This window comes from Salvia splendens, chromosome 6 (assembly GCF_004379255.2).
Source record: "Salvia splendens isolate huo1 chromosome 6, SspV2, whole genome shotgun sequence".
NCBI lineage: Eukaryota > Viridiplantae > Streptophyta > Magnoliopsida > Lamiales > Lamiaceae > Salvia > Salvia splendens.
The window spans coordinates 25,903,690-25,975,778 of NC_056037.1; the positions used below are offsets into that span (position 1 = coordinate 25,903,690).

At 36.6% G+C, this 72,089-nt stretch overlaps 2 protein-coding genes and 2 pseudogenes across 2 annotated transcripts; 2 read left to right on the forward strand and 2 right to left on the reverse strand.

Annotated features, from left to right (window-relative positions):
• Nucleotides 1-14,921: 14,921 nt before the first annotated feature.
• LOC121807422 lies at nucleotides 14,922-21,482 on the reverse strand (annotated as a pseudogene).
• A 21,012-nt stretch (nucleotides 21,483-42,494) lies between these two features.
• LOC121809027 (cytochrome P450 724B1-like) lies at nucleotides 42,495-45,100 on the forward strand. Its single transcript, XM_042209579.1, has 8 exons — nucleotides 42,495-43,016; nucleotides 43,101-43,253; nucleotides 43,592-43,828; nucleotides 44,090-44,167; nucleotides 44,242-44,320; nucleotides 44,410-44,516; nucleotides 44,766-44,884; nucleotides 44,982-45,100. The coding sequence occupies exons 1-8, from the start codon at nucleotides 42,495-42,497 to the stop codon at nucleotides 45,070-45,072; spliced, it is 1,386 nt and encodes a 461-aa protein (XP_042065513.1). The 3' UTR covers nucleotides 45,073-45,100.
• Nucleotides 45,101-51,323: 6,223 nt separating this feature from the next.
• On the reverse strand, nucleotides 51,324-56,110 carry LOC121809451 (mitogen-activated protein kinase 9-like). Its single transcript, XM_042210085.1, has 11 exons — nucleotides 55,659-56,110; nucleotides 54,698-55,106; nucleotides 54,465-54,592; nucleotides 54,306-54,365; nucleotides 53,927-54,076; nucleotides 53,651-53,806; nucleotides 53,428-53,565; nucleotides 53,246-53,322; nucleotides 53,053-53,154; nucleotides 51,801-52,023; nucleotides 51,324-51,722 (listed from the first exon to the last, which is right to left on the reverse strand). The coding sequence occupies exons 1-11, from the start codon at nucleotides 55,884-55,886 to the stop codon at nucleotides 51,651-51,653; spliced, it is 1,743 nt and encodes a 580-aa protein (XP_042066019.1). The 5' UTR covers nucleotides 55,887-56,110; the 3' UTR covers nucleotides 51,324-51,650.
• Nucleotides 56,111-69,458: 13,348 nt separating this feature from the next.
• LOC121807066 lies at nucleotides 69,459-70,927 on the forward strand (annotated as a pseudogene).
• The last annotated feature ends 1,162 nt before the right edge of the window (nucleotides 70,928-72,089 follow it).

Genomic DNA, 72,089 nt, shown 5'->3' on the forward strand with positions numbered 1-72,089 from the left:
ACTTTATCATACACTTTGCAGGGGACTAACAGTCCCCCGTTTATTCTGTTTGTTCATTTATGGAAGGTTCAGTTAAGTTGATCAAGTAGACTAGTTAAGCTTTCGCGAGTTGATCAGTTTAGTTTTAATTTCTCAAGTCCAGTAGTTTAACTTAACCCACCCCTAGAAAGCGTGGCAGTAGCAATCCCCATTCCGTGTCTCGCAAGAAAATGTCAAACAAATCATCTCTATGGGGTCGATCCTTACTTTCCTAGTTAATAGTATTGTGGGTTAAGGTTTTGAAAACACGCTTCTGCACTCTTCTTTTTATCTTACTTAAGTAGGAGTAGGTCGAGTTGATTAGGCCAGATCTTTACAGGATCACTATCCTGTCCTCACAGGTAGAAGGGCACGCAATTGGCTAGCCGGATCAATTCGACTACCCAACTTGAGTAAGCCACAACGACAATAGAGAGAATCAGAAGAAGGGTAGACAGCAAGAGCGGACGTTCAATCCCAGACTGAGAGCAAAGGGAAGTTTTGATGCATTGCCACTCTTTGGCATGTAGAGGGCATTTTGGACTACAAGGAAGGTCCTTGATAGTGGATTCTACTGGCCGACGCTTAATAGAGACGCATACGAGTTCTGCAAAAACTGCAACCGTTGTCAACTGACCGGTGGGTTCTCTGTACGAGATGAAATGCCACATGTTCCAGTCATTGTTTAAGAGGTGCTCGATATCTGGGGCATGGACTTCATGAATCCTTTTCTCTCATCCTACGAGAACTCATATATTCTGGTAGCAGTTGATTACGTCTCTAAGTGGATCGAGGCCAAGGCCACAGGCACATATGAAGCAAGAGAGGTTATTAAGTTTTTGAGGAGCAATATATTCAGCCGATTCGGAGTACCAAGAGCGATCATATATGATCAAGGAACCCACTTTTGTAATCGCACCATCAAAGCATTGATGAAGAGGTATGGGGTTCATCACAGACTATCTAGCCCCTACCACCCGCAGAGCAACGGTCATGCTAAATTTTCTAACCGAGAGATAAAGAGTATCCTAGAAAAAAAGTCAACCATTCTAGGAAGGACTGGAGCGCAAGGTTGGAAGATGCTCTGTGGGCTTACAGGACAGCCTACAAAACGCCGATAGGAATGTCCCCTTACCGCATCATTTTCGGGAAGATGTGTCATTTACCAGTAGAGATTGAACACCGAGCGTACTGGGCAGTGCAGCAAGTTAACATGGATGCTAGAGCCTATAAGGAGGAAAGGAAGATGCAGCTACAGGAGTTGGAGGAACTCAGATTAGAGTCGTTTGATTCAGCCATGTGGTATAAGGAAAAGACTAAACTGTAGCACAACAAAAATCTGAGGACCAAAGATCTCTAAGTTGGCCAGAAAGTACTACTTTTCCAGTCACGATTGAAGCTAATGTCTGGAAAGCTCAAATCAAAATGGAAGGGACCAAACATCATAACTGCCCTTCATTCTAATGGAGCAGTGGAAATTTCAGAGAGTAACCCTAACTCTAAACCCTTCATCATAAATGGACATAGACTGAAGATATTTAGGGACAACACAGAGGTATGTGTAGTGGAAGAAATTCCACTACACACACCTTGATGTCGCCTAATGATCAGTAGGACAAGAATTTGAAATCCCACCCGGTCAGTTTTTTTAGGATAAGAATTTGCATGTGCTGACCAGGTAGAATTTCAAATTGCCTAAGGTAGAAGTGTAAATACTGTAATTATTAAGTGGTCTAAATTTTAATGTTAAAGCAAGTGACCAAATTTGAAAATTCAAAAATATTTTTCATAACTTAAATTATATTTGGAGTACGTACTGGCCGAGGCAGTTTCCAAATTGATGCAATTCCGAAAATATATTTAAGTGACCCTATTATTTTGTTTCCATACTTAGTTAATTAAGGGGGAAAGTTTGAATCATGGAAATTTGAATATAAGGAAGTTTGAATTGGGTGTCCTTTGGTGCAGCTTTGCAGGTGTAGACTGCGACTGGGAGGGCGCGTGAGGCAGTGAGGTGACAGGCTCCATCCAATCAGCGGCGAGGATCATCAACCGCCTTCCAGCGTCGCGACCTGGACACCGCCTACCACCATTTGAAATCCTGAACTGCCTCCACCACTATCTAACCCCCCAACCTCCTATTCCCTTCACCTTTACAAACCCTTACCTGTATTATCTCCCCTAATATACGGCCCCCATCGCCGATTATAGAATTTCTAGAAAACTGCACCCAACCTACCACCGGAAAAAATCAAAACCAACCACCAATTCTAGCCATGGGAAAAAAGAAACCAACCTAGAAACAGGCATCGACGAAACCCCCGTCGCTCTTCAGAGAAGAACAGCCGGAAGTCCAACCATCGGCGGAATCACTGCCGACAGTTCCACAACCACCACCGAAGACGTGGAACCCTCAGGTGGCTCAGATGGTTTCTATAGACGTTCTGACGGCTTATCTTAAACAGCAAAACCCTAACATTGATTGGGGCACAGCGTTGGCAGGCTTGAGTCAACTCGGAAGCGGAGCACCGGTGATGCCTACCCCTACTCCTGAAATTCCACCCACTATAATTACTCTAACCACCGTCCCTACTTCATCAACCCCTGCACCCGACGAACCTTCTCCAAAGGAAACCGCACCTTCGGAAACATCAAACCCCCCCCAAAACAACCCCAAATTGAACTACTGGATGTTAGCCCCCTCTCCGCCTACCATGATCCCGGAGCTGAGGATGAAGTGAGCACAGACGAAGAAAGGGCAACTGAGGAGGAAAAGGTAGCGCAGGAGAAAGAGAGCGAAAGAGGGGGGAGAAAACGGAGGAGACGCCTATTGTGGAACCCGTGACTGAGGGGGAGAGGAGTGAAGAGGTGGATCTGAATGAAACGGCCAGGAAGCAAGGCCTAATGACTAATGACGAATTCCAGTTGATTCTAGAAGGAGTAACCGGGAGAAAGGAGGATACTACCGAGATGGTTCTGGACCTCGCATCGAAGGCAGTAGGAGACAGCAATATATCTGAACCAGAAAGAGAACCAGAGGACGTAGCCCCCTAGTCAGTAGTAGGGGTGGGCGATGAACAACTGAGGAGCCAAAGTCTGTAGCACCCCCATTGATCAAACCAAAAGTCATCAAGAGGAAATTGGTATTGAAGGATGACCTGAAGATGGAAACACAGAAGCCCAAGCGCATTTCGCAAAGGTACTTAGGGCGAGAGATGACCAGGAAGGCAGGAGGAGCCAGCACTACGTCTGATAGAGGACTACTCCTACAAAACCTGAGGAGGAATCCCTGTCAGCTGCCAATCAGGAGGACACCTCAACGGCAATAGAAGTGGTAACTCCTACCCCAACTTACCGGGAGGCGGGAACTCCTACACAACAAAGGGAGGAGACTGCCGAGATGGCTAAGGGTCTGGACCTTGCATCAACGGCAGTAGAAGAGAGTACACCAGCGGAGGAGGAGCCTATCATAGCTGTGGTGACCAAGCCTACCGCTCAGGAGAAGCCTTCGGAGTCGACCGAGAAGACCTAGTGGACGAAGAAGAGGAGGAGAGATACCTCCAGGAAAGGAAGAGAAAGGGGAAGGCCCCTCTTAAAGCAAAACAAAGCAGCAAGAGACCTCGCACAGCCAACACCGGAGTAGTGATCAGAGAGCCTAAGAGGAGGGATCCACCACGTCGATGAGAGGCTAGCGACAGCTAATACACCTCGAGTGAAGAGCCAGGTTCAGAGAGCGACGTGTCGCTGGAAGATGAGGAGATCCAAGAGCAGCAGCTACTGGAGAACCACCTTGAGTTAGTTCATCCTTCGGTGGCAGGTCAATCTCGATGATGACCTGATGGAGTATATGAAGCATTTTAACACCAAAAAGCTTCAGGACGCCTTCGATGATAAGGACGACGGTAGCAAGCAAGTTAAAAGCGGCAAGGTACTCCACTTTCCCTCCCTCGATGAGTTGGCTTCTAGTGAACCCTTTCTATCATACATACGTGCGTTGGGATTCGATTGGCTATTAGAAAATGGAGACCCTAATATACCCATTAGGTTGGCGAAGGAGTTTACCACCACCTTCAGGTTCCAAGTCACTACTGACCTGGATGAGGTGTCGATAACCTTCAGGCTGTTTTGGAGGGAAGTGAGCATGCGCTTGATAGAGTGGACAATTAGGCTTGGTATGTGCAGCCTAGAAGACACCATAGGTCCTGAATGGAGGAGAAGGGAGAGAGGGATCCCTCGGAGACATGTGGAATTCAATCCCCAGGAGGCGTGGGAGGAGTTAACTCATCCAGCTGTTGGGCAGTTTGCTTCTACCATATCCCGCTCCATCCATTTCAACAACCCTATCTTGCGCCTTGTCCAACTCTACTTAGATTACAACCTGCTAGGACAGACAAACTCTGTTGTCCAAACCTCTATGACTGAATTGTACCTTCTATGGTGCGCTAGACGTGGAAGAATGGTGCATCTTGGGTTCTGGACCGCCTATCAATGCCATTTGATCGCCACTCATCCTGCGAGAAATCTATCCCTCTGCCATATCTTAGGGGCCTTCGTTAGAAACAACATAGCCACGGTGGAGATGGAGAATTTGTCCCCCATGTTCATGGTGGACCCTCCTGGTCTATTTGATACCATCTTCTTCAGCCGCACAAACACAGTGTATATTAGGGAAGACATCCCGCGTTTTTACGCCATGGCTAAAGCCGCAATCCCTGCGGGAAGAGTACTGGCTGGCCAGGGAGTTCAGGCCAAAGAAAAGAGGCAGGAGAACCTAGAGAGGGCTGCGGCGGAATTGGCAGTTGAAAACAAAGAGGCGCAGGCGGAGTTGGCACGTCTAACAGATGTGATGGAAAACATATTCAAGGAACTGGCAAGGAGAGTACAAGGAGCAGCGAGGCCGAGACGAGTGGCCAAGTTGGCAGAAGAAATGAACCAGGTGAATCGGTTGAGAACGAGGATGAAGATGAAGAGTCTGATGACGACAGAAGTGAACAATTGGACGACGTACCAGTACAAATACCTGCACCAAGCTCTACTCCGAGGAGGAGTAGGAGAAACAAATGACCAACCACCTTACTGGCCAGTTAGTTTTCTTTTTATTTTTTCCGTCTTCTTTTATTTTTCTGTCTAGGTAGAATAAATTGTGTATATATGTGCTTTTTTTGGTTTTGTGGCGCAAACTCCAATTCTCAACACTTAGCCTATTAATAGTCTAAGTGTGAGGAGAAAGAGTTTGCAAATTTGGCGCAAGTTTATCTGTATATGTTTTGTTATTTGTTTCTTGTTTTTCGTCTAATACTCTCCCACTTAGCCTATTGCGTAGTCTAAGTGTGAGAAGTTTTTAGACGTAGCATGTTTTATCCCTATTTTGTTGTTTTTGTCTATGTGTTTGTCATACTAGCCATCCCATCTTTCCACTTCACAGCCCATACCTGAGGACATGTACTAGTGAAGTGGGAGGGGGGGAGATAATAGCCAGTACGACATATATATATGTGTTAGTTTTATGTGTTATATATGTGTTAGTTTTTTTTAGGATTTTGTTCTAGGTCCTTTTTGGGATAGTTTTTTTTAGGATATGTGTTTAATGAACGGGCTTAAAACTCAACAGTTTCAATCTGACGGTGAGGGGAATTGAGGGAAATAAAGCATACTAAACAATGGAAACCCTCCCAGTAGATCCTAGTCAGTATAGAGGATGCAAGTATGAGAGAAAAGCCCAACCTTAGAACCAAACACGAAAGCCCTCTTAAATGGTGAGTCAAAGGCCTAAATTGGAACCACTTTCCACTAAACACAGAATAAAAGAAGAGTGGCTGCCACAAGATGTCTAGGGTAAGGTGACTTCGTGTAACAAAATCCTAAGGGCATTAGGAAACCCCCAACCCGCCCATCCATATATAAAAAAAATCCTTCCCTTAGAACCCCTTTTCTAACCCCTCTTTTAACCCCTATATAACCAACCCACTACTCACTAGGACTATGTGTACGGAAAGCATGAGGCAGGGAGGGAACTGACCAAGAAGGCGAACTAAAAAGTCTACTGGAAAAGAAAGGCAAGAAGAAAAGAGAAAACGAACCAAGTGAAACACTTGGTTCCCAAAAAGAGACAAAGAAAAAAGGAAAAAATGGCCAGAAGGACATCTGACCTAAAAAAAAGAGAAGAAGAAGAAGAATGAACAAGAAAATCAAATAAGTGGCAAAGCCACCAAGAAGCCTACTGACTAGTTGAAGAAATCTAATCAAAGAAGATCAAGCCAAGAAGGTCACCCAGCCGAGCTCCCAAGTATACACAGCTCCCCCGCATCAGAATAAAGTAGTTTAGTTTTTAACCTTAGAGCCTTAGGAACATCCATCACAAACGTTACAAGCCCGCGACCCCGTTACAAACCTTTAAAGACCCTTAGGAGCTACTCGTGAGATCTAAGTCCGAAGCATCTATGGTCCAGCGTGTTGAGAGAAGCAGACCTAACATCCCTGGTGAGGAATGAGTAACTGAGTGAATCTAGAGTTTGGCCGAGAGTTTAGGTAATCTTGACGAGCGGATATACTGGCTAGGAAGGAAAAGGGGGGCGGCAGAAGTTCAAGGCTGCTTAAATCCGGATTGTACTCGATCCCGAGGGATGAATGGTTGAAAATATAGTCTGTTTAATGTGTTTTAATATGTTTTTTTCTCTGTGTGTTTTTCTCGTAAATGTTTTTCTTTTTCTTTTTCCGTATTTTCTTTGCATTTGCGAATGCAGTTTTAGGTTGTTCAAGTCTTCTTATTTTTAGTTTTTTTTAGGTTAGGGTCAGTTAAGGGAGTAACCAGGCTAGAATCCGACTTATTATTTTTTGGTTTGTTCCTCCACACTTGAGGACAAGCATGAGTTAAGTGTGAGCAGTTTGATATGTCGTATTCTAGGCCTTGGTTACTGGTCAGTATGATGAGCTTAACATGCATATTCTGCAAGGAAAGTTGCGTAAGTGTGCAGGAAATGGTACAAGTTAGCAGGAAAGGAATCGGAGGTTTCAAGTGATAAAGGACGCCAGAAGGGTGCAATACTGACCAGGATGCATGCCCAAAGGCTCGAGATGGAAAGCAGATGACTGCTAGTAGACATCCAACTATTTAACAGGGGGAAAAAGCGACTAATTACAAAGAAGAACAACCCTAATCCCAGGGCAAGCCTCCCTATAAATAGAAGGTCACATGAAGAATGAATGAGACTACTCCTTTTTAGAAGGCACACTTAGAAACCGCTCTCGGAAATCTTAGTTCCGAAGTGGAGGCTAGCACCACACCTTTCGTTCCTCGCAACCAGTCAGAATCACCTGAAGATATCGGAGTTCCACCGCGACCATTCACCGTCAACTCCACCAGCCATAGTAGTCGCCAAAATAGTGTTTCATCGCCTGGAGTGGCAAAACAATCTTTACATGTTTTCTTAGTTTAACTTTATATTTCGTTTTATCTCGTTGTATCTACCATTGGAACTTAAATCTCTTAATATTTTTGAAGTATTATGTTGAGATCCAAACGCTATGTTATGGAAGTTGGTTCTATTTCATCTTTTCGTTGAAATAGTGTTTCATTCTGCCTAGATTAGTTAGATCCAGTTGTTTTCATGAGTTTTCAAAGTGTTGAAGCATGAATTTGTATGAATAGACTAGATCTGAGTTTGCTAGTTAGGATTCTAAGTGTTCAATCGTTCGATCCGAAGTTTAATGCATGAGATCCGAGTTTACGTGACTGTCGCCACCTTGCATGTTAGTCATTATGTGTAATCTGGGATTATCGGTTGTTAATCTTCGAGTTTTAGCATTGTAATTATGGATCTTGATTTGGGAAATTGTTGATCTGAGTTGTTATCGATGGAATCTGTGTTTATCTGATTTTTGTGCATACTTGTTGGAGAAGAAAACATCCACATCCAATTTGTGGACCACTTTTACTTTTCAGTTGTTTTTACCTTTGTCCTTCACCTTTTGTCAAACTTTTGGCGGATCTGGCAGTTCGTCAGCCAGTTCGGTCGGAGATCCGTTTTGTCTCTGTCTACCTATTTTTAGCAACTTCTACTTTTCACATGCACTAGAGTCGTACCAACCCACCCTTCATGTGCCCAACCTGATCCCGATATGAGAACTTCTTACCAGTCTGTAGAGTATAGGTCCACCCTTTAGTTTGCGTCTAGATAGAACCTCAACCCAAGCGGGTAGCTAACCAAACCCCTTCCAGATTATCACCACAATCACAAGAAGCAAACATCCATCTCTGTGGGATTCGACCCTTGCTCTCACTATACTAGCCAATACATGTGGGCTGAGGAAATTGATGATACCAGATTTTTAGTTCGTCGTGCCAACGACACAACTAGATTGGGAATCACCCTCCTGACCAGTTGATTACACGAGCCTGCACAAAACCTGCTCTTTCACTCAGCCTGTTTCGTATGCCCATAAAGGTGGCCAATGGCATTATTCAATTGCAAAAAAGATTCTTTTGTGGTAAGAAAGAAGGAGAAAAGTTGGGTAGTCTCATTTCATGGGAGACTATTTAAAAGCCAAGGAGCCAAGGAGGCTTGGGAGTAGGCGATATCCTAATTAAGAACACTTTGGAAAGAAATTGTTGAATCTAATCATGATACCACACACCTTGAGGATTTTCAAAAAATGAATAACAAGAACCGCTCATGTGTGTGGGGGCAGATCACAGACTTTAAAAGATTTAATAAGGAAGTACAAGAAGTGGCTACGAAAGGCATTTAGATGAAGATTCAACCGAAGGTTTTGGTTTGATCATTGGGCAGGGGTGACCAGTATTTGATTTAGCTTTCCCAGGTTATTCACGCTTTCTGCACAGAAACAAGATCTTATTCGAGAAATGAGAACATGGGTGAATGGGGAGTGGAGATGGGCCTTCCAATGGAGGCGAAATCTTTTTGCGTGGGAAGAAGAATCCTTTAGAGACCTCATCAACGTCATGAATCTTACAAAACTTTCTGAAAACATGAATGACAGGAGGGTGTGGTTGAGTGACTTATCAAATTCCTTCTCGGTGTTTGACTTTAGTTTGCAGGTTAACAAGATCATGGAGGACGAGAGCTCACCACAAGTACTAGGGGGGCTCGCATGGAGGAATATTGTTCCACCTAGAGCACAACTTCAAGTGTGGTTTTGTCACGACCGCCCCCCTAGGGTTAATAAAAGCGGGCGATCGCGACTTAAAGGGGTTTAAATGAACGGGCTTAGAAGGCTAGGGTTTCAATAAAAGTTTGACCAAAAATTTAAGTCTAATAATTAAACGACCAATGATATCTATATTAAAATAAATGAAAAGACCAAAGGTTTGACATTAATAAAAAGGGTAACGAGTTCTCAACATTTAATCGAAAAGATCCATAGTTAAGTAAAAATGTACGTAAGGGAAAATATCACAGCGGAAGCATCCAAGAGAAGAGTGAAGTCATGTGTGAAGACACAACGACACTCGAAGTTTCAAAACAACCATATTATTATTTCTGCTCAACACCACCAACCGCTCGTCGCTGCTCAACCTGCACATAGAGAAAACATATGCAGGGCTGAGTACTATAAAAATAATACTCAGTGGCTCATGCCCGAAAACATTTTAAATGAAAGTATATGTTATCATGCCCTACGTAAGTAACCATCGGGGTTTTACTTTGGAAAGACCCGAGGCACCAAAATGTTTTCCATTGTTCAAAATAGTGACTGCGCAGTCATTTTTCCCCATCGTCGTCAATATCTGCCAATACATGACAAGGAATGCGGCCGCAATCCAGGTCACTAGACCGGCCAACCCGTACGCTAGCACACAGTCTACCATAGGTGTACACTAATCCAAGTAGGGTTTGCGGCCCTACGATGACCCGAATTCGATTTATATAACAGTGGCAACAGCCACTTCAGATAGGCACGTTAAAACAAATCACGGCATGATAATCGCTTAAAACCACCCTTATAGCTCCACAGTCATACGTAAAAGAGTTTTTAGTAAAAGAGAACCCACACATAGTGTAGGGTAGAAAAGTAGCCCACCTCGACCGTTTTGGTTTCAACTACTGCCTTTCCTTTGTTATCACGCTTTGAGCACGAGTTATCACCTTTAGATAATATATATATAACTTATCAGTCACAACCATTGACTTAATATTATGCATGTCCCTATCGTTTTCCCTTTTCCCATCATTGAACATCACTTCACGTCATCACATATATCAATCATGTAATTCACTTATAGTAACATAGTGTTTTTGTAAAGATAGAAGTCTGGCAGCACTGCGCAACCATTTTATAAAATTTACTAAAAATGCACCCGACTTCCGTTGGGGCTAAAATTTTACCACAAGGCAGTATACTAATCAAATAATTTCCAGTTAAAAATTTATATCAAAATAACCATTTTAGGTCGGTCAAATCGAAAACGTAACCTACTGGTCGAGAAAACACTTTCTGCCAGAATGCGCAGTAAACTTTAAAAATTCACCAAAAATTCATATTTCGTCCAAATGAGTTGAAATTCACACACAACACAGAAAACATCATGAAGTTTACGCAGAAAAAAGAATCGGTCAAATCGGAGTTCATTTGGTCGGTCAAAAACGAGTCGGAACTTACTGTTCGGAATCACAGTTCCTCATGCTTTTAGAAATTCGAATTAGGGTTTACCCCCACTTATTCAAAATCAACCTTTTTATGGTTTTAACACACAAACATGCTCAAAAGAGTCCTTACACTCATGCTTTCATAACATCACATATCATTCGCCATTAATTCATTAAATCATCAAACAACGCATTCAAAACGCAATCATATACACAATCACAAATTCCCACCGATTAAAACCCTTAGATTTGAAATCCTACACCCACTAGATGCATGAGGGAACAAAAGAAGAGTTGGGATGGAGAGGAATGAAGAATAGAGTCCGATCTTTACCTCTCTTGGATGAAACAAACAGTAGGAACGAATAAAAGTCTTGATTCTTCAATAATCTCTTGGAAATTTGAAAGGATCTTGAGTAGAGTGGAAGAACAAGTGTGGGAGAGTGGAGAAGAGAGAATGGCGTGAGATTGAGAGAGAGAGGCGTGTGAATGAGAGGCTAGGTTTAGGAGTCTTTTATTTATAGGCTTAAAGAATATCCCACAATTAATTAGAGAATATTTGGAGAATAAATCAAATTAAAGATGAGAGATTTGATGTAGGGGAAATTGGCGTTAATTTGAGGGAGAATAAGGGAGAATATTTCGAAAATCATGGTTATTTAATTAGCCATGATTTAATTTGGTATTTTCACGGAGCAGAATAAAATAATTACGGAGCAGGAAAATAAATAAAATCCTCCCACATAAAATAAGGTAGTATGCGTGTGAAATATATTCCCCCACAAGGAATAATTTTCAAATTTTTAATAAAATAAGATAAGGCAAGATTTGCTAGGATATTCCAATTAAAACATGGAAAGAAATAATTGAGGGATCAAAATAAAGAATGAATAATTTCTTCTCCCACAAGCTAGGAGATTTCGAAATCTCCTTAAAAATAATAGTGGGGGGCGATTTTTCCTCAAGAAGGAAATAGGGTAATTAGGCTTTGGATTTAATTGGATAATTATCCCAAGCAAATAATTAAATCCAAGAAAATAGAATTCCTCTCCTTAAAATAATAGTGGTCGAAATTTCCACAATAAAGAGGCAAGGGAGTTATTTATGATACTAATTAAATCTCACTCCCCAAAGATAATATAATCCACCGCAATATATTTCATTCCCCATCAATTAATTAAAGCCACGTCATAAAATCAACGGTTTTGACTTGGTCAAAACAAACTAGGTCACCAAAGTATACACATAATAAATCGTCATTTAATTGCGGCAATCAAAGCAATAAATACAACGTCTTAGGGTTCAAAAATTAGGGTTCGAAAAGCGGGGTGTTACAGGTTTCTTCTTCAAGGAAAAATCAACACAAAAGAGAAGCTTTTCAGGCTTAAAGTAGCTAGAATTGAGGATAATCAATGTACTTTATGCAAAGAAGAGACTGAAACAGTTGAACACTTGTTTTTTTGCTGCACACCTTCGAGCGACCTTTGGTATCACTGCTGCAAATGTTGGGATATATCTTTTTGTCTTCCCAAAGATATAAAGATCATTTTTCTGCTTTCTAGGTGGGTACTCCGTTCAAAAGATTTGATAAGCATTTGTGGACCGCCATGTTTTATGTCGTTGTGTGGACAATTTGAGATATTAGAAACAAAATGGCATTCCAAGATTTTAAACCAAACTGGGAGTTTGAGAAGAAGCGACTGGCGCCTTGGAACTTGGGTGAAAGGTTGATGCCCGAACTTTCCCTTTGCACCGAGGCTGCTAGTGGATGAGTTGAAAGTTGTCAGAGGCTGGGCATGAACAAGAGCTTCACGAAGAGGTAGGTTATGCTGACTTTTAGTTGAACTCTGGGATCTTGTTATTTTTACCTTCTCTTGTGGGTTTTGGCTTGATGAGGGGATGGTTGGTCTGTTACTTTGATGGGGCTGCTTTTTTAGGTTGTTTTTTTGCTTGTTTTGGATCCCTTTTTCTAAGTGGTAGGGGTTTCATTTTTTTTGTTGGTGGCTTTGCCTTTTGGCTGGCCTTTTTGTAGCTCGTCGTTTTGTGGCTTGAGTGTTTGCTTATCATAAAAAAAAAGAGAGAAATAGACTAAAAAGTGATTTAAGTATTGTTAGTGGGAAAATAGAGATAGATTAAAGTACCAAAAAGTATCGCTCTTGCCGTATCGAAAATAGAATGATGTGTAGGATTAGTATTTGTTTAAAACTTTCTATATCTGGTCTAATTTTGGTGGACACCTCAAAATGGTAAAATTAATCTATTTTTTGTGGACGGATGTAGTACTATTATATTCTGTCAGTTAGGATAACTGAAGGAAAATTTTACACTAATATAAATAATATTATAAATTATAAATTTTGCTCCATCCGTCTATGAAAGATAGTCTTATTTTGTCATTTTGTAGTGTCCACAAAAAATAATCCAATTCTTAAAAATAAAAAATTTCTCTCTCACACTTTACCTACTTTTCTCTTTTCTTTCGTACTTTCTCACTCTCTTACTTCACTCACTTTTTTTTTTCTTTTTCTTATACTTCTACAATTTTTCATTAAAACCAGCAATGTCCATAAAGGAGACTACTTTTTACCGACAGAAGAGTTATGTTAAATGGTAATATTAAAAATTTGTTGAAGAGCAAATGGTAATATTAAAAATGTACTTCTCCCTTTTCACCCTAAGTGAAGAGCATTTCCTATTCAGCACAAGATTTTATACGTTTTAATTTTATGAATGGAGTATGTTAATTAGAGTAAAACGTATCTCATTTGTATACTAACACATTATTAGATATAATACTCTTATCCCATAAAAAATGTACACTTTTCATTTCCTTTCGTCCAATAAAAATATAGACATTTTCATTTATGGAAAGTTATCCCCAACTCATTACCCACATACATCAGTTTATTTACAACTTATACAACTATGGTCCACCATTGCGTATACATTGTCTATAATTTTTCTCCAAGATATTAGGCCATAATTGTGTTATCACATAAATGGTACACAAAAAAAAAATTAACCGTAACTAAACCAAGCCCAAATTAAAAGTCACTTAGAAGTTAAAAATGAGAGTTTATTTAATTAAATAGTGGAATAGTAATAAAGCATAAAAGGGTTGGCCTATTAATGCACAAAATTTGCAATCACCCATGACCTGTAGCCTTTTTTATGAAATTTCAAACATTTAGCTATGGGTTTACAATGGGGTCACATTTTGGGCCTTTTAAGCAATAGAGTTAAAACACAGAATAGTTGGACGGAATAAAAAGAAGATAAATTCGTTTACAACTTTACATGCATATGACTATCCAAATTTACAACCCAACTTTTGTTTAACAATTTTGATGCAAAATGGAAAAATATAAATACAGAGTAAAAGAGCTCCCATTTCCCCACAACTCAGACTTCACACAATTGTGTTATCTTATCCTCCTCCCTCCATCCTCTGTATTCCGGTTTTTTTTTTACTTTGGATTTTGGAATGTGTATCTCATTTCATATTAACTACATTTGGTAATAAACATTATATCTCTTAATTCATTTCATTAATATTTTATTATAAAACTAATAATATAATGGTAGGACATATTCTCCATTAACATTTTTCACCAACTTTTTCTAACATTTTTAAAATTCATGCTGATTTAAAATGGGACAACAAATAATGTGGAATAGAGGGACTAATTTATATGCATAACAAATCTTAGGTCCAATCAATAGTAAACCCATTTTGAGTTTTATGTGAGCGTTAGCTCAAAAAAGGTAACATGGATATTGATTCTGTACTGCCTTTACTAGTGTTGTAAAATAACAAACTCCATCTTAATTGAAAACAAAATCAATCACTTTTATCGCATTATTCTCTCTCCGTCCGCCATTTATAGTAATATTTTAACTTGATACAGGTTTCAAGAAATTGTTGTATTTATGAAGAAAAATGAGTTAGTGGGATGTGGACTTCAATTTTATATATTATAATAAAATGTGAGTGTAATAATTAGGTTGAATGAAACTTTAAATCACAGACAACCCAAAATGGTAAAATGAGACTATAAATGAAGTTCGGATGGAGAATAATACAAAAATCACACCACGAAATCCAATATCTACTATTTTCACAATATCCTTCTTTTCTCTCAACATAAGATCATCTAACCCCCCGAAATGATAACCAAAAAAATGTCTCATTAATACAAGAATTACATAAGAAAACTCCTTCACAAATTAAATGAACACAAACAATGTAACAAAGACAAAAAAAGATGAGAATTTTGTAAAAAGGTTAAACTCAACTCAACATGGAAGTAGATCCGTAGGAGGCGGCAATAACCGTTGCGACGCCTCCTTCCCGCTCTCCACAACAAACCCCATCGCCAAACCCCACGAGGTATGATCCTCAAGGTGGCAATGCACAAACCACACCCCCGGGTTATCCGCCACCAGCCGTATCGCCGCCCACCGGCACCGCCACCGTGTTCCTCTCCGGCGGGTCCACCAGGTTGTCCCCCACCGGGTCCCTCCCCGCGTCGAAATTCCCAAACCCTCTCCCCACCACAAAGAAGTTGTGCTCATGCACATGGATAGGATGGTTCTCAGGGTTCAAGAAATTGGTGTCTTGCAACACTATCTCCACCCTCGCCCCGTATCGCCCACCCTCGTCCCGAAGCTAGGGCTCATGTTCTCGGTAAAGGGGTCCAAGCCCGCGTAGTTGAAGGCGAAGGGCGGCCTCTCTGGGAAACCGGGGGAGGATCCGAGGGTTTGGTTGTGGTAATGGGATTCGAGAAGTGAAATCGAAGGTTGAACGAAGGATTGATTGTTCATTGAAGCAAAGAATCTCTTTTCTTGAAACCCTCTACAAGTTTGATTGCTAGGGCAATCTTGAAGGTTTAGGCTAATTGTTATGATGACTTGTTTGTCTATTTTTGGAGGACTTTGCAAGGGAATTTTTTTGATCCTAGGCTTTTTAAGCTGTTGAGGAAGTTTGTAGCAAAGAGGGTGTCTTCTAAATTTGGGAGGTTTTGGGGTATAGGGTAGGGTGGGGTTGGGGGCTGGTTGGATTTATTAGGGTTTGTTTGGTATTTCAAAAAGGCTATTGTGTTGGAAACGTGGAGTTGTTGAAATGGAAGACTGAGGTGAGGTAAGGCCTTGCTGCCATTGTGAATATTCCCGTGGGCCCGGGGAGCTGGTCGGCTGTGAGGAGGACGTTGGTGGTTTGGCCGGGGACGATCATGATGGCGGTCGTGGCAAAGGGCTTCGTGTAGACGCCATCGATCTCCACCACGGTTAGGGTGTGGTTGGCCACGGCGAAGAAGAGCTCGTCGTTTAGTGCGGCGTTGATGAGCCTTAGTAGGTAGGTTTTCCCGGGTATGACTGTGTGGATGAAGATATCTGCCATTTATACAATATAAAAGATCTAAAGAGCGGAGGTATTTATGAAGATAATATATGAAACTGACTTTGATCACATTTTAGTTTGTCATGCAAACTTAAAAATCAACTTAGTCCATAATTAAATGTCTCAAGTTGATCGACTCGGATTTTAATAAATTATTTGACTTCATGAAGAAAATTGAATAGTAAAAGTTAATTTATATATTGTGGGTCCTACTGAGTGAAACTAGTTAGTGGAATGTGCAGACTATTTAAAAAACAGTAAAAGTGAAATGAGACATTTATTGTTGGACAGACGGAAAAGAAAGAATGAGAGATTTAACGGCGGACGAAGGCTGTAACAATTTAATCCGATTTTGCTAACGAGACTGTGTTCAAGCTAGATTTTGCCATCATTTCAAATCAATTTCAATTAATTAGGTTCAGCATTTAGATAAATGTTAATGTTGGTCACAGCGGCTATTAAAAATGGGCTAAGACACGAAATCGGATCAAAATTGAAAGTTATGTAATGGTAAACAATTTTTAAACTTGCTATGTGAAATAAAATTTTAATGAAACTTATAGACTATTACTATATCATTAATTAATGAAGAAGAATGGGATCAATTTGTACCTTTATCAGAACAAGGATACAATGGACCTGGTAATCCATTGATGGTGTAAGCGTCTGAAATTTGAGGTCCTCCTCCATATAACATCATTTCGTTTTCTACTATTTCTACATCTTCATTCCACCATTCTCCTGCAATATTTGAGTATGAACTTATACATTAATGCTTTAATGAGATTAATTTAATAAAAGAAAAGGAATTTCCACAATAAATAATTAACTAATTAGATTGAGTATATATATAATAAAAGATGTGATTAGTTGTTACCTATTTGTTACTGCCCAGTCTCTAATAATTTGTCATCATTTGACTCGACACGAATTTTAAAAATATAATAAAAGTGGGTTGAAAACGTTAGTGACATGTGGGTTCTATTTTTATATTTATAATAAATGTGAGTGAGAATGAGTTAGTGAAATATGCGTCCATTATCAAAAATGGTAAATGTCAAATGTGACAAATTTATAGGGATGAACGAAAATACAAATAAGTGACAAATTTTCAGGGACGGAGGAAGTAACCGCTAACTGCTAACTATGTCAACGGTCTATATAATAGATGTCAACACGAACACATTTGTATATCAACAACATAAACAGGCCTTTGACATAGTTAGCAATTAACAAGATCTTATACAATAAAGACATAAATATTGAAAAGAAACTTATGCTATAAAAATTAAAAATTAAAAGAGGAAGTGAAAACACAATTATATATAACAAGGAAAAGCAAAAGAGGTGAAGAAATGAGTAGGTACCAAAGATAGGGACATTGGCAGGGTAGATTGGGAGAGAGAAGGGGAAAGGCGTGCGAGGGTGAATGATAAAAGCGCCATAAACAGAAGCACGTTGCCATGAGAAGTGAGCGTGCCACCACAGTGTGCCTCTTTGATCCACCACGCTGAACTTGTACGTATATGCCTTCCCCGCCCCGATCGGGCACTGCGTTATGTACGCCGGTCCGTCTGCCCATGCACTCCACAATTGCCTCACCCCGTGCCTGCATCTTATAAATCGGGTTTCATTTTCTAATTTGAGACAATTATTTCATAAAGAGAGTTAGACGTACATGAAATTGAGGGCGTGGAATTTGAACGGAGTCTTTAATCAAATCATATTTAAGAGTCATTATTTATAGTTTCTACTAGGAGAAGTTTTAACACTCCCTCCGTCCCATTTCATGTGACACATTTCTTTTTCGCTGGTATTTTGGAAAAATTATAATAAATAATTAAAGTGAAGAGAAAGTAAAGTAAGAGCGAGAATGATGTAGAAGAGTGTTTCATCTACATTATTCTCTCTTTTACTTTAGTTTCCTTCTACTTTAACTATTTATTACTCCCTTCGTTCCCTCATAATTGAGGCGGAACTTTGCAGCACTAGTTTAACAAAAATGAATATTTAGTGTGTGAAGTAGTTAGATAAAAAAAAAGTAAGTGGGATAGAAAAGTAGAGAGTAGAAAGTGAATAAAGTAGATAGAATAAAGTAAGAGATAAGGAAAAATCATATACTTCATCCATTCCTTCGTAGTTTAGTCATTTTTCCATTTTGGAAAACTCCTTCATAGCTGAGTCATTTATAGTAAAGTAAGAATGAGAAAAGTTAATTATTACTATATATGGAAATGACTGAACTATGAAAGAGTTTTCTAAAATAGAAAAATAACTCAACTATTAGGGAACGGAGTGAGTATATGATTTTTCCAAAACGCGTGTGAAAAATAAATATGTTACATAAAATGAGACAGATGGTGTATAAAATACGAATGTGAATTCATGTCACTTTAACAATTTTCATGAAATTTGATTTACAGGTTATTACTCTGATGAATCCTATATTCAATTAATTTCACTTTGGAGTTGTCACATGTTAAAAAAATATGTAGACATGTATTTTTTATGAATGTGGATCAGCAAAACAGTCGATGTGCTATCATGCATTTTTAATATAGACTTGGAATTATATATAACTGTTTTTCGTTAAATTGTTCAAAAAAATCAGTAATTTTTTACTGTAAGCGTTTGATGGTGATCTACTATTCGATCTCAATTAAGTGAGGGCATGCATACTATGTATTCATAAGTTGGTTTATACTTCCCATAATTAAAAAGAAATGGTATAATTAAGTTGATAGTAAAACAACTATATTTACAAACGATATAAAAAGCCAATTAGTGGTTAAGATATGAAGTACTCTACTAATTAATTAATGGCTATAGGTGAGTGAGTCCACTACATAGGACAACTTCTTTCATCATTAAAATATATTACGCCTTCCAACCAACTAAGTTGATACAAAACCTTTAAACACAAAGAATAAGAAATTGTATTGAAAAGTAACAGATAAAAATAAGGTAGGAAAGATAAAAAGAAGAGTAAAATAAATGGTGGAATAAAGTAAGAGTGTTTGGATGTTTTGTCTTTTGTTAAAAAATGAAATGACTCAACTTAATTGAGGCATCCCAAAGAAGAGTACGACTCAACATAATTGGGACGGCGGGAGTATAAAACAAGTACAATGTGATGCCAAAATTAACATGCAATATTATTTTGGAGAAGATAATATATATATTGGATGAGTAGAAAATATAAAAAGTAATGCTGCTAGTAAATAAAAAGACAAAACATCTTAAACATTTAAATATTGAAAGCCTGTTGTTCAGGGAATATAGTTATTCATTTTATACTAATTTCTAACTTTTTTTTAATTTAAAAACGCATAATTGTATAATCCGGAATTCATATATCAGACCATGCATTGTAGATAAGCATGATTATGATACTGGACCGATCGACATTCCTCCAGCATATAATGACAATCAACTTTTCGTGAGGTGATTTAATAATTAAAATAACCATTTCTTATAGAGATAATATTATAGGGGCAGTGATTCGTTACTAACTTTTCTTAAATTGCTAATTCATCAATGTAATATATTAAAAATGTCAAAACGATTACATTAAGATGTCAACACATTTACAAGTCTGATTGTTGAAATATATTTAATTCTATATGTGATCGCAACAACCAAATAATATAATTTATGTTACTACTATTTTTATGTTCGGTCTCAAATTTTTATTTTCAATAAATGAATTCGATATGTATACTTAATTAGTAGTAGTATGTTATTCATGATGTGTACAACAATAGTGAAAATTATAATAATTCAATGAATTGTTTTACGGCCCTCTATAGCTAGAGGTTTATAATACTTAAAAATATAACTTAATTCAGTGTAATTACATTCTCCATCCCAAAAAAACAGAAACATTTTCCCAGTCCGTTCAATAAAAATAGCTATTACTCTACTTTTTATTTTTGGTGACCTCTTTCACTCTACTTCGTGGATTCTATTCTCCATTAATAATATTTCATGACTCCATCATTCCTATAAAAATATGTGTATTTTTCATTTCTGTCCGTCCCAAAAAAATATAAGCGTTTTCTTTTATGGAAAGTTGTCCATAACATTACCCATACATATCAATTTATTTACAACTAATTAAACACTAATAATATTGTGGGTCTCAGTATCCATTAACAATACTTCATCTACTATTCACCTCTTCTATCTTACTTTGCCAATTTTGCATTAATTCCCGTGTCATTTCAATTGTCCATATTTTTATAGGACTGTGGGAGTATTATAGTTATTTTTTTTAATACCCCTACTTTATCAATTATACATTAAAACATCTTTATTAAATGTCTCTATTTTTATGGGATGACGTGTTAAAAGAAAAAAAGTACAAAGACGAGGATGATAGTTCATATGTCTCACAAGAAGGCATGTAGCTCTATAAAACAAAACATAGATAAAGAAGGAACATCAAAATACAAAATCAAAGCAACAAAGAAAAAAAGCCAAATGAATGATTATACTACTCCAACTGAAAGAAAGGGAGACGACATTAATTATATTGCTGCATCTCGTTTCATTATTACTATTGTAGCTTTCCATGTATCATACAATCAATACTTTCATACAATATCAATACAAACAAGATTTCAAATATCCCATCCTATATTTCAAGTTTCTTAAGTATATAGTATAATACACCCTCCGTCCCATAAGAATATACACTCTTTCTTTTTTAGTCCGTCCTATAAGAATATGCACTTTCCAATTTTGGAAACTTTTTTCACTCTAATGAGGTGGGACACATTCTCCACTAACAATACTTTAATTATTTTTTCTCTCTACCCCTCTCTTACTTTTCCAATTTTGCATTAAGACCTGTGCCGAACATAAAGTGCATATTCTTTGGGGACGGAGGGAGTACGTTAGAAATATGATAATAATGCTACTAGTTGCAGATTGTAATGTTAAGATATATACTCTTTAACTAAGATTAGTAAAAAGTGTAGCCTGTAATTTGTGTATGTAGAGGTATAATTTTTACTTCATGCAAAACTAAAATTCATCGAAAGTTCGTGTATATACAGACAGTTATCCTAGATCAGCCAAATATTGCGCAACACATATATAACATGTACATACCAATGGATAGTTGTGTTCATTTCAACCTTGTTAGTGACAGTAACATGGACATTGTCACCTTCATTCACATCTATGGTTGGCTTGGCCCCGGATACTTCCCGTTCACCTTTAACACAAGCTTCGAGTGGCAAAGTCTTGTTATATTCTTCCATTCAACCTGATAAAATACTCTAACTTGTCAAAACATGTGGATGTGTATGTGAAGAGGGATTAAAAGTCTCTTAAATCTATAGCTTACATTGAAATGGAACTTTTTTATAGTGGATGTGGAGGAAGAAGGAGGAAGTTGTGTTGCAAGTAGTGATATTGTTAGAAGTAGGAAATTGTGAAATTTGGCCTCCATTTGGGTCTAACCTTTGAAAAGAGAATTGAGTTGATATATATGTATAATTTTCACCTACTATTTGTGCTCAAATTCCCCTCTTATATAGGTGGTGTGGACCATCTATTTGAGATAAATACTTGCATATATGCACATTTCAAATCATTGTTTTTCTTTTAGGATATTTGTGTTTTACACTGTTTTGGTGGAATTTGTCAGTATAGTCAAACAGTGATGTTGGTTTGATTCTATTGTCCCATTAAATATGAAACATTTGTTTATGGATACGAAATTTTATATAATGTTGTTTTGTTAGTTAGTGAAAAGAGAATAAAGTAGTAAGATAGATGAAAAAGTAGAAGTGATGCTTTCATTTTAGATAATGTTTTATTTTTAATGGAACATCTCAAAAAGGAAACTGTTTTTAATAGAACAGAGGAGAGGAAGTATTATATCATAAGCACAATATACACTTTTATACTGATTTAAGATATACCAGTAATATTTAATTAATTAACTAATTAATGGCTGTAGGTGAGTGAGTCCATTACGTCGGACAAAATTCTTTCATCACTATAAAATGAGTACAATGTGATGCCAAAATTAATATGCAATATAGTTTTAGAGAAGATATTAATGATAATGGATGAATAGAAAAATATAAAGTAACATTACAATAAACTAATCTTATAAGGACACAAAATCGAAGAAGTAATTACTTGCATTGAAAAATATAAAGTAACATTACAATAAACTAATCTTATAAGCTGGTGACACATGATGTTCACTATATTAATCTTATATTTTTCTAGAACGCTTTTAGTTATGTCCCTTATTTTAGTTGAAATCTAAAATTGGAGATGATTTTCAAAGTGTAATATATATATTTATAAACATAAATTAACGTTCTTAAATGACTTTAAAAATTTTTTAGATTTCTTTGTGTAATCTTGTTAGCAAGTAAACAGACAAAACATAGTAAACCTTTAAAGATCGATATCTTGTTCAAGGAGTATAGTTGTTCCTTACATAATTAATTTCTGATTATTTAATACAAAAAAAACACCGTAATTGTATGGTCGAAATGTTACTAGTTTAGAGCTATGCATCGTAGGACCAAATATGGGTGATTATGATTTTGGACCAATCGACATTCCCGCAGCACATAATGACAATCAACTTTTTTTGTGAGATGATTTAATAATTAAAATAACCTTTTTCCTTCAAAGATAATACCAGTACTATATTATGAAGTGTACATTATAGAGAAAACTAAAATATTTTGAATGAATTATTTTTAGGCCTCTATAGCTCGCCGATTTCAATACTTTAAATGATTGTAATTAATAATGGTGATCAATAAAAATTTTGACATTATTACAAATAGAAGTGTTTTATTTTTGGTTATGAGAAATGATTAATTAATATATCCTGCAACTAGGATTTTTTAATGTCCCGTTTAAATATATCCATCTATGATCAGGAATAAAAGGTGCAAATTCAATTTTGAGAGACTAAATTTAAAATTTACTCTCTATTAATATGTGTCGCTTTCGTTCTATGTCGATCATGATGTTGGAAAAAGGATTTTAGTTGTTTTAAAATAAAAACGCAACACACGAGGCCGATATTTTCATAAGTCATACTAAAAGAGGCATGTTGTTCTATAAAACAAAATATAGATATAGAAAGAAACATGTAACGCCCCACTTTTCGAACCCTAATTTTCGAACCCTAAAGTACTTGTATTAATGCTATTAATATTGCAAAGTCCGTGAATTAATTGTTGGTGAATTAATTACTGCTGGACTAGAGATTTGTGAAATAAATTACTGCGAATCTAAAATAATTCATTTCCGTGAGGAATACATATATTGGACTCAATCCGCGTGTTGGATCGGATAAATTGAACAAATAATATAAAAATCCAGTCCGTAATAAATAAATTGTGGACTGCATAATTTAAAATAAGATACAAAGGACCGTGAGTAAACCAATTTAATTAATCTTCCCGATTTATTTGGTCATCAATCGGCTTTAATTAATTTTTTAATTGAAGATTCTGTAAAGATTATCCTCCTCCGTGATCTGCAAACATATGCCAAATAAATTAAATCAAAAATAAGGAAGAAAAATTATTAGAATTTGAAAACTCTCCCCTCAACCCACGTAAAAGAAAAACCGTTCCCCAAATCTCTCCAACCTCTCAACCAAATCTTCTTCCTTTAAAATTTCTACTCCTCTATAATAGTTGTTGCACCATTCGTTCCTCCCATCTCTGCAGCAAAACAAGGATTTTTCCTCAAATTCCTACTCAAGGTAATCTTGCAAACTCCATCTCTGTTACACGTTTTTGCTTTCTGAACCAACTCGTCAAACTGATTGAAATTTTTGAATAGGACCGAGACAGAGATTCAAGAACCACTCTTTTCAAATCCTTGCTGATTTTGATTTCTCATCCACTGAGGTAACTACAAAAAAAAATCTATCATCCTCTTCCTCAAGAAGAATTCACATTGACACAGAAAGCTTATATTTTTACATAAACCAAGAATCCAAATTCAGGGAGGAGAAACCAACAGCCTTGATCTTTTTGCCTGAGCCGACCTGTTCAGTGAGAGTATAAACCTTCCCCTTTATCTCAAATCTCCAGACACCAAGCATATAACTTTGTTGTATCGAAACTTGAAATCGAAGTAAAATAAACCAAAGAGCAACCTTTTAAAGAATCAAACTAAAATTCACGAAAACCAAACTAAGAACCTTACTTGCGGGGCGAATCGGGTTGGTATCGGAGGCGTCGGGTCTGTTTCGGGGTAAATTGGGGCAACGGGTGGCGGAGACTGACTGACGGACGCTGCTGACAGCAGCGGCGTCGCGTCTCGTGGTAGCGACGGCGGTGGATTCCGGCGACGAGTAGCAGCGGCAGCGGTTCAGGGGAGCAGAGCGTCTGACGGCTGCGGTGACTGCGCAGCAGCAACGTCGTCGCGATTTCTATACAGCAGCGCTGAGCGACGGCTCTGAGCAGCGGCGACAGCAGCCTCTTCCCGACGAGCTGTAGCAGCAGCAGCGTCCGGCTTCGTGAGGCAAACTGAAGAAGCCGACGGGAGATTGGAAAATTTCAGTCGGCGAAGGATAGAGAAGAGAGAAGAAGAAGAGAGAGATAGGCGTGAGGGAGAATGGGGGGAGTATACATCTTTGGGCTTTTGTTCTTTTAATAGAATTTGGGCCTCAACAATTAAAATTTGATATTTTGGGTTCTCATTTAATTTGTTGGGGCTTCTTAATTAAATTGGAGATATAAGGTGGGGAAATAATTAAACTTGAGGCTTTTAAATAAATCTTTGGGCCGATAATTAATAGTGGCGAATTATTTAATTAATTCTGGAATATTTCAACGAATAAATAACTATATCCTAAATCTGAAATAAATATAGTTCGAGGGGAAAATGCTTGCGACAATTTAATTATACACTTTTATAATTTTGGGAATTTTATTTCGATATCATTGAGAAAAATACGAGGAGCTAACGGAGGAATTAGGGGCGTAAGCGGCCGCCGAATAATCGAAAACCGAAATAAATAACTTCGCTTAGGATGCATGCATTTTTACCTATTTATTTGAAAAGTGTGTTGATTTATGTATTATCTAAATGTTAAAGGTGAATCATCGCAAGTGAATCGTGAGACCAAAGGGAAAAGAGTACTTGAGATTTTAAGCGATCGAGGTGGGCTTCCTTTTTAAATAAGGACAAAAGTCCTAAATGTTTTATTTATGAGGATGAAAATGTGTTTATCATGCCGTGTTTTGCTTTAACGTGCCTATCTGATGTGGCTCTGGCCAATATTGTTTAAATCGAATTCGGGTCCTCGTAGGGCCGCAAACCCTACTTGGATTAGTGTACACCTATGATAGACTGTGTGCTAGTGTACGGGCTGGTCGGTCTAGTGGCTAGGTTTGTGGCCACATTCCAAATCTTGTATGAGCATATATGGCTAACGTCTATGGGAAAATGACTGATCAGTCGATGTTTAAAATGGAAATGATTTTGAGTGCCTCGGGCATTTCTAAAGCTAAACCCCGATGGTTACTTGTGAATGGCATGGTAAATTACTGTTTATTGAAAATGTTTTCGGCATGAGGCACTGAGTATTTTTTTTATAATACTCAGCCCTGCATGTGTTTTCCCTATGTGCAGGTTGATCGGCGACGAGGATGTAGTGGTGTTGAGCAAGTGAATTTAAGATATTATTGTCGTCTTTGAACCTTGAGTGTCGTTGTGTCTTCACACATGACGTCACTCTTTCTCTTGGTCGTTTCCACTGTGACGTTTCATTTAATTATGTTTTATTTGGGCCGACAACTTTAATTGTTAGGATAATGGATATTTTGAATTTCTTGTTGGATAATATCAAACTCTGGGTTATTTATCGGGATATTAATTGTTGGTCCAACTTGTGTTGAAACCCTAATTCTTTTCGTCTGTTTATTAAACTCTTTTAATCACGATCGCCCGTATTTATTAACCCTTAAGGGCGGTCGTGACAGAACATCACACACAAATTCAAAGCCAAATGATGATCATACTGCATGCCAATGAAAAAAATGGAGACAACAATAATCATATATATTGTTGCATCTCGTTACATGATTACTGTTGTAGCCCTGTAGGTTTTCAATTTTCATATATGGAGTAATTCTTCTATCCTACAAAAAGTTACTATATTAAGTATTATTAGTGAAAGACAAGGTTTATCTTATTAAAAAGAAAAAAATTATTGAAAATAAAAGTGGATTATTTTATGGGATTTACCAAAATAGAAAGAGTGTCTATTATCATGGAATAGATAGTGTTTGAACTTGTCAATCCATGTTGTTTCTAGTCAATAAACACTTATATTCAATATTAATAATAAGTGACGAAGTATATCTGTCACGACCGCACTTTGCTGAAGATAGCGAAGGAGGGTAAACCGCGACAAATGAGGGGATTAAAGAGACGGGGAAAGAAAGGGATAGAAACTTGTGAACTTTTGCCAAAGGCCAAATCGAATAATATCATAAACAGAAGCCAAGTACTTGATTACATGGTCTTGGAAACAGGGATAATATCTCATCAAAATAAATCCAAGTTCGATGGTGAGATTCTACGATTCTCACTTAACAAAACACTGCGGAATGAGTCCTTGGTAAACGACTCGTGTATGAAGACACGAAGCGTTGGAAGATCCACTTGGTTATTTAATACACATCGACTCTGATCACCACTCATTCGTCTTGACGTTCAACCTGCACATTTAGAAATACATGCAGGGCTGAGTACAAGAGTACTCAGTGGACACGTGCCGAAAATCAAAACATACTTTATATAGTTGTCAAGCCATCAACAGTAACATACGAGATTTTTATTAAAAGACCGGAGCATACTAAATTCTTTTGTGAGCTAAAAGTTTGACTGATCAGTCTAAGTTCTTTCATAATTCGCCATATCTGAACATTCGTGCACTGGGGAGGTGGCCACCTCCCACGGTCACCCACTACTCTATCGTGCCGGGAAGGTGGCCACCTTCCACGGACCCAGAACCAGCCAACCCTCTTGGATGGCTCACGGCTCTCGTCGTGTACACAAGTGTGTGTTGGGATTCTACCCACTCTCATACCCGAATTCGATTTAACATTTTGGGGTTACCAAAACAGATAGGCATATCCCGCAGATAAGCATCACCAAAACAAGTATTTGATTTATATCCCTACTAATGTGATGGATATTTAAAAGAAAGCGCATCTGATGTGTTTATCTTCAGTTAACAACTCTCGTGTTGGCCTTACTTTTCCCTTGAGCAAAATTGCCTAAGTTCGATGATTCCTCTTGGTTGTGGACTGTTGTCCTGCCCCAACCACTTCTTCTCCTTGCTATTCTCCCTCCCCTTTGTTGTGGCTCTCCTTGGTATTATGTGAAATTTGTGGTGTAGAAGAGTGGGGGGGGAGAAGGGAGATGAAGGCTGCTTATATAGGCCTCAGCCTTGGCATTTTGTGGCTGAGATCTTGAGAAGATGACATGCTATTTTAGGCTTCAGTTCTACCTCTCTTTTGAGCTTCTTGAATAACTTCCCTCACTAGGTTGGTGAAAATTTTGGGGACTGCTCCCTTGGTTGTTTCCCTTCTCGATGTTGGAGGGGAAGAATATGATCTTGTCCATATTGGTCTTGTGTAATGAGCTCATTCTACCGTGATCATTTGTTTTGGTCTCTTCTTTGATGATAGTTGGAATGTGTGTTAGAGTTTAGTATACTGAAAGCATCTTTCGAATGCTTGTATATGTAATAACTCTTTATCCATTTATTACCATTTTATGAGAAAGAATATTTTGTTACAATGTATTTTGCTTATGTATTGCTTATGTATTTATGAGATGTTGAAATGCGTTTTCCATTTAAATACATAGTTTAAGCAAAATGATTCTAAGTCTTCTACATAGTAGACGAGTTGTGAGCAGCGTTCACAGTAGGTAACTTGTCGGTTCTTGCAGAAGGAAAATTGTTTCACAACCTAGATAGGCTTTGACTACCTATCGTGAAAGGTTGCGACGTCAGTCCGAAAGTTTCCTTACCTAAGGAAATGAACGACGTCGGTGTGGTATAGCACTGAAAGGATCAAACAGTGAGATAAGTCTTTCTTGGCTATTTACTGAAAGACGAGGTCTCGGTGATTGTCGTTTCTTAATCATTGTTGACATAACATTGAGCATACGATATTAATTGAAAACTACTTTGACTTATCAAATGGTGAGGGAATTTCGTTGCCCAAGAATTCTAATAGATTGGGTAATGATCATTAATGTCTAAGTGGTGCTAGTATTGTTATTGCAATGAATCGTGTGCTGGGAGAGGCCAGTATGATAATATCCTCAAGAGGTGTTTAGAAAAAGGTTTTATTATTCAGAAAACTGGCCAGTTGGAATTTATTCTATGAATAATAAATAATGTTTCGAAACTAGACCACTCTTGGAAAAAGAAATTAATTAATAATAGTCAGATAGCAGACTTGATATTAATTAATGGATATTTATATCTTTAATACGAGAAATGATTTAATTAAAGAGGAAGTCCCGGAATACTCGTAATTTTGGTTTGGACGGGCAGTCAATATTATATCTATAGTGGATGATAATAATATTTAAGTTTGGGCTTGAATTAAATTGCTTTTGATTTAATTAGTGAAAGCCTGAACTGTGGCCCAATCCAATCCTCCACAGTTCCCTGGTCTGGCCCAAGATAATTAACTTAATATAAAAGGGAGAAGAAGAGAAGACAGATTAATTAATTATACCGTAAAAATTCGATCTCTACAATCTGTAGAGAGAAAATTATCATTTTTTAGGGTTCTTCTTCCGTAGAGATTTCTGTCTTCAATTCTTCTCCAGCTTTTGAGGATTTGACAAGCTTTGAGCACACAAAGGTCAAATTCGAGTTAAAAGGGAACATATCAGAAGATCTGTGGTTGAGATAAATTGAAGAAGGTGATTGAATTCAACTCTTGAATTCATACAGTATGTTGTATTTAATTGCATATATTCAGTACAGTCTGTGATTATATGCTTATGAACATGTTTCTAGTTTACAATCGGATTAAAGCATGTTTAGATGTAAATATTTCAATCAAACTAAATAGATTTCCGCTGCAAAACTAACAATGTGAACAACCTGGCTGATCTCACAACTCCCACTTGCAGCCCCTTGGCTGTCCTATTCGGCCAACTCCATCTCTCTCTTATTTGAGCTTGCTTACATTTCCCTTTTATTTACGAGTTCTCTTTCTAATCCCACTTTTGTGTTATTGTTTAGGGACATCCTTGGTGTCCAAGGCTGTCAAAGTTGGAGTCTTATGGAGGTGCTAGATCCGAGAAGGAAGAAAGAGAAGAAGGAGAATCTTTGCTCAAGTCATCCTTATTATCCACTTCCCAAAGTAGTTAAAAGTCAAGCCTAATCCTTGTATCTTTGTAAAAGAGAGTAGTTTGTATGTCTATTTTTTTTGTAAGTGGATGTTTGTAGAGAATCTCTCCTTATGTAAACATGTACTATTTGTACCTCCATTTCTTGAAAAATACTTCTTGATTTCTATTTCCTCAAAGCAAGTCAATCTCTAAATTTTTCTTCTATATCCCAAATTCTTCACACTTTGTTTTTCAAACCAAGTACTCGTATCAAATAAAAAGTCGGGATTACAATGAGAGTTCGATGAACATAAACTTACACAGCCTCTAATAGGATTTAATTATACTAATAAATTCCGATTTATCTCAAAAAAATGGATAGAAATTCCGGGGAGTCACAAAATCTTATCATTAAAGACCAGTTGTTGGTAATTTTCAATATCAGCATCACCGAAAGCAAATGTGGCATGGCATGGATGGTAACTACTCCCTCTGTCCCTAATTGATTGACACCAATTTCTTTTTTCGTATGTCCCCAATTAATTGTCATCCTTACTTTTTACTACTGTTGGTGATGGACCACACATTCCACTAAATAATTTCACTCATTTTTTATTATAAAATTGTTATATAAAAGTATGACTCACATTCCACTAGCTTTTTTCATCCACTTTTCACTATATTTCTTAAAACATGTTTCGAGTTAACTGGTGCCAATAAGTATAGTCCGTGTTATACTACTATGTTTGGGTAGGCGACACCCAATATGTGTAATTCGTGTTATACTATGTCTGGGTAGGTGATGCACTATATTTTAGCACTACAACTATTTGCAAGTATACAAGGTAGGTGTAGTATAGCTAAGGGTAAGCACAAGGATATCGAACAAATGGAATGCTATCACAGATTGGCTATCTAAAACTAGGTTTCTTTCATTATTTGGAGACACGACTGTGGGTTGGAAAAAACAGTAAATAGAACAATTAAATGAAAACAAGTAACCAACTGCGAATAAAAATACTTGAGATAAAGCAGATAAGACAAACAAATTCTAGGTATGTGCTTTCACAGTTATGGTTTATAGAAGTTCCAACTACAACACCCTAGCACGGTTCAAAGCTTTACTAGAACGAGTCACATAAATATTGCCCATGCGGCACAAAGTAGATCACACACTAGGGTCATCTATCCTAGATTAGCAACTCTCAAAAGAACAGAAGACTCAAATTGTTCTCACTCTCAATTAAAAGTACCGTTTTAAGGGAAATTAGTTGTAGTGTTAACTAAGTTCTTCTAACATGCCAATCCCCTCTCGATTACATTGCAAGTTAATAAATCATCACAAGAATATGTCACGCAAACATGAAGCATTATCCTCTACTTAGAAATAAAGAAAACAATGAACAAAATAGATATTAAATAAATAGGGATTGTATAAACCAAAGTCGTTTAGAATTCTACAGATATAGCTATCCATAAACAAATAATCTAAAATCATAGTTTGTAGGGATGAAGTGCAGAAAGTTTAGAGTAGCGTGTGTTTATATGTTGTGAGGTCGAGACACCAAGTCCTATGAATTCACTAGATCACTTGGTCTAGGAACTCAATGTAACTCAGAATACTCTGTCGTTGTACACACAAAACTCCCCTTCAAAGATCCCTCAACCCGAATACTATAAATTAGTATAGAGAAGCAGGGGTCGATCTCACGAAGATGGACACGTAAGAGAGCATTTAGAGACTCTTGACTGAGCGGCTGCTGCCACGCAAACAGAGTTGAGGTATAACTACTACTAGACCTAGGCATGAAATATAAACGCTAGACCTAGAAAGCTGTAAACATGCTAAGATCAAACATTATCAAGACTTCGGTATATTAAGCTTACTTCCTAGACCGTGTAAGCGACTACCTAATTTAGCTAGACAGGAAACAACTAACAGTGGGGACCATGACCCAGAAATAGCAAGTACGGCAGAAAAGCTGCAAATAACTAACTGAGCGTTCAACTCACAACGGCATGCATTTCTTCAACGGAATTAAACACGAAGATGAAGGAAACAGAACACATTCCCAGATTCGAACAGAATGTAAAAGTTTGGTCATCGGAAACTTACGATAAACCGGAAATAACTCAGATCTACATATACTAGACGAAGCGAAATGAAAACACGAAGACTAGGCATCAAAATAAACCAACTCTGCTCAGATCTCACGTCGAACGCTTAATCCACTCCGGATCTAAGCAATCCGAAACCAACCATAACTTGATTCGTCTCCATAACTTCTGATTTAACAGATCTACTCCGATCAACACCGAATTTAAACGTTTCCACAATCAAGCTACAAACCAAATTCAAACCTCCGATTCATTCACCAACAAACTCCGATCACTCCGATCCAGCCATTACTCTGCACAGATTCAGTAAACAATTGCGAAACGCATCCAAAACAAGTAAGCTAGCTCAAACTCCAGAAAAATCACAACGGCAAAAACAGAAACCAACATTATCGACATAACAGAAAATTAAACTTGCATAAAACACGCGAATAGTCGATAAAACAGAATGTCGAGCTTCGAACAGCGAAGCTCAGTGAAATCCACAAAATACGAGCAAAATAAATGGAAACTTGTTTCTTCGTCCTCAACAGGACGGTGTTACAACCCAACTTGAAAATACGAGAAAACGGAAAATGAACCCAAGCGCGAAACCCCCTGAATTTCCCTCTAAGAACCCAAGTGTATAGAAAAGTGAACTAGCTGCAGACTGTTAGTGAGGTCTCCACCCGATAAGATCCCTCCAGAATGCATGCAACCTTCCTTTTATAGACACGGACATAATCTTCTAGAACCTTCGTAGAAATCTCTATTCTACCCTTCAGTTCTGAGATTTACTCTGTCTTGCAATTTCTTTTACAATGTTCACTTATTCGCCAGTTTCCTCGGGCGTGTGATTGCCTCCTTCTTTTCCTGGACCTGGCGAATTTCCTCTATACACCTGGCTTAAAACATGTGTTAGACCCAGCAAATTCATGAATTTATCCTCTAGACCTATGCATGAAATTAGCCTTATCAAGGAAAAACATAGAAAACATAAGAACTAAGATAATAAAACTCAAAGGTTGAATCTCGTAGTCTTGATCTTCTCTTGAATCCATGCTTCAAACTCCTTGAATGATGAAAACGATGATGTACGATGGAAGAAACTCTCCAATATTATTCTCTAGTGTATTATGCAACCAAAGGTTCATTAAATGAAGCTTTAGGTGGTATTTATAGCCTCCAAGTCGTGCATGATTATATGGCAAAATCTTCTAACCCAGTTAGAAAAATCATGTAGAGAAATTGGCAAATTGTTGCGCTACACTTTCCCAGGGGGCTGCTGGGCAATTCCTAGCGGTCGCTGCGGAGCCATCCGAAACTCTTTGTACTCTAGTAAGCGTTCGTTGTGCACAGTCCATCGGTCGCTGGACATGTTCTTCTTTCAAGAACATTTTTCCGAGAAAGGCTAAATAAGCAGGCGATGGTCGCCAGCGGTCGCTGAGTAAGGTCCAGCGGACCGCTGGCTGACTCGAATGCTCCAGATTTCAAACTTCGACTTTTAGCTATCCTTTTACGCTCTATTTTGCACATTTGTCTCAAAACACGTCAAAATACCAAAATAGATAAGTGTATAAATAATAGACATGAATTGCAACTTTGACACTCAAAACGAACCAAATAATTTGGCTGATCCTTTCACCGAACCGTTATATATAGCAAAACACAACAAGCACTTTGAGAGCTTAGGTGTTGAGCATGTTGGTAGATGGCTTTGAATCAGTGAGAGTTAAAGTTTTATATGTCTTAGAAACATTTTGTACTGAGATAATATTACTTGATCACATTCTGTGAAAATTTTATTTTATATGGATTTTGTGCACTTATTTGAATAATTGTTTTGAGTGTTTGTCTTTATACTAAATATTTGTTCTCTTGAATTATGACTGTCATTAATGGGGTGAGACATTAATGATATAGTATAATTCTAAAATAGTAATAACTAATGATCATAAAAAATGAGATATTGATGATGTGTTATAGGTTAACATGAGGTCTGCATCACATTCTTCGAGAAGTAGTTGTTCTCACAACTTTGAAATTAGATATTCGTGATGGACACATGGATACTTTGGAGAGTATTGGAATATCCTACTTAAAAACTGTTTTGTCAAGTGTCTACAGTTTATTAGTGCATAAAGTATGTAAAAGTCATTGGATCTAAGGTCATTACACATTTTGTTTATTGAGTGATGTGCCTTGACCTTGTTCAATGCTTTGCCTCCCCTCGGAGGATTAAGACACTGGCTTTTGTTGGGTACATCATAATATAAATGAAAATGGTAGTTGAGCCAAGAATGTGATTCATTCCTCAATTAGAAATTTGAGAGAACACTCAAATTCTCTATCTTATTTGACCATTAAGTCATTAACCAATGCAATGATATATTCAATTAAAGTAATTGAATATGATTAAATGAGTCATTTAATAAAGATGAGTTAAAGTGATTGAGCTATTTGGATGACAAATGACAAATCTTAAGCTCAATCAAGTGGTTAGTGAATGAAATGATATTACTATAAACTTTGTGTAAAGGTTTGTTTATCGAATTCACATAAACGTCCTTCATATATCAAGCTACGTTGGCAACACAATCTTTGAGTTTTGTGCAGACTTTGATTAGATCATCGTCAATAATGAGGGCCTAAACGGTCACACTATATGTGTATTTTGATCCTCTCAAGAGTACAAAGTTGGAACTGCGTATTATACCTAATGCTAGTCCAAGTGGGAGATTGAAAAGAAATTTCCTTGAATTATATTAATATTGATTTAAGTAATTATAGTTGGGCTACAATTATATTAATTCATGAGCTCAACAATCATAGAGCCCAAGTGACTTTTCAATTGTCTGACTTTTCATCTACTTAAAGATGATTTATTCTTTGTTGTGGAGAATGAGAAACAACGTAAGTGTAGAGAGAACCGTAAGATAGAAAATACGTACAAATTTGTAGGAAGATTTCCTAACTTTCTTCTACATAGCAATTGTACCAGGATAGTTCATTCATCGGATTAGATTGCACGTGGACCTCGATAGTAGTAGATTCAACCCGCAGGATTCAATCAATCGAAGAAAACAACACAACAAAATGAGAAACAACGTAAGAGTAAAGAGAATAGAAGAGTCACAAGATAGAAAATATGATTCCGTTGTGTTTTACATGCTCAATTTACAATATGATTATGAATCTAGATATGTTATTCTTGTATGCTATTTTTGCCGCTTATTAGATAAATACAAGAATTCCTAACACTTGATATACTCAGTGAACACGTCGTAATATGCTTTTCATAAAAACTGGTTTTTTGTCAAGCCATCACTGTGTGAGCACCGGGTTTTATCTAAAATGGCCGAAGCTAAAACATTTCATCTATAAAATCTGATGGCCAATCTATTTTCCTATAGCATTTACCATATTAGAACCCGTGTGAATCGAGAATGTGGCTACATTCCAAATCATTGGACTAGCCAACTCGAAGGATGGTGCCCGATCCCATGTGTGTACACTAATCCAAGAAGGGTTTGCAGCCTTGCTAAGACGCGAATTCGATTGAACTAAATTAGTCTAGTAGGAAAGATTCCTTACTAGACAAAGAAATAGACATTGCTAAAAATAAAATATGGTAAAACAAACACATACTTGGAATTTAATTAATTACGATCATACTTGAAAGATGATTCTTTAATTAAAAAGAAATCGGTCTTAAAAAATAATTCTTTAATTAAAAAAAGTCAACCTTGCTCGCTTGAATGCTTACGTTGACTTTCCATTCGAGTCTTTAAAATAGTGCGAAAATAACTATTTGAGAAAGAAGATTACATACTAATCAGACTTTAAAAAATTATTAAATTTAAAATAATGCATGCATCTTAAGTAACGTTCGTTTTATTCTTCTCTCTTTCTTAAATATATTTCTAAAATTCCCGTGCATCGATTAAATCAGAAGATTTCATTAATCTATAAATTAATTAATTCTAGTTCATCATACTTTAAATCTGCCCCACTTCTCATTAATACCCAAGCACTTGGAATTAGTCCATTTTTTTCTTTTTAAATGGGCATAACTAGCCAAACATTTAAACACATGCGGCCCAAATGAAATAATCAAAACTTAAGCAGACCACATTATTCCATTGATTAAATTAATTGGCCGAAGAACTTGTAAAAGAATTACCTAGCCCACTCCTTTAGTTAAAATCGTTGCCCACAAAAAAATAATGAAAATTGAAAAGTGGCCCACAACAAATACTTAAATGGTGGTGAAACATAATTAAGCCAAGTTTGTACACAAGTTTCACTAGAGCGGAAGTACTGGTGAAACTTAGTGAAATTCACCTGCTTCTATGGTAGAGTATATATACATCTTGGGTATTTACATTTGTTTAGTACTTCTTCCATCTGCCGTTAAATGTCTCATTTTTTCTTATTCGTCTGTTTGCTAATAAATATCTCATTTTATTTACACTATATTTGGTAAGTGGATCATATATTCGACTAACTCATTTCACTCACATTTTATTATTAAAGTAATTAATCATATAAAAGTAGAGCTCACATTCAACTAACTTTTTCTATCAATTTACTTTATAAAATTAAATAATTTTTAAAATTTATGCCAGTGATATATGAGACATTTAAGCATGGAAGAATGAAGTATTTTGTTAGGGTACGTGGTATATTTTGCAGAACCGATATTGAATAGTCATCCGGCTTTTGCTGGAAATAGCTGAAATGAGCTCACATCCAAAGTAGGCTTCCAAAAATATGAAGAGAATGGCTTGAATTTTCTTCTATCGTTATTAGCTCCAAAAATATGCATTTAAATGTTCAGACTTTAAATTCCTGTATAAAAAGAGATTAATTTTACTTAACATTTAGTACTTAGTATTTTGTGTTATTCCAAATATTATAATTAGTAAATTCCATTCTCACATTTACTAAACACATTACTTATGAAACACGATTTCATAACATTAGGCGGTCATAAAAAAGATTGTATGTAATGATTGCCGAAACAAAAAAAGGACAACGTTTGACCTAATCGTTCAGCGTTCACTCACGGTCATATTTAAAATAAAAAGGACAATAATAAAAAAGCGGAGCATCACGTAGGATCTCTATACGTGATTATTTACACTGAAATTATTAGTTCAATGACACATATTGCATACTAGGAATGGCAAATTATTCACGTAACAGGCGTTGTAAACACCAAAATACAAATTCTACATAAGGAATGTTATACCTTCAAGATTCTCTAAAAAAATACGAAGTTTCTTGCTATTCCTCTGTGTGATGATCTTCAGAACTCAACCATAGATTTTCTGACTTTTTTCAAACTTTTATTTTGATCTTAGAGAGAACTAAGCTTATAAAACTATCTAGGTCTTAAATTGAGAAACGACATAATTTATACTAGAGTAGGACAATTAAATTCGATCGGGGACGAAAATTTCAAAGAATGAGACTTATAATCTAGGCTCTAATTTATTCATCTATTTTAAAGTCATGTAGGGTTAGATCTGAAATTTATGAAGGTTTATACTTGAGCATCAACTATTTGGCATTTAATTAATTAAATGTATTTTTAATTTAATTCAAGTCCAAATAGAATATCATTATAAGTTACTATTGTAAAATAATGTTAACTGTCCGTCCGGCTACCTCTTTAATTTAACTAGTTCTCATACTTAAGATATAAATAATCATTAATTAATTAATGTCCGCTATTGATTTAATTAATTAACAACTTTTTCAAAAGTTGTCTAGTTCATAATCTATTCATGTAATAAATTTTAACCGACTAGTTTTCTGAATTACAAAACTTCATTCTGAACACATCTTGAGGATATTATCAAATCCAACTTAACTATTATCATTTATTTCCTAAGGTAAGGAAACATGTGGAATGAAACTACAATATTTTACGATATGTAGCCAAATCCTATGTAGGTTGTGAAATGGAACTGGCTGTGTTATCTAGTCTGAATGACATTACACATGTTTGTTTCTTATATTAAATAAAATAATAATATCTTATAAATATATAAACAGAACACATTGAATAATCCTCCCGTCCAGCATTAAGAGTCTTATTTGAGTTCGACACGGGTTTTAAAAAATATAAAAGAAAGTGGGTGGAAAAAATAGTGGAATGTGAGATCCGTTTTTATAAATTAGTTTTATAATACAATATGAATAGAATGAACTAGTGGAATGTGGATCTACCCAGGCCCGTCCCTTGGCCCGTGCGGCCTGTGCGACCGCACAGGGCCCCCAATTTTCAGGGGCCTCTGAAATATTTCAGCCCATATACATGTATTCCTATTTTTTCAGCCCAACAAAGCTATTTCTCTTGTATAGCAACGCTCAGGCCTTTTTCTAGCACCGTGACTCCAATTCTGATCGAGGTTCGAAATGGTATATTTCTTTAATTATCATATAGCTTTAAAATGCATTGTCTTTTTTTCTATAGTGGTAGGCCTCATTTTAGATTTTTGCACAGGGCCTCTGATTTTGTCGGGACGGCCCTGGATCTACCTACCATTTACAATAAAAATGAACAGAAACTCCTAGTCGTAAACAGATTAAAATAGTCAATCGAGGCTCCTAATAACATAGGAAAGGAATATTCATTTTCATTGACTAAAAATAAACATAGTGTATAAGCACTTGAAAGATATTTCAAAATAACATAAAACTCTAACACTCGATTAGTTCTTGCAAAAACAAAATTATTTTGGAGGTGAAAAGCCAAAATACTTGGAGCTGTCGGTTTTTCCAAAAAAATCAATATCATAACTTTAAAACTCTTGCATGATCTTATGCTTTAAAAGGTTGTGGATTTTAGTCTCAAATTTCTGCATATTTGCTCCCCTTTAGGGGACTTGGTGTTCATGTTTAACGACAAACCTTAATTATTTATCCATATACAAATATGGAGTACTATTAATTAATGATATCAAGACCAATAAGAGGGTACCATTAAAATGTTTATAATAGTGAAAGAATACTTTACTTAGATCTAAATTAGGAAATAAATAACACAAGATTAGGGCTTTTATCCCGAAATAGAGGGATATTTCGAATCAAAGTTGGCCCAACATTGAATAGTTCCAATTAGTATTAGACATACGATTAGGGCTCACTCATTACGTCATTTGACCAAATTACAAAATCGTTGACATTAAAAAACAGAATCAGCCCTTTTTATGAGAGATTTATTTATTTTTGGGTAAAGTTGTGAGAGATTTTAATATTTAACGGAAAACTTTTTTGTATCGTATCACAAATTTGGTAGAAAGGGGAAGATCTTTTCGATGTGGAATTTGCAGATATGTGATTGGTGCTGAGATTTTTTTTAAGTTGTAACCAATATTTTATTTTCACGTCTTAATTTTTTCTATATAGGAGTGTGTAGTTTAAGTATATATATAATATATAATGGGAATGGTCACGTAGATTCCATTGATTCATAAATATTGACAAAACGGACGTCCAAGATTGATTTTCACGAAAATAGTGTTTCTTTATAGAAGAATTTCCTGTTATGAATCTTATGATAATGTCTCCTTCAATTGCTTATTACGTCGATGCTTAATTAATTGAAAAAACTTAAAAATAGACATGGAGCATTATTAGTTTGGGATTGAATGGATAAATATTAAGAAATTAGGATATGTAAGAAACCATTCTTAGTTTGGGAATTGGGATAGGATGGATAAAATATCAAGAATAAGTAATAAATTTACATAAACTAAAAATATATAATCATTTTAGGTCATTCGAATTTAATGTAAGTTTATAATTATTACATAATTTTATATTTAATTTTCTGTAGTTATTGTGGAAATGATAATGTTCTTTAAATTAAATACATTTAGAATTAGGAGAAATAAATCATTCTATTAGAAAGTTACTACATAATAATATCTAAATCAAAACTGAAAAAATGAATTTATTATATTTTTTATTTTAAATTAAGGAAGAGATAATGGCTAATACTTTCTTAGTATAAAAATATTTATCTTTAAAAGTAAATTAAAATAAAAAGGAATATTTGTGTCAAAAATCATAAAATTTGGTCTAATTTAGTTTTCCCATGAACTTAAAATTGGTCTAAAATTTCATAATCTTTACATTCCATTTGTATTTTTTCAAACCGATCCAAATAAGATACTTTGGGGCAAAAAATAGTCTACAAGGGCAATCGTCAAAAATTTATGATATTTTAGATCACTTTTAAGTTCTTGACTAGTAAGATAAAAAAGCCACTTAGAAAGCCATATTGATTTAGTTATGCCAAGTAGAATAGAAAATGGTATATATACATTAGTCGGATTTGGTGATTGATCCGCTGTGGAAAATAACAAACAAAGCATAATGTTTGTGATATATTTTACACCAATTTTAAATTTGGTGAAAAATACCAGAACTTGACCAAAGTTTATGATTATAAAGAACGATATCCCAAATAAAAGATAGTAACATATCCGTTTTTAAAAATTTAATGAAAAACATAACAAGCTAAGGAAAAATAATTATAAAAGGAAAACAATAAGCCAAAGAAAATTACTTAATCATTATGGTTATATTATTTTATATTACAATTCATTTCAATAAGGAAAATATCCAATTATTTTTTATTTTTTTATACATTAAGTTACCCCCTCCGTCTCACAAGAATATGCATTTAGTGTTGGACACGAGTTTAAATGCATAAGAGATAGGTACAAAGTAAAAGTAATTAAAATATTGTTAGTAAATAATTGGTCCCACACTTGAAAGAAGAGATTTTTCAAAATTAGAAAGTGCATATTCTTACGTAACGGACTAAAAAAGAAAGAGTGTGTATTCTTGGGACGGGGGAGTAAATGATTTCGCTCCTAAAGCATATATCGATGATTTATACCTCTTAGTAATTCATTTTAAAACTAGATATTAATCTATAAAATAATTAAATATGAATTTATTTTCGAAAATGTTTTGAACTATATCTAGTTATATAATTATTTTATAATTAAATTTGGTAAGTTAAATTATGTAATATGTTAATTAATATATATCGTGATTAATTCATAATCAAAGTCAATATTTTTTTTCCTAAAAGTGGTAATGTTAAAAATATATTCAAATTTATATACTACGAATAATTAGTCATTAAATTAAAATTTATTATGTGTACACAATTTATCTTTTCTCCAATATTAATAGCAATAGGCTCAACAATCGTTTACTTCAATTCTTGTTTTAGCTATTGAAAGTTGTTTAAACCTACATGAATAAAATTATATGCTTTTTTCCAGCCTCAGATTGAAATCTTCATTACTGAACCTCAAAATTAAATTAATAGTACTACCTTTCTTATATCTCAAACCAAGTTTAAGATTCTAAACAGATACAAATTGACTAAATTAATTCATATATGGTTGGCAAAAGATAAACAAACATAGAGCGCCACATGAACCAAGTGCTACGTATATAAATAATATTTGCACTCTTTCATTGACTTATAGTATAGATAAAATAGAAAATGATTATCAGCTTTCGCATTATATTATTCTTCCACCAAATATATAATCGATATTATAGGCTACACAAATCATGTCTGATGTGTAGAGAGCCAAACATACCTCCAATTAGCAAGGCTCTAATTTTTATTTTATTTTTGCACTATATATTTGTAACCAAATAATAAGTAATACTTACAATTACCAAGTTGCAGTGCTTGCACAAGTATAATACGAAATTGAATTATTTCTATGTAGCTTTTTCATTTTTCATTTGAAGTTTAGACTCATTTGAAGGAGCTATTCATTTTCTATTGATAGTTTTCACTCATGTCAAAGAGCTCTTCAATTTTCGATTGATAGTTTTATCTCATGTCTAGGCGTTAATTCAGACAGTTTATCTAATGGTTAATTCAGACAGTTTTGACTCATGTTGATGAGATACTTCAGACAAACTATACTCATGTCGAGGAGCTTTTCAATTTTCTTTTGAAAGTTTAACTGTGTCAAGGAGCCAATCTTTATTTTCTAGTATTTTTTTAGGTTTCAAACAAACTTACGAATATGGATGGTTAGTTGTTCTGATATCATGTTGAATTAAATAATATGAGAGGGATAATTGTATTTCAGTGCTCGATAATTTCTTACTACTCATATTCTCTTTAAATATATTACAGAATACTCCTTCCGTCCCTAAAGATTATGTACTTTGAGTTCGGCACAAGTTTTAATGTTAAATTAGTAAAGTAAGAGAGATATAGAGATAAATGACTTTACAAAATTAAAAAGTGTATATTTTTATGGGACGGACATAAAAGGAAAGAGTGCGTATTCTTGTGGGACGGATGGAGTATATTACAAGAAAAATATAGTAATCTATTATAGGAGTATGAATTTATTCTTGGAGTAGTATAAACGCGAAGATTCTAATGATTATCTTTTCCTATCTTCTCTTCTTTCTAAAACTATTTCAATGATATTAAACTATTATATGATTAAATAAAAATCTATTTGAAAATAATGTAGTACGCACTACCTATATTAAGTTACAAAATAGTTCGCACTTAAATATAGTCACATAATTATATAGTATGTTAAATAATATTTCCTCCGTCTCTCAAGAATATGCACTCTTTCCTTTTTAGTCCGTTCCACAAGAATATGCACTTTCTAATTTTAGAAAGTATTTTCTTTCTAATGAGGTGGGACTCATTCTCCACTAACAATATTTTACTTACTTTTTCTCTTTACCTCTCTCTTACTTCACTAATTTTATATTAAAACTCGTGCCGACCCCAAAGTGCATATTCTTTGAGTACAGAGGGAGTACTACAATAATTAACTCATTAACAATTTAAATAAATGAAATTTTTTCCCAAAATAGGACTTAATTAAAGGGTCAAAGCATTTAAGCGTGGGTGGATGGACAGTATAAAAGGGCAGAGTAATGTGATGTTGTAATTAAGAGTGGCATAAAAAATTAAAATGGTTGGTGTGATTTTGAGTGTATTTTTAGGTATAGTTTTGATCATATGGAATAGGAGTTTCAAAGAAAAGCCTAAGTCAGGCTTGCCTAAAGGAAGCATGTGGCATTTCCCTTTGATTGGTGAAACTCTTGGCTTTCTAAAACCTCACAAATCAAACTCTCTGGGCTTCTTCTTGCAAGATCATTGCTCTAGGTATGGCAATGTCTTCCGGTCCCACCTATTCGGGAGCCCCACGGTGGTGTCGTGTGACCTCGAGCTAAATGCGTTTATTCTTCAAAACGAAGAAACGCTATTCGGAAGCAGCTACCCCAAGCCGGTCCACGACATCCTTGGCAAGTTGTCAATGATGCTTGTCTCGGGCAGCCTCCACAAGAAGCTGAGGAGCGTTGCGCTTAGCTTCATCAACGCCTCTAAGTCGAGTCCCGAGTTTTTGTCCTATGTAGATTCATTCTCCCTCTCCTTCATACATTCATGGACATCCCTCTCCACCCCACTCCACTTCTTCAAAGAAGCCAAGAAGGTATATATATTTAATCGGTGTACTGAATCTGCCTTTGACGGGATCCGACAATCCTTATTAACAACTCCGGTTTTGTTTGTGCAGCTGACTTTTTATCTTATGTTAAAAAATTTATTGAGTATTGAGCCTGATGACCCTATAGCTGAAAATATACTTGAAGAGTTCATGACTTTCATGAAAGGCTTTGTTTCTCTGCCTGTTTATATTCCAGGGAATGCTTATTCAAAGGCGGTCAAGGTAAATCTCATACTCCCTAAAACGAGGCTCCGTTCGGGATCATAGAATTGGAGCCTTCAATTTCAAATCCAATATTTGGTATCCAAAATATTTGGATTTGAAATTGATTTACAATTTTAATTCCTCTCATTTCCGCAATTTGAATTCAATATCAAAAGTATATAATTAGAATTCTAAATAGTTACTATAAAATTGCACTACACACATAACATACACCGCACGCACGCACGCACTGAACATACTACACATACTGCACACACATACACACACGCTTCATGAGTATCAAATTCAATTCTGTATAATATTTCAATTTAATTAATGATTTGGAGGTGGTGCAGGCGAGGAGAAGGATCACATCGACTTTGAAAGATGCGATAAAAAGAAGGGAAAAAATGATGAAAAATGCGAGAGGGGATTTCCTAGATGAACTAGTGCAAAGGGATAGTTTAAACGATGAAGAAAAAGTAAGCGTTTTGTTGGACCTTTTGTTAGCTGGTTATGAAACAACCTCAGGCCTTATGGCCCTCGTTGTCTACTTTCTAGCTAAGGCCCCATCTGCCCTTCAAAAGCTCCGGGTTAGCAATTTTCGTTAATTTTAGTTTCGTACTCCCTCCGTCCCACAAACGTAAGCCCTTTTGTTTGGGTACGTGTTTTAATGCACTAGTAAAGTAAGAGAAAGATAAAAAGAAAAAATAATTAAAGTATTATTAGTGACTTTATAAAATTAGAAAGTGCATACTATTAGGAGATGAACTAAAAGGGAACGAGTAATTCTTGTGGAACGGAGGGAGAATGAATTATTTTATCTTTATACTTATTCATCTGACTCCATTCAGGAAGAACATCAATCCTTTAGGAAGGATGGAGAGCCTTTGAATTGGGAAGACTACAAAAAGATGGAGTTTACTTCTCATGTGAGTATACTTATAATTTTCATTTGATTTTATGGGCTATCTATTAAATTATAAAAATGGAGAGAAATATGCAGGTGATAAGTGAGGCTCTGCGCTGTGGAAATCTAGTGAAGTTTGTGCATAGGAAAGCTCTCAAGGATGTCAAATTCAAAGGTACAATTAATTCTTGTATTCTATAGTAATCCATGATTATCAATAGAAATAGTAGTAGTAATATTAATATAAGGAATTTGATGATGCAGAATATACAATTCCTGAAGGGTGGCAAGTCCTCCCAATTATCTTAGCTACACATCTTGATCCCAAACTCCATCCAAGCCCATTGGAGTTTAACCCTTGGAGATGGATTGTATGTATATGCTTTTTCAATTCATATTACTACTTTTGTCCCACAATAGAAGTCAGTCATAGTTGTTTTATTCATATTTGTTTTATAATAAAATGTGAGTGAAGTGAGTCAGTGAGACCTGCTTATCATTTATAATAAACATTACTGGTAAAAGTAAAATATAACTCCTATTGTGAGAAGATAGTACATACTAGTGGAGTATTATTATGTTTTTCTCTCTTAATATAAAAATAATATATGCAAATGTAGGATCCAACAACCAACAGAAAAGTGACCCCTTTTGGTGGTGGAGTCAGGATCTGCCCTGGGGCAGAACTTGGTAAACTGGAGACTGCATTTTTCCTTCACCATTTTATTCTTAATTTCAGGTATATATATTTATTAGGTACTCTATTTTTCTTTTTCTTAACTCAATTCACATCCCATATAAATATTCAGCTATTCTAACTGTTTAATTTTTGCAAGATGGAAAATCGAAGAAGAAGATGCTCCTATGTCATGCCCTTACTTGGATTTCAAAGGAGGTTTGCTTCTAGAATTGGAGCAAATCAAGTAGAGACTGGAATTATAGGCACCATTTTAATTTAGCTTATGCAAATCAAGTAGAGACATTAAAAGACAGCAATAATTAGCTTATGCAAATCAAGTAGAGACAGGAATAATTAATTCCAAATCTACATTTTTATTTCTTTTGTATACGCATCGAACTGAACACGAAGCAATAATTCGACATCTGGTTGCTATTACTTCATCCGTCTCTAACATGTGTCCGACTTTAATCTGACACAAGTTTTTAGAAAGAGTGAACTATCTCAAAAGTCCCTAATTTTTTGAGTTGTGATACCACAGACCCCTAACAAAAAAATAGCGTCGGAAGACCCCAACGTTAAATATAATCACGAATGAAGTTTTTTTAGCCACTTTTCGGACAAAAATGTCCAAATAGCTTGAAGAGCATTTTCGGCAATCCCTAAATTCGCTGACATATGAATTCTGATACATTTCTGTCAGCAACTTCTTATGTGGTTTCCTAATACGTGATTAAAGTTTTGTCAATATTTATATAGTTCAATTTCTTATATCCCTCTATTTCTAGTTAGTGGTAACAATATACTAGTTATATCATGTAGGAAATTCATTGAGAAACAACAAAAAATATGGAAAAGTGAAGTTATTTATCCAATAAAATCGAAATCAATAATACACGGAATAAAAAATATTTCACATATAATTAAATGATACAGTAATTATTTTCTTGAAATACTACCATTTAAAATATTATTTCATTATATATCATCGAACTAATTTGTTACCACAAACCTAACTTTAAGACGATTTTTATGATTGATATTTTATTGAGAATTTTAATTAAGCTCAAACTAAAATTTTTACCATCACATGAACATTCAATCTTTAGTTATAAGTTTGCATAGTTTCTTGTCATTCATTATAAAATTGAAACATTAGTTATAAGTTTGCATAGTTTCTTGTCATTCATTATAAAACACGGAGTGAACATAGTTTCTTGTCATTCAATCTTTAATCCTTGGAGATTTTTTTATTAATAATACTCCCTCTACCTCTGACCTCTGTCCCCCAAATATTGTCTTACTTTGACCCGGCACGGGTTTTAAGAAATGTAAAGAAAAAAATGAGTTGAAAAGGTTAGTGGAATGTAGGTCCTACTTTTATATATTAGTTTTATAATAAAATGTGAGTTGGAATGAGTTAGTGGAATATGGGGTCCACTGCCAAAACTAGTAAAAAGTGAAATGGGACAAATTTTGTGGGACGGACGCAAATGGAAAAATGGGATAAACTTTCAGGGACGGAGGGAGTATTATTTGAAATTAAGAAAATATAAATTTATAAATTAATAATGCAAAATTAGGATATTTTCATAATAAATAAAATTGATCCATAAATCAAGGTTAAAAACAAATAAAAATTAGGGGAAATAAAAATACGGAAAAATACCAGAAAATGAGTTTTAGAAGGAAGAAAGGGTCTCATTTTATTATTTTCATATTAATTAATGCAGATAATGATAAATCTCTATATTATAAAAAATTAGAGAGTGTAAATAAAGACAAAACTTTAATTATGTATGAAGTACCAAAATTTATTATAAAATTACATAAGAAGTTGCCGAAAGAAATGTGGTAGAAATCACATGTCAACAATATAATGGAGTGACAAAAATGCCCTTGTAGGGCCTGAGGGCGTTTTGGTTTGAAAAAACATGATTCGTGATTATATTTAAGTTAGGGTCCTCTTGGCTCTATTTTTATTGTTAGGGGTATGTGGTATCACAACCCAAAAAGTGAAAGACTTTCACTCTTTAATAAATGGGAAATGATAAATAAAATAAAAAAATTGTATATACAAAGTTGTGGTATATTTGTCATTTTCTATCATTACCTATCCTAATTATACTTTAGTTTTATATTGTAACCCCTCATGTTAATTAAGAAACGGATTATAATGTTTCAACTAAATATAAAAAAATAAATGTTTATATTTTTTCCAATAATATTTTTTCATAAATTTTAAAAATAGTTTACATCATTCTTTTTTTTTGTTTTAACAAAAAGTATGAAAATGAGTCCAAATAAAAAAAACAAAACAAAAAAAGTGAAAATATTGATAATTAAATTAATAAAATTCAATTTGAAAAAGAATATAATAATATATTAGTACATGATAATATTATTGGAAGATAAATTTTGCTAGTATATAATATATTATTGTATTTTTCCACTTTCCTTCAATACTCAGGGTTTTGTATTTATAAAACAATTTTCGTAAACTTATTTTTCATAAATTTGTTTAAATTATCATTTTATTCAAAAACTAATTTACCTCTTTTTTATTTGGATCTCGTATCTAGATTGTATTTTATTTCTTTCTCTTCTATTATTTTAATATTAATTATTTGGAATATAATTTTAAGTTTGTAATTTCAAATATTTTATGTATAGTATATTGCACATGAAGAAATAAGCATATGAAGAAATAAGCATAGAAAGGTCAATATATGGTTATTTGGTATTATTGTCAGAATGCATGAATGAAGAATTAATTATCTAGTAAGCACATATTTTGCATACGTAATTATTAATACAATTGAAATATGTATCACGAGCATAGGTGCACGCCAAGTGTGACAGACTTTTCATAATCGAATTACCTCAATTATGCAATCATTTGGTGCACTATAGATTGCAATAAAATAATAATTACAAAATAATTTTATAATAAGAGTTTAAAAATTATAGGTGTCACTTGAAGTGTCACCCGCAAGTGTACGGGATATATAGCACATGGAAAGTTAAAATTATCGATCATCGAAGACTAAAGGCTGGAATGAATACTATGATGCAATGTCAAACACTATTTAGACTAATGAAGGGGGTTTTTGGTTTTTGTTATCTTAAGACAATAATAAACCAAGTAACAAATACAATTACGATCAAATAACCAAAGAAAGCAAATAAAGAAAGATTTTCAAACAATATAGGAAAGGTAGGGATATGGATCCGTTGGTATGGATCACGGGTGTCACCTAGGGATGCATGTAACACGTTGATCGGACTCTAATGTGTTAGGGTTTGTATACTAGAAATCACCTTTCGAGTGATTGAATACTGTAAAACTCTAATTATTATTTTTCAATGAACGCAACAGATTATTTTTGTCGTAATGTTGACATGTTTTACATTTAATGGATGTTTATTGCATATTTAAATGTATAAGTGAACATAACAAAGTCTAAGTCTTTGTTTTAGTAGACCAGTTGTGGGTTGCGCTCAATTTAAGGTACGCGGTCAGTCCTGAACAAAGAATAATAAGAATTTCACAACCTAGATAGGCCTAGACTACCTATCGTGAAAGGTTGCAATGTCAGTCCGATTATTTCTAAGCCTTATTGAAATATGATGACGTTGGTGTGGTATAGCACTGAATGGATCTAACAGCAAGACGAGTCTTTATGCTATCTACTGAAAGACCTTGATAATTAATTTCTTAATCAATGTACGTTAGCATTGAGCATACGATATCGAGTATATACTACTTTGACTTACCAAAGGTGCGGGTTTTTCGTCACCCAACGATCCAGGTGTATTAGGTAGTGGTGATCATTATCTGGCGGTGCTAGGATTGCTATTATGTTGAATCGTGCGCGAGGAGAGTCTCGTTTGATAACATCCATAAGAGGAGCTCGAAACAAGGTTTTATTATTCGAAACCTAGCTAGTTGGAGTTTGATTACTCTATGAATAATAAATAAGAGTTTCTTGTTAAGTCCACTCTTGAAAATTAAAATATGTTAATTAATTAAGTCCATAGCAGACATTGATTAATTAATGGATGTTTCTATCTTAAGCGCGGGAAATAAAATTAAACAAATTAAAGGAAAACCGGAATACTTGTAATTTCGGATTTGGAAAGGCAGTGCAATATTACTTCTCTAGTGGCTGCTTGTAATATTCCAATATAAGCTTGTATTAAATGGTGGGTTCAATTTAATTAGTAAAAAGCTAATTGGGTGAGGCCATGTCCAAATTCTTCCTTAGATCCCTGACTGGGCCCAATATGTGACTTAATATAAATAGGAGAATAAAGGAGACAGAAAACAACACTTTTTCTCTTCAAAATTTTCATCCACTCCTTTTGAGAGAGAGAGATTGAAAATTGCTTTCTTCCGTGAGCAGAGTTCTGTCTTCGTTATTCAAGTCCTAGTACACTGGTGAGATTTTCCCACACAAATATCAGTCTACAGTCCGGGACACCAGTCAGAAGATCCGAGGTCGAGTTGTGAAGATCTTCACGTGGAGAAGACGCAAGCCATCTTCGATTCTTCAGTGAATCAACGAGCTAAACTGGCTAACTCCGTAGTATACATGCTTTAGGATTTATTTGTTCTAAAGCATGATTATGATTCAAGTTATGAGCATGATACGTGGGATAATTACGCGAATAGAATTTGTCTAAATAATCTGCTAAATAGATCTAATTCATGTGATCGGTTTTATTCATGCACGCTTCCGCTGCCAACCCCTTCATAATGTTGGAGTCTCCTCCCAACACTTCAAGTCCGACTCCCTAATTCTATAGACCCAAGCCCTCTCTCTAGCTATGCATCTCTCGATCACATAAAACGCACGGAATTGTTGATTATTTAACAATCTAATCAAAAATTTCTCAATGACAATAATTAGAACAAGATATATCAAAATGGTAGTTAAGAAATTGGATAATAAGAGCCCAATAACCAACAAAACCACACAAAGAGATAGATAAACATAAATCAAGGTTCAACCCATGGATTCCATACAAACTTCACCAAATCCCTAAAGAAATCTAGCTACTCATGGTCAAAGACAAAACAAAAAGATATACAAAGGAAATAAAAAAAAACATAATAGAAAGATAAACTAGAACTCCCTATAGGTGGGATTGATGGTGGGGAGTCTTCTCCTTCAATCTCTTGAGAGGAGAAGCTACTTGGCCTTCAAATCCTCTTCACTCTCGTGTTTCAGCTCTTGATTTGGTAGTGTGGGAGTTGGGGTTCGAAAAATGTGAAGTCCCTTTTATATTTGAGGTGAAAAATGGGCAAAATAAGGAAGCTGTCAAATTTGCCCGACCGGACGATTTGCAAGTGTCAAAACGCCCGACCGGGCGTTTTGACTGGAACCCGCAATTCACTTCAAAACGCCTGGGTGGGCGTTTCTTCGGATGGAAAACACCCGACCGGGCAAACTCTCTGTATCTTGATGTGCAATTCTAGCCAGAACGCCGGGGCGGGATCTGTATTGTCCCGTTCAACTCCGTTTAAGCTTGTTTTAGACCTGTTTTTGCATCAAGGCTTCGACAAACTTGTTAGCTCTATAAATAGCAAATAATTGGATGAAACCTAAACTTTATACCTCAAATTAATCAACAACTTGTGTTAATCACCCACCTAAACATCCTAAACTATGAGTTTGTCATCAATTTATTTGATATTCATATAATTAAAGGATATGTCACATCATGTATTACTATCGTTAGACCATTCCTATTATGATATTATTTATTTACACTATATAGTTATGAATTTAATTAAAATATTTCAGTTAAATACAGAAATCATAGTAATTTACATATAATTTTAAAATTTTATGCTCTGAACAATACTTTTTATGATCTTAACAATTTGTGTAGCACGAGCTATACATTAAAAGATTGTAGTCCCTCGTCCAGAGCCTTTGTGCTAGTGGCAATGAGCTTAGACATTATTGTATGAGGTGCCGAGTTCGAGCCTTCTTGACATCAAATGCAATTTCCTCCTTTCTATAGTATAGGAGTTTATTTGTAATTTCCTCCTTCATATAGGAGTTATTTTTTTAAAAAAAAAAAGAAAAAAAGATTGTACTCCCTCCGTCCCAAGAAAGATGACCACTTCTTTGGACGGCATAGGAATTTATGTAATTTTGTTTTGTGTGTGAACAGGGGAGAGTAAAGTACAGAGAAAGGTGTTTCCATTTTTAATAATAGGTCATTGGGATAAATTAAAAAAGAAAGTGAGTATACAAATGGAGGGAGATACAAATGGAGGGAGTATTTTATTACAAATGGAGGGAGTATTTTATGTAAGTATGTACTCAATCAATCTCCAATCATCTAGGAGACCCTATTATATTTCATAATATATTATAGTAGTGTCATACATCCATGTAATATCGATAATAGTTTCTTAACTATATAAAAATTTAATTTTGAAATCTTATCATATTACACTTGTATAAAATAAGGAAATATTATATATTAGCAAAATAATATTTATTAAAGATAAAAAAAATATTACTACAATGAATATGCGCAATATTCTTTACCATTGCCGAATGCTGCATCAATCTAACATATGCACAAACACCTTTCACCGGCTATAATAAATATTGCAAGAAATGTTTTTGGGATTCATAACGAGTAACAGCATCCTAGTATAAATTAATAAGACACATGAACATCTTAAAAACATTCTGTACAACTCAAAATTTAATTAGAGGTGCTACTCCAAAATAATAAACCAATTTCCCTTCCTAAAATTGCAGCTCTGAAACAACATAAATCTCACAATGAAAAGCGAAGCTCAAGCATGGAGAGTTGCAATTTTCTCCGATAACACGTCGATCTCTTCGTTATTCTCTTCGATTGGTTCCTCCTGCATAACAATGACAACAAGTTAACGATGTAAAGAGCATGGATACGATTGATTATAATGGTCTTTGACACAATTTACCTCTGCATTTTTCTTTTGTTCGACACCAATGCATTTTGAAGCACTGATGCTTGCACTCTTCAACAAGCTACGGGCGCTGTAATTTCCCCTGTTACCGTTTTGGGAACTACTGTTCATTCCATCATTCCCTGGGGGACTATCAAGAGTTGAAGCAACTGAAGCTGCACTTCGTTTTTCACAATCGTTCTCTTCAGGTTCCTCTTTCGGTGCAGGGACGCGCTCTCTACATGCACAATATATCAGTATATCACAAATAAATACATTATGAACTATGAAGATGTAACCAAATGCAAACTCTATCTATATATATTGTACAAACTCCAAATCCTACTATGATCTGGATAGTTAGATTTCAAGATTTAATGTCAACTGATGACAAATAACGTTAACAAAAAAATGTCGGCACAACGTCAACTCTGTCAACTGATTGACATTGGGTTGACATTTTTTGTTGACATTAAACCATGAAATCTAACGGTCCAGGTCATAAGATCATAGTTTGGAGTTTGCAGATTATCAATTACTCCATCCGTCCCAAAAATATAAGGACATTTGGGACGGAACGAGAATTAGTGCATAATTGGTAAAGTAAGACAGATGAGGAGAAGGACAGTTAAAATAGTGTTATTGGATTGTGGAACCCACATTATTATTACTATTTAATGGTGGGCCAGTGGTATAATTTGTAAATAAATTGATGTATATGGATAATGAGTTTGGGAGAATTTTTCATGAATGGAAATGGATACTTTTATGGGATCGACGAAAAAGAAAAGTGTCCTTATTTTTATGGGCTAGAGGGAGTATTAGATTAAACTGCACCGGTATATAATTTGACTTGACTGATCGCTATGCAACATGGACACACAAGATACTTGGATCTACAAACAAATTCAAAAAGGTAAAGAATCTAACACGATTATATAATATAAGTTTGGTCACTCAGTTCCGAGGCTAAGAAGTATCCTATTCCTTATCTAGGAAAAGCTAACGAAAAAATATCGGCTATACAATTTTCGTAAGAAATCAAGTTCAGTATTTTGAACTTTAGAGCATCTAGACGATTTTCATAACTCAAAAGCATATTTACTCCAAGAAACAATATACGTAAATGAAAATATACAACTTTATGGTTCGTAACACATCCAATTAGAAATCAGCTGTTGAACTCAATTTTATTTTGCATATAACAAGGACAGTCATGTAGTAGTCACTATCTAATCACTCAATGTATACAAAGATGGAAACAAACCTAGGTAATGAAGCGTGCTGTCTCTGTAGAGGAGTGCTTTTTTCGCCTTTACCATAGTGCTCTTCGAGATGGGCAAACTGTCTCTTGAACCGATCAACACCACTTGATTTGTATGGAAAGATAAAGTGTCAGAAAAACCAATTAACAAAAAGGCAATAAATTAGGTAATCGAGCAAATAAAAACAGGCGTAACCTTGGGTACATGAAGCCACTAGTCTGCTCTCCGCCTCGGAGATACTCCTCAAGCATATGAGGATGATACTCCAGAATCTACCGAATCACAAAAGATATTGCCAGAATAAGAAAAGGTAAATAACTTCAAGAAACCATTAATTACGAATTAATTACGAAATGAAACGTAGTTCAAAGGCTGACCTCTCTATATATCAACTCCCTAACATCATCTTTTGTCACTTTCCTCCTCTCGAAATCAAACTCGAGCTTCGATATTGGTGCAGTTGTAGGTTCACGGTCATCGTTTGACAACCCCTGAAAGTAGGGATCATTCAGTGCCTGCACAAAAAAACCATCCATGAATTTCTTACTGGACGTGATATTAATTGAAAAGCCAAAATAACCAAGAGGCTATATATATTACTTCATGAGCGGTCGGTCTATCTTTAGGATCAAACGCGAGAAGTCTTTCTAGCAACCGAAGAGCTAAAGGATCGGTATTAGGGAATTTCTGAGAAAACGGAACAGGTTGTTTCTTCCGCATACTGCTGAGATATCTCCTAGCCTTTTCATTCCTGATCTGTCATTGTAAGTGCAACATAATTATGTTACAAAAGATGAATCTAGAAGAACATTCAAATCTTCGTATATGACTAGGAGTCTAATTAAAAAATAAAATAAGCCCAGCTAATTAACTAACCCTTGCAATAGATTCAGGAGGTGGAGTGCCAAGCAAATCAGTCATTAAGTCTAGCTGATGCACCACATTTTTCCCGGGGAATAACGGTCTTCCACTGAGCATCTCAGCAAATATGCATCCGATACTCCAGATATCAATAGCAGGAGTGTACTGCACATCCGACAAAAAATACAACACCGAGTTTACTAATTATAAGCACGGCATTATAATTAGCAATGATTATAACAATCTCTAAGTAAAGGTAATGAATTTTATTAACGTGAATATCAGCAATGTTCAACACTCAAGATATCTGAGGTTAGGGCGAGTAACATTCTAGTAGAATCACTGTTTTGAAGATAAATAATGCATTGAGACATTCAAAGAAAAATGAGCTTACTTTAGAGAAAAAGGAACCACATAGCTCAGGAGCACGATACCACCGAGTTGCAACATAATCCTTTAGCAGAGATATGTACCAAAATCAGAAGGGTAAGGAAGCTGACACATGCATTTGAAAGGTGAGAGAAAACCATATGTGCACAGAAATGACACTTACAGTCCAAAATATAGCCGATGGGGCATCATTAAACGACACTCGTGCCAAGCCAAAATCACAAATCTTCAACTTACAGTCAGCATTAGCAAGAATGTTCTTTGGCTTTAAGTCCCGGTGGAACACATTTGCTGAAAATGCAGAAATGAAAATGTCATCAACGAAGGATAGTCACCACTCGAGGACAGAGAACTGTGAACTTAATCTTATAGTTATATCTAAAGGACATGGTTTACCTGAATGAGTGTATTTCAAGCCACGCAGGAGCTGGTAGAGGAAGAATTGATAATGCTCGGGTGTTAGGTCATCATTTGCTTTAATCACTTGGTGAAGATCAGATTCCATCAATTCAAAAACAACATAGATATCTCGGAATTCTCTCCGCGAAGGAGGAAGCATTATGTGCTTGATTTCAACAATATCAGGATGGCGAAGCAGGCGAAGAAGCTTGATTTCTCTGAGGATTCGCGTGGCATCAGAAACATGCTCAAACACGTCATTGATCTTTTTAATTGCAACTCCTTCGTCGGTATGAGTATCAATCGCAGAACCTACAACGCCATAGCTACCCTTGCCTATAACTTCTTGGACCTGATACCTACTCGCCTCCCCATACTCTGTGAAGAACTCGGTTTCCAGGTTACTCTGCCAAAACAGATGCTCAATAAGTGTTGGCAATTGAAACTAAAAAAAAATATTCCAACTATCTCACATGGGTGTACAAAGAGAACTGAAATTACTATATAGTAAGTCTTATGAGCCCCTTCTCCTATCACCAATTGGTTTTAGGATGGAACCATGGATTTCTATCAATAAGAGCTTCGTGAAATCAGTATTCCTCAAAGAATTACATGAACTTGTCACAAGATGATGGTGGAAACAAACACTAGATGATGCCTAAAGCTATGTTCTTGAACGTCGTAGTCCGATGCAGAAAAGAACATTGCGGTGGAATCAAACACAACATATATATCTCATTTGATGATAACTTGTTGAATGCAACAGTCATAAACATTACAAAGATGAATTTATCAGCTAACATTCCACTTCCAATCGCCCAAAATCAGGCAGGAAAATAATGCAAAGCTCCAATTTTTCTCGAATCAACCAACCAAACAAACAGCACCCATGATCAGATCACACAAAAAAAAGTCAAAACAGAAAACACAAGCAGATCCGGAGAGAAGGCAATGCAACCTTTTTGTGGGAATCCATGGCGGGGTTCGAAAAGGGGAAATCGAGGCGCTTGGGGACTTTAATCAGCTTGAGCCCCGAGAAATCAAAGTCTTCAACAATGGAAAGGGCGTTTTCCGTCAAATCGGAATGCGGCTGTTGCTCGTGATTACTAATAATGGGATTGGAATTGGGATTTGGGCGTTTTTGGAACCAGCGACGAACACCATCCACAAATGTGCCTCCCCCCATAAATATAAAAGGACTTCTTCACACCTCTTTTTCGGCCGATTCTCACGCTTCGATTCTTTATTCTCTCCCACTTATGTTCACTCCGTGGATGAGAGGGAATGTGGGAATTGGGGCTACTGGAGTTGAAGCAGTGGGAAAGGGGCAATTTTGGGGAGTGAAGATCCCACAACAACTCTGGAATTTTTCTTTAAAATTGGAATCTGAATAATGGTTTTTTTCTTTATTGAGGAAAGTAACCGGCAGCTGGATATTAGTATGATTATGGCTAATAATACAATAATAAATGAAGTGATTCTTATTTTTTAAAAGAGTGCCAAGATTTTTTTTCAAGATTTTTATTGTTATACTACAACATATTCCAATAATGAAAATGATTGAATCTAATTAACGATTAATATACCTATACAATTCAAAATATTAATATTGTGATACTTTCTGCAATAAACTAAAGTCATTATTGTATTACACTCGTGTCCTAGACTTCATTATATGCAAATTGATAGAATTAACTGTTGTTATTTTAAGTGTTGATCTGCACAGATTTTATACGTTTGCTAAAATTGATTGAATCAAAGACTAGAATCATATACAACTGAGAGCGACCGAGTTCGAAGGGAAAATAGAACGCCTCCAGCCAGATATACAGAGGCCGACATCATTTCATATGCTCTATGCACGACTGAAAAATTGGAGTGCTCTAAACCTGCTACTTATAGTGAACCTCAGGCAGTGAGAGCAAGAAATGAATTAAAGCAATAAATGATGAAATAGACTCTTTGATCAATAATAAGACTTGGATTTTGGTGGAAAGAATTGAGTTAAGTTAGTCAGTTGTAAATGGTTGTTTAAAAAGAAGGTGGAATCAGTAGGAACTGAAAATATCAGATACAAGGTTCGTTTAGTGGCCAGAGCACCGAAGAAGAGGGAGTGGATTACAATGAAGTGTTTGCTCCTATAGTCAAGCATGCTTCAATAAGAATCATGCTAGCAGTTGTGAATCAAAGAAACTGGGAAATGCAACAACGTGTTGTAAAATCTGCATTTTTGCATGGGGATATTGAAGAATCTATCTACATGTTTCAGCCCGAAGGATATGTGAAGAAGGGAGATGAAAATAAAGTCTGCCTACTCAAGAGGAGTCTCTATGGACTCAAGCAAATCCCAAGACAGTGGAACAGAAAATTTGATGAGCATACGTCGAACAATGGTTTTGCTAGGTCCAAATATGATGATTGCTTGTACATCAAAAGAAAGAAGGGGATTTATGTGGCTTATTTGCTGATTTATGTAGACGATATCCTGATAGCTGGACCTTCTAAGCATGAAGTGCAGTTGGTGAAGGATGGAGTGAATAAAAGTTTTGAAATGAAAGATCTAGGAGAAGCAAAAAGGATCTTAGGTATGGACATCATTAGAAATAGACAGGAGAGGACTCTTTGGCTATCTCAAGCAGACTATGTTGATAAGGTGTTGAAAAGGTTCAACATGAGGAGTGTAAAGCAGGCTACTACACCAAGTGTTCAACATTTCAAGCCGTCAAAAAATCAGATTCCAAGAAGTATGCGGGAAGCTAAGGAAAGAGTATATAGCATTAACATCAGTTGTGAAAGAAAGCTCCTAGATCAAGGGGATAACAGCTGAATTTGAATTGAAGCAAGATGCAGTGAATCACTGTGACAGCAGCAGTGCCCTTGTGTCTTGCTCGACATCAGGTGTTGCATGAGCGTGGCAAGCACATTGATGTGCGGCTACACTTTATCTGAGATGAGGTGGAGAAGGGAAATGCAAAAGTTGTCAAGATCTGTACTATGTATAACCCTGCAGATATGCTCACAAAGGCTCTTCCAAAAGAAAAGTTTGAAAAGCGTAAGGAATTGATAAGTGTGTGTTCATGTCTGAGCTACTTATGAAAGGTGGAGAATTGTGAAGAATGGTGTGCATAAGCAGCCCAACCCATTAAGCAAGTCAGTCCAATTGAAGAAAAGGAAAGGGAGTTCAAAATTGTGAACCAGCCGTTTGAGGCAGTTAGTAAGGAGGAGTATATAGTGAAATAGTCAGCTAAGTGAGGAGATGAAGATATCACATTGTTGTTCTCATTTTTTAATAAGATCTTAAGTAATGTCAATTAATTTTGTTATCTTGGATTTTGTGTTCTAGTACAAATTTTTTTTAAGATTTATTTTTTTTATTGTGTTAATGAAGTATAGGTAAGACGTTTAGCAATAACTCGTAGATTCGAGTCAGTTTGAGTACAAGTAGGAACTAGGAAGTATGTAATGTTAGCATCGTAAACTAGAAGATAACTTTTAGAATTTTCTTTCATGTTCCTTTAAGTTTTGACAGACATTTTTTTATTTTCGTTTAATATTTTGATTTTGATTTTGTTTTTAATATTATGTATTTGTACTTATTTGGTGATGTTTTCCAAGATACAATACAAAAAATATTGGACTTACTTTTAATTCAATATAGCAACAAAACAAAATTTGAGCAGAAAATTTTCAAAAAGAAAGATGATTAATGAATTAAATATGTTGAGAATTAGTGAACATGAAACCTGTGTAGGAAAGAAGTTATATTGGAAAGAATCTTTCCGGCAAGCCGTTGGGCCGTCCGAGAGAGGTACATACTATTAGTATTTTAGCATTCTTAAATTTGCTAGATTGTTTTTTTTAATTAAATCATAATTATCTGCGTATTTTTATCTTTTAGGTTCACTAAGAAAAACGTTATGAATTAAAAAATTTAGGTAAAAGCCAAAAAAGGAGACTTATCTACTATTTATTATGTTGCCAATGAAATATTTAGCAATAGATGAAATTCATCTATTAGAAGATGGCCTAGAATTGCATTAACTCAATAGGTCACTTTACGGTGTATTCGAATTTCGTCATAACTATCATTTTTAGAAATTGTAAATATTAGTACTCCCTCCGTTTCTTCATAGTTGAGTCATTTTTCCATTTCGGGATGTTTCTTCATATTTGAGTCGTTTCCATATATAGTAATTATTTTCTCTTTCTTACTTTGCTCTCTCTTACTTTTTTCTCTCAACTTTATTCACCTTCTACTTTATTCTCTCCACCTTTTTCTCTCTCTTACTTATTTTATCTATTTATTCAACACACTCAACCTCGCTTTCTTAAACTACATGCCGAAAAGTTTCGCCTCAACTACGGTGAAACGGAGGGAGTACAACGGTAATAATTTTAGTTCGTTGCTTAATTTGCCTATGATAATCTATTGAACTAAAATTTAGAAATTGTAAACATTACAACGGTAATAATTTTAGGTAAAAGCTCATTCTAATTTTCCGTGTTCGTTGTTTTTTATAATATGCATATATTTAAATTTGGAATTAGTAAGGGGGTCTTAGTTGTGGAATGGTACATTTAATGTGGTTCAATAGCAAATACTACCTCCATCTGATACGGAGAAACCCGTATCAATGATAATTGGCGAGAATTCGCCAGATATTGAAGGTCCGTTCGCGGGATCCTCCCGTCGAGCAACCGATTAACAAAGACGAAAAAGTAAATTGCAGAAAAATAAAAGACAGAACGATAAAGATAATTATATTTCTTTCATGATTCCTTCAAAAGATAACAAAGGCTCATATTTATAATACTCCTATGAATAACCTAACTTGGTGAACAAGATAATAAAGATATGGAAAAGATATGGTAATATATTAATAGAGATATGGGAGATATTTCGGGAGATATAATCGTATCAACTCCCCCCACGGTTGAAATCCACCTTGTCCTCAAGGTGGGAACCAATAAGCAACAAAGAGCACCGCGTATCCCCTCCTGTATCAAATGCAAAAGATTGCTCTGTCCAATTATAATATCCACTTGGCATCGTTTTCAAGTACATAATAAAATAATCAACATCAAATATATCTTCGAATTTCGTTTGATCATTCCATATCTGATCTTGCATAAGCACCTTAGCATGAATGCATATATTATGACGAATCTGCGGCAGTCCGTTGGGCGGGTCTGCGTGCGCGCCCCAGTTGTAAGGCCGGTATGGCTGCTGCCAATCCGGGGGGGTCAGGTTTGGGCCTCAGTGACAAACACCTTTCGTGTTCATCAAGTCTTGCCTCGAAACGCACCACCCTGGTGAGTAGGTGTTCCAGCATCGCTGCAGTTTGGTTTAGCTGTTGGCTTCCTGGCAGTGGCAGTACCGCCGGGACCATGGACGCCGTTGGAGGGCTTGCAGAGTTCTGGGGAAGCACTTGCAGAGCAGATCTCGGGAGTACCTTGTTTTCCCTCAACATCTCACGTTCCTTGTCTTGAGATCCTTCACTCTGTTCAATTTCATCGCTCACATCTACCCCGACACCAGTGTTGATGGCAACATCGGTGATGCTGTTGGGAACATCGTGAAGGTCTATGGGAACATCCATCGTGAAAGTGTTATCAATGTTCTCCTCAATTATATTTTCATCATCAGTGTTCTCCTCAAACCAAGCGGTCAAACGGGCGAGCAGAGCGGCTTGGTCCAATCTATACACACGTAATTTCTCGTTGTAATCGTTTACGACGGCTAGTTGGGCAGGGGAGAACGATCGAGCCATGAGGTCATGATTATTGGGGTCAGAACTCTGGTATGTCGCTTCACCATAGGCGAGATACGGTTGTGAGGCGGAGACTGATCATAGGTCGAAGAACTTTGCTGCGTGCGCACCCATGGCGGGTTCCAACAAGTGGGCTGTTGGGCCTACTAGGGATGATATTGTGGATAGGATTGTTGCATATCTAATGATCCAATCGGATGGTGTGGTAACTGATATATGGGTTGCGATGGGTGGTGGTGTGGTGGCTGATATATGGGCTGCGATGGGTGGTGGGCGAATTGCGGCTGACGGTAGTCGAATTGGTGATGGTAATAGGCAGCATAGGTGAATGACATGATGGAGGTAATTCGGAGGATGAGAACCGAATGAAAGCACCAAATGATACGGAGAAACCCGTATCAATGATAATTGACAAGAATTCGCCGGATATTGAAGGCCCGTTCGTGGGATCCTCCTGTTGAGCAACCGATGAACAAAGATGAAAAAGTAAATTGCAGAAAAATAAAAGACGGAACGATAAAGATAATTATATTTCTTTCATGATTCCTTCAAAAGATAACAAAGACTCATATTTATAATACTCCTATGAATAACCTTACTTGGTGAACAAGATAATAAAGATAGGGAAAAGATATGGTAATATATTAATATAGATATGAGAGATATTTCGGGAGATATAATCATATCACCATCCCACATTAAATATCACATTTTGCCATTTTAGTTTGTCCCGCATTAAGAATCACATTTCACTTTTACCATAAATGGTAAGTAGACCCCACATTCCAAAAACCAATTATACTCACATTTTATTATAAAACTAATATATATAAGTGGGACGGATCCATAGTCCACTAACTTATTAACTCACTTTTCTTTACATTTCTTAAAATTCGCACCCACACTAAATGTGACACTTAATGTGAGACGGGGATAGTAGGAAAAGAAAATTTATATCATGTTGACGATCCTATTGATATGGTATTTGGTAATTTTTTTGCTTGATGACAAATTCGTTTGGCGAGTCTAAACGCATTTTTTGGTAATATGCAATTATTAAACAATAAATTAAAATAGGCAGTAATGTGGTCGTAGTTGTGGAATCGTTTGACATTTGATTGACGACAAATTTGTTTGGTTAGACTATATGCGTTTTTTTAATACGCAATTATTAAACAAAAAAATAAAATTAGCTATGTTTTTCACTATAATTACATCAAATTAGCTCTGACGTATGTTTTAATGTGTTCAATTGGCATCTAAAAGAACATTTTGAGAAATAGGTTTTGTGATGCGGTTCCAGAATGAGGATTGGTTTTAAGAGTGTCGTGTGGGTTAAAGGTAACAATGATTAATAATTGTGTCGATAGTGCCAACAAGTTGAGGTGAAAGTTAATAGGTTATGCTCTAAATATTGATCTTGCTTGTGTTGGTATCGTGCAGTTTCGTATATTTTGGCCTAAACCTATTTGTTCTTGACCTCGCTAGTCCCTCGAAAGGTCTTATACAAATGAAAATATAGTAAAACTGTCTGAAATAAATGGCAAATTTCTAGAGAAACTATGTATTTTGGTCAAATTCTTTGGGACTTGAAACTCAATTTCTCAATCTCTCAATTTTGGCATGAGGAAATTTTCAATTGTCCTCGGTTACATGAGTGTGTATATACTATGATCACTAATGATAAATGAGCATAAATGTAAAGTAACGGCCATGAATATTCAATAGGGCTCTATAATTAAGCCATGAATATTTGTATTAAACGTGTAAACTGATGTTAGAGCAATCCAAGAATAAAGACGACAATTAGTAGGAAACGGTCATTGATTTAATCAAGACTAGAGCTGAAAATTAGAATGAAATTATTACAGATTTATTCCTTACACCATTTAACGTCGTTACAAATAGAGATTAAAAGATTGATGGTTTTGTAATAATCTATAAGAAGTTATTTTTTCAAAATTATCAGAAACTATTAATAACAAAATAAAGTTTGCTTCATAATTAATGTAATTGGTTTGCATTGTGATCTATAAACTTTACATAGTTTTATTTATGTTTGTAAACTCTATATTTTTTTTTACCTTTTTTCATTATTATTTACTTGATTGACATTTTAAATTTTCTCTGAAGACAATTAAACAACAGATTAAATTAGGCAGTAAGGTGGTCTTAGTTTTGTAATCGTTTGACATTTGCTTGACGACAAATTCGGTTGGTAGGTTAATTCGTGTTTTTTATAATATGCAATTATTTAACAACAAATTAAAATTACCTAGTAAGGTGGTGTTAGTTGTGGATTCGTTTGACATTTGCTTGACGACAAATCCTTTTTGTGAGTCTGTATGCATTTTTTGTATTATGCAAATAAATTAACATTAGATAGTAGTAAGGTAATCTTAGTTGCCGAATCGTTTGACATTTCAATAGCCATGGAAAATAAATTCATATCGCACTGACGACCTTAATGATGGTATTTGGTAATTCATTTGCTAATTGGTGAATTAGTTTGGTGAGTCCACCTTTATTTGAAGATAACTTCTTTCAAGTCTTATCTAGCGGATTGGTTAAAAGTACCATCCTTACGTTTACTACATCTTGGACTTAAAAATGAATTCTAATGTTTATGTTTTTCACTATAAGAGCATCTCCAATGGTAATAGGCCAGTCATAGGCTAGCCACAAACTCCTCCTGCCACATCTTCAACACTAAAAACTCCTCCTGTCACATCATCAAGACAAACAACTGGACAAGCAATAGGCTAGCCACAATAAACAAAATTATAAGAAACAAATAATTAACAATCACACAAAATACGGAACTAAATTTACGACACAGATACGAAAAAATTCAATAATAATATTTAAATTAAAAAAAAGTACATTAATTAAAAAAATCTAACAACGTGCAATCCTCCGCGCCCACAACTATTCAATTAAATCCTTTTGGAGTCGAATATGAGCATCCACTTGGCGCATGTCGGCATGTGCCTTGAGGCGGCCGACTTCATTGTGAGGTACCCCCCTTCGTACGTTGCGGGCGGCCACGCCGTGGCTTGGACCGGCTTCATTAGCATCGCCATTGGCCCAACTAGTCAGTTGTACATCTTCATCTTCGACAATCATGTTGTGCAGGATAATACATGCGTGCATTATATCAGCAATGCAGTCGACATGCCACAAACGCGTTGGACCCTTAATTGCCGCCCATCGAGACTGGAGCACACCAAATGCGCGCTCCACGTTCTTGCGCGCTGACTCCTGCCGTTCTGCAAAGTAGGTCTTCCTCTCATCTGATGCACATCTGATCGTCTTCACAAAGACAGGCCACCTAGGGCATATCCCATCCGCCAAGTAGTAGCCCATATCATGGTGGTTCCCGTTGGCGATAAAACTGATGGCCGGACCGACACCCTGGCACTGCTCGTTGAAAAGGGCGACGAGTTGAGGACGTTGAGATCGTTGTTCGACCCGGCTACCCCAAAATATGTATGCCAAATCCACAGCTGGTAATCAGCTACGACCTCTAGGATCATCGTGGGATTCTTTCCCTTGTAGCCGGTCGTGTAGAACCCTTTCCAGGCAGCGGGGCAGTTCTTCCACTCCCAATGCATACAATCTATACTGTCCATCATCCCGGGGAACCCATGCTTCTCCCCGTGCATCTGCATCAGATCCTGGCACTCTTCAGGGGTAGGGCTTCGAAGATACTGATCACGGAATATTTCATTGACGCTCTGACAGAAATACTTCAGACAATCCAGGGCAGTCGTCTCACCGATGTGGAGGTACTCGTCCCACATGTCTGCCGCGCCTCCGTAGGCCAACTGCCTGATTGCCGCAGTGCACTTTTGTATAGGTGTGTGGCCGGGTTTGCCAGCCGCATCGTACCTGAACCGGAAACACAAATATCGATGCTCCAAAGCATCAACGATAGGCATAAACACTGCCCTACGCATCCTAAAACGCCGCCTGAAAAGAGGCGCCCCAAACCGCTGCTCCTCCGCAGAGTAGTCTTCATATAGCCACTGATGTGCAGCTACGTGATCCCGATCAATCACTACTCGCCGGTGGACAACAGGTGGAGGTCGAGGTACCGCTGGCTGCAAGGCCCTTTGTATCAACCGGTTTATCTCGCGAGACGTATAGGCCTCCAACTCTTCGTTCAATTGCCGTTCGTACTCCTCAGCATCACCACCACTACCACCACTACTACCACCAGCGTTACTCATTTCACGTTGTTACTCTTGTACAGAAATTAAGATGGAGAGAAAACTCGTTAAAACAAGTGGTGCGAATGAAAATGACGTGCAAATCGCGTATATATAGTGTTTCAAAAAATTTTAAAAAAAATTGAGCTGGCCGATCGCTCGCCGATCGGGAGCCTGCAATGGCGGCCAGCCGACCGGCGAGTGGATCGGCCAGCACCCGAAAATCGGCGTCGGGTCGCCGATTTTTTTCGCCGAAATGGCGCTCGCCGGTTCTAATGGTTCGGCGAGCGGACCGGCCAGCGCCGGGAATCGGCTAGCCTGTCTGTTCGCCGCCATTGGAGATGATCTAAATTACATCACATTAGCTCTGGCCTATGTTTTAAATGTGTTCAATTGGCATCTAAAATAATATTTTGAGAAATAGGTTTTGTGATACGGTTCCAGGATGAGGATTGGTTTTAAGAGTGTCGTATGGGTTAAAGCTCCATGAGCATAGGCGATTCTAGATTTCATTTTTTTATTGAATTTTTTATTCCTTGGTGGCGTTCTAATCTATTTTTTTTTAATTTCTTGGTTGCTATTGTTTATCGATTCTCAATTAATTTAATTATTGAATATGAATTGATTAGTAATTAAAAGATTGATGATTTTGTAATCAATTCAAACAAATATATTTAATTTTCAACATTATTAAAAATAATCTATAAAAAGCTATTTTTCAAAATTATCAGAAACTATTAATAACAAAATAAAGTTTGCTTCATAATGCATTGCGATCTATAAATTTTATATAATTTTATTTATATTTGTAAACTCTATATTATTTTATCTTTTTTTTTATTATTATTTACTTGATTGACATTTTTAATTTTCTCTGAAGACAATTAAAGTCGTGCAACGCACGTGGTTGATATTAGTTTTTTTGTAATATACAATTATTAAACAACAAACTAAATTAGGCAGTAAGGTGGTCTTAGTTGTGTAATCGTTTGACATTTGCTTGGCGACAAATTCGTTTGGTGAGTTAATTCATGTTTTTTGTAATATGCAATTATTAAACAACAAATTAAAATTACCTAGTAAGGTGGGGTTAGTTGTGAATTCGTTTGACAGTTGCTTGATGACAAATTCTTTTCGATAGTCTGTGTGCATTTTTTGTAATATGCAAATAAATTAACAATGGGTAGTAATAAGGTGGTCTTAGTTGTCGAATCATTTGAAATTTTAATAGCCATGGAAAATAAATTCATATCGCACCGACGACCTTAATGATGGTATTTGATAATTCATTTGCTCATTGGTGCATTCGTTTGGTGAGTTGAAATGCTTCGTATTGGTGTGTTTCCGACACTTTCTGTTTGTGCTGAATTGAGATTTTATTGGCGTGGACTGATCAAGTTGGATTGCTTGACTGATCCAGCTGGTATGCCTTGTCTTCTTATATGCGAGCTTGCGAATGGATCGAGCGGCAAGATCTGACTGATCAAGTCAACTCAATGTAACCAATTAGTGTGTCGTTGGGCGACCACACAGAATTCAGGGCATTTCAAGACCTTAACCCACAATACTATGAATTAATAAATGGAAGTAAGGGTTGAATCCCATAGAGCCGATGTGTTTCACATTTGTTGTGGACAATTTGGGGATGGCTGCTGCCACGCATACAAGGTGAGTTAAGTTTATCTTACTTGACTGAGTAAACTGGGAACTGGAAAATTAAACTAACTAAACTGATCCATCGGATAATCCTAACTAAAAAACTTGCAAATGCTAATTGATCAACTGGTTTGAATTGAGGAGCTCATGCCGAGACTTTCCTGAAATAGCCAAACAAAATGTAAAAGTGAGTGGGGCAGATTCCATGCAAGCGTACGATAAAGTAAAACGGATAACGACTTCATCTTCCTCAAGTAACCGACGAAAAACAGTGGATCTAACATGACGGATCAATTGGAATTACGTGAAAAACGAACTAAGCCATAATCATGCAGAAATAGGAAAACACCAGATCCCATAGATCGAATTCAAATTCAGCTCAAATCTACCATCACTAATTGCAAACAAACTGGCTTCATCAAACTTTAATAAACTGGATCTAAACATCTCTATAACTTCCATGCACGAAATTCCTCATAATCGAAACGAGAATCACGCGCCGACAACTCAAATCCAAGCAAGCACTACTACTATGAATTTAAACAGCTACTCACTTCCAAACACATTCGCAACTCAAAGCCATTACAAGATAATCGATTCACAAACCAACATAACATTCCAGGGAAAACATCGAATCCATAGCAGTTTAAACTTCAAATCTAGTTTTCCTTCAGTTTTTTAGCCGAATTAGATCTGTAAATTGCAACAATGGCTGGAAGGTGAGGGTCCGGCCATAGGATTGATCTTGGAACTACCTATTCCTGCGTCGGCGTGTGGTAGCACGACCGTGTTGAGATCATCGTCAATGACCAGGGGAACAGGACCACGCCGTCGTATGTCGGCTTCACCGATTCCGAGCGCCTCATTGGTGACGCCGGAAAGAATCAGGTCGCCATGAACCCGATCAACACAGTTTTCGATGCTAAGAGGTTGATTGGAAGGCGGTTTACTGATGCCTCGGTTCAGAGTGATATGAAATTGTGGCCATTCAAAGGTTTTTCCGGACCTGGTGATAAGCCTATGATCAGTGTAAACTACAAGGGCGAGGAGAAACACTTTGCTGCTGAGGAGATTTCATCAATGGTTTTGATGAAAATGAGGGAGATTGCCGAGGCATACCTTGGTTCGGCAGTGAAGAATGCTGTTGTGACTGTTCCATCTTACTTCAATGATTCCCAACGTCAAGCCACCAAGGATGCTGGAGTTAGACCATCTCCAACGGTAATAGGCCAGCTATAGGCTAGTCACAAACTCCTCCTGCCACATCATCAACACTAAAAACTCCTCCTGCCACGTCATCAGGACAAGCAATAGGCTAGCCACAATAAACAAAATTATAAAAAACAAATAATTAACAATCACACAAAATACGGAATTAAATTTACGACACAGATAAGAGAAAATTCAATAATAATAGTAAAATTAAAAAAAGTACATTAATTAAAAAAAATTATATTAATTAAAAAAATCTAACGACGTGCAGTCTTCCGCGCCCACACCTCTTCAATTAAATCCTTTTGGAGTCGAATATGAGCATCCACTTGGCGCATGTCGGCATGTGCCTTGAGGCGCCCGACCTCATCGTGAGGTACCCCCCTTCGTACGTTGGGGGCGGCCACGCCATGGCTTGGGCCGGCTTCATTAGCATCGTCATTGGTCCAACTAGTCAGTTGTACACCTTCATCTTCGACAATCATGTTGTGCAGGATAATAAAAGCGTACATTATATCAGCAATGCAGTCGATATGCCACAAACGCGTTGGACCCCTAATTGCCGCCCATCAAAACTGGAGCACACCAAATGCGCGCTCCATGTCTTTGCGCACCGACTCCTGCCGTTCCGCAAAGTAGGTCTTCCTCTCATCTGATGCGCATCTGATCGTCTTCACAAAGACGGGCCACCTAGGGTATATCCTATCCGCCAAGTAGTAGCCCATATCATGATGGTTCTCGTTGGCGATAAAACTGATGGCCGGACCGACACCCTGGCACTGCTCGTTGAAAGGGGCGACGAGTTGAGGACGTTGAGGTCGTTGTTCGACCCGGCTACCCCAAAATATGCATGCCAAATCCACAGCCGGTAATCAGCTACGACATAAGGATCATCGTGGGATTCTTTCCCTTGTAGCCGGTCGTGTAGAACCCTTTCCAGGCAGTGGGGCAGTTCTTCCACTCCCAATGCATACAATCTATGCTGCCCAACATCCTAGGGAACCCATGCTTCTCCCCGTGCATCTGCATCAGATCCTGACACTCTTCAGGGGTAGGGCTTCGAAGATACTAATCACGGAATATTTCAATAATGCCCTCACAGAAATACTTCAGACAATCCATGGCAGTCGTCTCACCGATGTGGATGTACTCGTCCCACATATCTGCCGCGCCTCCGTAGGCCAACTACCTGATTGCCGCAGTGCACTTTTGTATAGGTGCGTGGCCGGGTCTGCCAGCCGCATCGTACCTGAACCGGAAACACAAATATCGACGCTCCAAAGCATCAATGATACGCATAAACACTGCCCTACGCATCCTAAAACGCCGCCTGAAAAGAGGCGCCCAAACCGCGGCTCCTCCGCAAAGTAGTCTTCATATAGCCGCTGATGTGCAGCTACTTGATCCTGATCAATCACTGCTTGTCGGTGGACAACGGGTGGAGGTAGAGGTACCGCCGGTTGTAAGGCCCTTTGTATCAACCGGTTTATCTCACGGGACGTATAGGCCTACAACTCTTCGTTCATATGCTGTTCGTACTCCTCAGCATCAACACAACTACCACCACTACTACCACCCGCGTTACTCATTTCACGTTGTTGCTCTTGTACAGAAATTAAGATGGAGAGAAAACTCGTTAAAACAAGTGGTGCGAATGAAAATGACCTGCAAATCGCGTATATATAGTATTTCAAAAAATAATAAAAAAAATTGAGCTGGTCGATCGCTGCCTGCAATGGCGGCTAGCTGACCAGCGAGCGGATCGGCCAGTGCCCGAAAATCGGCGTCGGGTTGCCGATTTTTTTTCGAAATGGCGCTCGCCGGTTCCAATGGTTCGGCGAGCGGACCGGCCAGTGCTGGGAATCGGCTAGCCTGTCCGCTCGCCGCCATTGGAGATGCTCTTATCGTTGGCCTCAATGTGATGCGTATCATCAATGAGCCTACAGCTGCTGCCATTGCTTATGGTCTTGACAAGAAGGCAACAAGCGTTGGAGAGAAGAATGTGTTAATCTTCGATCTTGGAGGTGGAACGTTTGATGTCTCTCTTCTAACGATTGAGGAGGGTATCTTTGAGGTGAAGGCCACTGCTGGTGACACTCACCTTGGTGGTGAGGACTTTGACAATAGAATGGTCAACCACTTTGTTCAGGAGTTCAAGAGGAAGAACAAGAAAGACATCAGCGGTAACCCCAGGGCCTTGAGAAGGTTGAGGACAGCCTGTGAGAGGGCGAAGAGGACTCTTTCGTCCACTGCTCAAAACACCATTGAGATAGACTCTCTGTACGAGGGTATTGATTTCTATGCCCCCATCACACGAGCTAGGTTCGAAGAACTCAACATGGATTTATTCAGGAAGTGTATGGAACCAGTTGAGAAGTGTCTGAGGGATGCCAAGATGGACAAGAGCACCGTGCATGATGTTTTCCTTGTTGGAGGATCCACCAGAATTCCCAAGGTTCAGCAATTGTTGCAGGACTTCTTCAATGGCAAGGAGCTTTGCAAGAGCATCAACCCTGATGAGGTGCTGCTGTCCAAGCTGCTATTTTGAGTGGTGAGGGTAACGAGAAGGTCCAAGACCTATTGCTTCTTGACGTCACTCCCCTCTCTCTTGGCTTGGAAACAGCTGGAGTTGTCATGACTGTTTTGATCCCAAGGAACACCACCATCCCTACAAAGAAAGAACAGGTCTTCTCTACATACTCAGACAACCAGCCTGGTGTGTTGATTCAGGTATACGAAGGTGAGAGAACAAGGACAAGGGATAACAACTTGCTTGGAAAGTTTGAACTCTCCGGCATCCCACAGATCACAGTTTGCTTCGACATAGATGCCAATGGTATCTTGAATGTCTCTGCTGAGGACAAGACCACTGGTCAGAAGAACAAGATCACTATCACCAATGACAAGGGTAGGCTCTCCAAGGATGAGATTGAGAAGATGGTTGAGGAGGCCGAGAAGTACAAGTCGGAAGATGAGGAGCACAAGAAGAAGATTGAGGCGAAGAATGCGTTGGAGAACTACGCGTACAACATGAGGAACACCGTGAAGGATGAGAAGATTGCCTCAAAACTCCCCGCAGCTGACAAGAAGAAAATTGAGGATGCCATCGAGTCAAGCATCCAGTGGCTTGACGGGAACCAGATGGCTGAGGCTGATGAGTTTGAGGACAAAATGAAGGAGCTGGAAAGCATCTGCAACCCCATCATCACGATGATGGGGTTGCAGATGCTTTCCAGCTCCTTCATTTTATCCTCAAACTCATCAGCCTCAGCCATCTGGTTCCCGTCAAGCCACTGGATGCTTGACTCGATGATGATGATGTGCCTGCCCCCAGTGGTGGCAGCAGTGCTGGTCCCAAGATTGAGGAGGTCGACTAAATCAGTCGCGGTGTGTTATTCTATCTATGCCTTTTTTTAGCTGGGACAAGATTGATTCTGAACAGTGGCGGAGGGAGAAGGTACGATGGGGGTACGAGTGTACCCCCAATTTTTTAATAGTATTATATATTAAAATATAAATTCTGAGTTTATATTAATAATATATGTATAATGTCCCCCAATTCGGAGAGACTCTCTCTACATTTGATTGCAACTTCTCACTGTAGATCTGAATTTCGATCTAGGTCAGTCGTCTTTCTGCTTCTCTCTCTTGCTATTTTTATTCATTTGAACTGTATTTGCTGCAATTGGCGTTTGTTTCAGCTGTTTGTTTCCAGATCTACCGTTTTAGGTGCCAATTTTAATATGTAGACAACATTTTGTGGAAACAGCTGTCATTTTCTATTGATTATATTTTAATTGCCTATATTTTTGTTTAATTTTGTTATTACTAATGTTATCATCATTATTTCATTTTTCGCTTTTTTGTGTTGGTGGATCTCTTTCAATCAACAGTGATGATGTAAATTTGTTAAAAGTTGTGTTTATGAGCTGCTAAAGTTGATTTTGCGGAATAATTGTAATTGTGGACTAATGATTGGTGGAAAAGCATAAGCAAAATGGGAAAAAAATCAAGCTGAGTGGAAAAAATAAGTTTTAGGGATTAATGTTTGATTCACAGAGTACCAGTTTTGATTGATGTGAAGATAAATACTTATGTATACTTGAATGTAAAGTTGTGTTGTTTCATTTGTCATTTGGTGGATCTCGTTCAATCAACAGTGGTGATATGAAATTATTACAAATTGTGTGAGCTGCTAAAGTTGATTTTGCTGAATAATTGTAATTGTGGACTACTGATTGGTGGAAAATCAGAGGCAAAATGTGAAAAAATTCAAGCTTTGTGGAAATAATTAGGAGTTTTAAGGATTAATGTTTGATTCACAGAATTCGGTACCAATTTTTGATTGATATGAAGATAAATAATTGTGTATATAACTGAATTGAAGCTTTCAGAATTTGCGAGATATTAGTTCTCTTTTGGTGAAGCTTGTTGAAACAAAAAGAGATGTGGTTTATTCGCGTGTGGTTTTGCTTATCAAGTTGATTTTGATTCTTCGGGTTGCCACTGCAAGTGTAGAGAGAGTGTTTTCTGGAATGA

Bases quoted from the DNA above. Each gene is read 5' to 3' on its own strand.
- LOC121809027 (XM_042209579.1), top strand. From the start codon at position 42,495: ATGGTTGGTGTGATTTTGAGTGTATTTTTAGGTATAGTTTTGATCATA. The intron at 43,017-43,100 runs GTATATATATTT...TTGTTTGTGCAG, and splicing joins TCTTCAAAGAAGCCAAGAAG to CTGACTTTTTATCTTATGTT. The intron at 44,885-44,981 runs GTATATATATTT...AATTTTTGCAAG, and splicing joins CATTTTATTCTTAATTTCAG to ATGGAAAATCGAAGAAGAAG.
- LOC121809451 (XM_042210085.1), bottom strand. From the start codon at position 55,886: ATGGGGGGAGGCACATTTGTGGATGGTGTTCGTCGCTGGTTCCAAAAA. The intron at 54,366-54,464 runs GTAAGTGTCATT...TCTCTGCTAAAG, and splicing joins CATCGGCTATATTTTGGACT to GATTATGTTGCAACTCGGTG. The intron at 51,723-51,800 runs GTAAATTGTGTC...ATTGTTATGCAG, and splicing joins AACAAAAGAAAAATGCAGAG to GAGGAACCAATCGAAGAGAA.